A 70,932-nucleotide genomic window follows, 5' to 3' on the forward strand; every position below is an offset into this window, starting at 1 on the left:
GCAAGCTTGCCATCTTCCCTACCTCTCTTTGATTACAAGCTGCAGGCATTATATTTAAATCTGCCTTGCCCAACGCTGTTTGTCTCACCTGGAAAGACCCCCGACTAACTCTGCTAGTCCCACTAGGAAAGCTGTTCGTAGGTTTCTCCCCCTGGTAAAGTACTGCAGGGTATTCCCCCCCCCGCCCCAGTGTTGAGTTCTTCCGGTTTCGCTTTCGTTTCTTGTATAGCGGTACTCCCTTCTCCAGAAACAGAAAGTGATGAGCAGGCGTAGTTCTTACTTCAGTGTCATTATTGTTTATTTGGAAACACCTAAAGGGATGCAGGACTTTCCTGAAAGAATCACCGCTGACTTAGCTGCTATGCATAGCAGGTTCTTTATCTAATAAGAAAAGCCCTTAGAGTCAGATGGAAGAGAAGATAGATGATCTGTATCTCTTAATGACTGTACAGAAGTAGGATTATTGGAAAGTGTACTTCCTAAAATTCCTTGTGCGAGCCTCATAAAGGCAGAGGCAGTTGGTCATCCAGCTGGTGTAGTAACAGCTATTCTATAGTTTCTTCAGAAGACTAGAGGGGTTGCATTAAATTGACAGTCTAGATAGGGCTGTATGACTGATGAAATGGGGTAGGAGATATATAGAGTTCCAGAGGGCTATGGGCTGATTATTCTAGGATTGCTGCATCCCTCAAGTAAATGCTTGCTGGCAAAATGTTCATTGGGGGAGAGGTTCTAGCCTACTACTGGCTGTATTATTTTTCCATTTATGGGAAATGGTTTATGCTGAGATTTTGAAAACTTCTCCCTTGTGGGATCTGTCCCTCTGCCACCTCATTGTGCTGTGTATGTATGCACATAGGTGGAGAAAAGCTCTTGGTGTGCTCGTGAGGCATACCACCAATGTTAAGTTTTTCCCATGGGCCTGAATTTGGAACACCCTGGACCTCGTCAGATGTGAAATAATACCTCTTTCAATTCAAGCCTTGCTCTGCTCTCATTGGTGTTTCCCATATGGTGTCTCAACACCCATGAGAGTAACCGGGGATTCATTCTAGTTTAGCTGCTACTTATGGCATCACCTTTTCCTTCAAAACCAGTTTTGTTGGGAAATTCATATTCCGGTAGGGATTATGAAGTGCTGTTGAAACAGGCAGGAAAACAGCAGGAAGACTTGGTGGCTGAACCAGTTTCTTACTGACATTGCTGGTATTTCTTTCTGACAATTTTTAAGCAGTCTTATAATATTTCTTTATTTTCATGTGGAGAAAATAGTTCTACCAACAACAAATGCAGTGTTTCTGGTCTGGTATTTTTTTGTACTTGAGCCATAGAAGTTGCCTACACCTATTCCAGCCTGTGCTCAAGAACTGTAATACACTTAGTATTCTTGGATGTATAGAAACCCAGAGTTCTTCAGTAAATACATGAGCAAGAGATTCCAGGAAATGTGAATGATGGAAAAAATTCAAACGTTCTTTACTGACATTGCATATAATCCTTAGTGCTTGGCTCTGGTCTCCCCTGTACACCTTACACCTTTTTTTTAACCTTACACCTTTTACACCATATTTTAAAAATGATAGATCTTTGTGGTGGAACCTTATAGCAAAATCAACTAGGCAAAATGGCTCAGCAGCGCTTATTTATGCAGAACAAATCTGAACTTGTGGGAGTTTGGTTATTATTCATGAGGTGCATTAGGCTTTCTGTACAGTGTTTTGGATAGTGTTCTCTTAATTTTTTCCAGTTCTAAAAGAGTAAAAAATGAACTTGCATTTGAACCTGATGAAGAACATCCTCACAATGTTAGCGAGTGTATAAGTAGTTCACTGTCTTTTATTTGTCTTGTTGTATAGTAATCCTCTTTTTTAGACCAGAGGAATTTAAACCATATATCATCTCTGCTTGTTGTAAATACTCTCAGCAGAATTAACATCGAGGTGTTAATTTGTGTATAAGGGGCAGCAGTGATACAACATTTTTTCATATGTCAGTCATTTCCATTTCAGCTGTAGTGTTTCATCAGCTGTATTTAAGAGGGGAAATACTTTAAAGAGCCATGTAACTGCAGACAGGTTAACTTTCTAAAGTTTAAAAATTACTCATTACAAGCTGCATTTAAGGTGGCGCAGGTAAAAATGTTTAACTCGGCACTGGTGTAATGGGAGGCAGGGAAGTGTTTGCATTCTGGCTGCGTTCTCTGTATTGGGAATGTTCTCATGGTGTCTTTCTTCCATGCCAGCTTTTGTATGCCGTGCATTCAGGAATGTCTTAAGCCGAAAAAGCCACTTTGTGGAGTGTGCCGCAGCACCCTGTCTCATGGTAGCAGAGCTTTGGACGTGGAAAAGCAAATTGAAATGACAGAGACCACTTGCAATGGCTGCAGTAAAAAAGTATGGAATATTGGAATGTATTTACTTACATACAGCATTTAGTCTTGATAGCCTTGTTTAGATCTGTTTTATCACTTGATGACTGCCAAACTTCTGTAAAAAGCTACCAATATCTGTAGCGATAAAATCTTTTCTCATAACGTTCTGTGTGTTTGGGGCTGAATTTCAAGATAGGCAACGTCCTTGTCAGTGGTGAGGAAGTGGAGAAATAGGTTTATTTTGGACTTGTCTCAACTATAATGTGGCAGGTGGAACTTGTAGACATTTCCAGCAGTGAGATCTGTCAGCTTCAGAATCAGTTAGAATGTACAGATTTTGCCACAGGTAGAGATCCCTGACTCCCATTTCTGAACATTTTGGAAGTCACAGAATATAAATCCTTGTGCAGTTTTCCCCTATGGTATGGGAAGGTACTGATACTGGCATGTCTGAAGTCTCTTCTGTGACAGTATTAAAGAAAACCTTGTTTGATTCCTCCTGTACAGATGTACCTCTCGAAGCTGCGCAGTCATGTGGCTTCTTGCTTGAAATACCAGAATTACATAATGGAAGGTGTTAGAGCTGTGACTAAAGATCCACCCCAGGACACAAGGTAACCAACATCTTTATGGAGAGTCATGATTTGCTTGCTCCTGTTTAAAACGGACTTCCAAAATTGAGGACTGATACCTTATGACCCAATTGTACTGCGCTCTGGTCACTAATGAATGTTTCAGTAGATAATGAGGAGTGTGAAAGGGTTTTAGAAATTCCTCACTTAATAGTAAAACATGGACCATTCTTTGTAAGTGTTTCTGTTTATGCCCTTCTACTGGAAACTCTTTACTTGTGGGACTTGTAGCGCTTTAGGCTCATGTCAGCATTGATTGTTAGGTGTACAATGCTTAGCTCCCTGGGTTTCACTCCAGAAACATGCCTTTGGGGTGGGGAAAACCTCCTAATTTGGTGTGAAGCTTCTGTGTGGATGAAACTGACACCAATCCAAAGGGAGACTGTGTTATGCCTTTAGATATTTATGAATAGGGAGCCATGTTAGGAGTCGTTTCCAGGGACATAAGAGGCTGGTTCAGCCTTTTATAGTTGTTGCCCCAAATGTTAAACAAGATATATGAAAGATCATGCTTTGGGCCGTGGTCAAAATAGATTGGAGTGGTTAGGAGCCATGATGTATTTTAATACTTCTGAGAGTGGAATGCCAGTGACGTAAAAGGTGTACACCAGTAGGAAGGTATCTGCAAGAATTGGTTTGGCTTAGTGTTTGCTAGCAAACCCCTTCTCCACTGCGAGGCCCTTTAGCATTCATACAAGTTTTCAGGAAAGCTGATTTTTGCAGTGGGAAGGGGTGGAGGGGGTTGTCCTTCTTTCCGGGGGCCCACTTGTTTTGGGAGAACTCGTATGGCCTTTTGTTCCTTCTATTCCTATATGATGACAATGTACTTGGTGTAAGATGTGGCAAATGACTTGGGCATCTAGTACGAAGCAGTCTTGCACATGGAGGACCTTGCTTTGCGAAAGGCATATCTATATCATGAAAAATCATGCTATTCTTTGGTAGAAAGTAAAGTCACATTTTCTTTTTCTCTAGGAGTGTTCCGAATAGGTTTACATTTCCATGCCCTTACTGCAATGAGAGAAACTTGGACCAGGAAGGGCTGGTAGAACACTGCCAAAAGTATCACAGCATGGATACAAAGCGCGTGGTAATTACTTGCTAAATCTTGACCTAACCCATGGCCTGGGGAGGTTGACTGCTCTGTATTCTAATACAACACTTTCCTTGTTTAAGGTGTATGCTCTGAACCAGTGATGGCGACCATATAACACGCATGTCAAAAGTGACATGCCACAGTGTTTTGGGTGATACAGCAGTGTTTACCAACATCCAACAACAACTGAGTTTGTTTTACTTGTTTTTCATTTTTGTAATTCTTTGACACTTCTCCACGTAATACAAAGCACCACACATGATTGGACTGCATTGTTTTTAACTTAATGAATACGTAAAGAATTGTTTCAAGTGAGGGGTGACATACCAGCATTTTTCAAATTTTTGACATGCTGACCCCAAAAGGTTTGCCATCACTGTTCTAAACTAAGAAGTAAAGCTGTTTTGATGATGAAATCTAATTTATTTGAGGTTAACTATAAATATCAATGCAAACTTTTATGAATCTAGTACGTCTTGTGAGGTAGGCTAGACTGAAGAGAAAGATGGACTGAGTCATGGTCTGAACCCAAAGCTCAGTCATATTTATTAGGGTTCATTTCATGTAATTAGTATTATCTCACTTTTTGGTAGAAGTAGATCTAAAAATCTTGCCTGCTTAAACTGTCCAAAAAGGGCAGTTCAGATGAGTTAATTTCAGAAGAATAGGTCCTTAACGGGGATGAATGAAATATTCCAGTAGACTAGAAGAGAGCAATAGAAGGTGTTTTGGTTCCCTTTTGGGGAGGAAGGTGGAGTATAAGTAAATCCGTCACTGTTCAGTTATCGTTGTAATTCTGCTCCTCTTAATCTTGGATAAATTGGGTTGGATCCAAAGACTTCCTTCTGTGAAGAAAGGCTCCTTCCTGCGGAAGAGAACCTTTGGATGAACCTACTGTAATAATTAGGAATGCTTCCAAGTTATGTGTTTTTCAACAAAGAGATGATAGGAGATTTCCTGGACCATCTTTGTTCTAGGATGTTCTGTTTGGGTTCCAGTGCCTTGGGGACAGAACTTGGTAGGCACCAGGGTCCAAACCACATTTTAGAACCAAGACAATCCAGGAAATGCCAGATGAATTCTCAAATCTCCTGTCATCTTTATGTTGAAAAAAAGTATAATATGGGCTGTGCATCAGATACTTTATCTGATATCTGAAGAATCGAGAACAGAGGGTTGATTTGTGCAATAGGGTGATAACTTGCCTCCTCTCTTCCCCCCACCCCAACTGCTTCTCCAGTACCTTGTCTCTTGAAAAACTGTTGAAAGGAACGCTCTTGTAGTGGTAGATAATGTGATGCAATCAGGATGCTGCCGTTAGACATGGAGTACTCCCCTTTTGCACGAGCAGAAGTGTCTTTTGTCTCTGGATCCAAACCATTAAAATTATTTTAGTCGGCAGTCAGTGGTTTAGAGTGCATGCCAGTTTAATTAAATACAAATCCAGGAAGAGTTGTTGAGTGTATCAATTGTCAACTTCTCCAGGTTTGTCCAATTTGTGCATCAATGCCATGGGGTGACCCAAGCTATAGAAGTGCCAACTTCATGGAGCATCTTCAACGACGGCATCGCTTTTCTTATGATACTTTTGTGGTAAGTAACAAGCACAAAATGTGCCCGACAGATTTAAGCTGCAAAGGGGTGGAACCCAAATATTTGCTTTTGGAATTCTTGGATTGTAACACCATCTGTTAATAAACAACTACCTTTGAACACGACTTTTCAGTGGGAGCCCGTACTATAGCACTGTATGTTAGCTGAGCAGCTATCATGCCATGAGCATGTTTAAAATCTGTGATTCTTTGTACAGCAGGATTCCCAATCCCAGTTCCTGCCAGTACTACTTTTGGTAGCGAAGCTTTTTAGGAAGTCATTGGGGCCATGGTAAGGCAGGACTTTACTGACCACCTTCCTTCAAATGAGAAGGGTTTTCGCTGGGAGGCTAGGAGTACTGGTCACTACCCAGGTTTCCTTTGAGGGTGGTTCCATTCCCCCTTCACGCTTTCCATCTTCCCAGGAGATGAGGAGAAGATGGTTTATATATTGTCAAAGGCTTTCATGGCCAGATTCAACTGGTTGTTGTGAGTTTTCCGGGATGTGTTGTAATGGACGGGTAGATCTTGTTCCTAACATTTCGCCTGCATCTGTGGCTGGCATCTTCAGAGGTGTATCACAGAGAAAAATCTGTGAAGATGGCCTGTTTAGCTCGACCACCAGTGGTGGCCACTTTGGGGGTTGTGTTGTCACCCTTCTCAGGATTATGTAGGGGTGTCTAGGCTTAAAGTTGACTGTCTGTCCTGCAGAAGAACCAGCTGGTAACTGAAACAAGGAATCCATCTTCATCAAGACCCTTTTTGGGACGAAACCTTCCCTGTCTTTGCTCAAGTTTTTTCTCCCCTGTTTTCTGTTTTAGGATTATGATGCTGATGAAGATGACATGATTGCCCAAGTTATGATGCGCTCCTTGAGAGATCAATGAAAAATGTAGGAAATAAACTGTCAATATAGGGCTTCCATTAGGGGAAAATAATATCTTGGACACTTCATACCCCAACACTCTCTGGCATCCATCAAGTGAAGAGTCCAACTTCATTGCGTTGCTTCTCTGCTTGTTTCCTTTCTAATGACCTTGCTCACACCTCAGCGAATATTTTGTTCATTCTTTCTTATTTGAGGATACTTTCAGTTTGTGTCGCTTTTCTCTTGTTTGTGCTTTTAAAGTTCCCCAGATTAAACTTTTTGAAGCACTGTCATTATTTTAGTGTGCGAGCAGCCTTTTGAAAAAGCTGTATAACTCTCTTTTTAATACAGAACAAGAATTAGAAGCTAGGCATTTTGTTGGGTATTTGACAGGTGTCAAACAGGTGTGCGTACTCTTTATCTGATGAGCTTGACTTCATATTGAGATGTACAAACACTGTAGCAGGCCCTTAAGTATCAGTTGTAAGCACAGTATTGAATTTCCATTATTGGGCTCGCATTTTGTTTTGACAACTTGATCATGCCTTCCACGAGCTTGGGAGGAATCTGTTAGGGCAGTCCTGTTTGTCACCATTTGTTTTTCACCACTAACATCTACTTAAAGTTCAAATGCTACATGTAATTTGGGTTTTCTTTCTTTTTGGAAGGTAGAAGGATTCAAACATGTCAGTTCTGGTTTCCTAAGATCAAAAATGCCCTTGTATATTTCTACCTCTATACTTAGAATTGAAAACAATTTGACAGTAGCAAATAAAGCTAACTTCTCATTCCTTAGACATAGCAAATACTGGGCATCTGAGCTCCAGCTCAAGCTTCATTGACTTTATGCTTCTGTATGTAATAGAAAGATGTCTTGTGTAAAAGTTCCACACAGAATTCAGTATAATACATTGAAGTTGGGTGTTTCTGCCTGCACCTCGATTTCTTCTGCTGTGGTTCCAAAGCCTAGCATTCCAGTCAGTCAGAGACCTGAGTATCGGTCAGTTCTTGATCCCTAAAGACTGTTATGGCTTAACTACTTTTTGGAAATTGTGACCATGTCTGAATGTACCACCATGTAATAGTAATGAACTTTTGCATGTCCCGAATTACCTAATGGATGTGTAAATCTTGTCTTGTGGTGGTACATTCAGAAGCCATGTTGACTGGGAAAATGCATATGTCCCGGTATCACACAGTAGGTATGAGAATGGACGAAAGATTGCTGGGCCAGTTGTATCGGAGGCATCTGAAATGGTTCATTCTCTGTTAACTGCCTTCTGATCATTTCTGTGGCAACTGAAACTGCCCCTGGAGAGTGTGCTGGCAGAGCTTGCACAAGTTGGGACACACAATTCAGCCTGACAGTCATGTTTTGAAATTGACACTGAAGATGGTGCAAGCTGATGGACGATGACAATTCTGCCTTTGGTGGTCTTTAAGCTGTCTCGTTATTGGTTCATACAGATCAGTATCTCGACACTGGATTGACCTGTATTAATAATTGATACTTTTTTTGTATTAATAATTGATACTTTTTTTTCTAAAAGTGTTCCGGTTTTAAAACTGTATCCAAAACCCTGTTGGAATTTTGACCCTATTTTCTTGCTCTGAATCATTCCTGTAGTGATAATCGTTGAGACTGGTTAACATTCAAAGTATGCCTGTAGTGTTGTGGGGCATTTCAGATCCCTCCACCCCTTCCTACCACAGTCTTCTAGTGCCCCACCAAAAGTGTCTAGTGGGTGTCAGGTAAAACATCCAAATGTCATTCAGTATGATTTGGAGGTAGAAACAGCAGCTGGATGAAAATCAGCCTGTACATATGCAGAAGAATTTCCGCATGTACGTTCTGTGGATCCTGGCAACTCCTCCCACTATCTCAGCAAATGATAGTGTTCTACATAATTTATAGAAACTGGGTATCCTAATACAAAACGTATCTGATTACTTTGTTCTCATATTCTAAAGTGCACTTCTAGTAATTTTAATAATTTTAGAACTTCAAAAACTCTCTTGTTCTGACTTTGAAATACTCAGTGCTTACATGTTCAGAAACAATCTGGTTTGCATACCATTGTAGAAAAATGCAGGTTCGGTGTCAAGACTTTTGGATTTCAGAAGCAAACTGCCATTCAAATCAGAAAAGCAGAAAAAGAGAGAGGCAGAAATACCAAGGAAGCAACCCCGAGTTACTTGGATTCGGCTTTCAGGAGCTCCTATCTTTTTTTGCGAACTCCTCCTGCACTTCGATCACTGGATATCTGTTTACACGAAAGGCCCTGCACCAGGACCCCAGTTGGTTTTTTGAAACGAAGGTTCTTCTTCCTCTGCGCCACCTTCTGAGTTGGCACTCAGCCATTCAGGAAGCTAGAAAGGAGCGTCTGCAAGGAACACTTAAAAAGCGGCTCCGAATGCCCACCAACTTCCGGGATTCTCTGCTTTCACCCACACTTCATCTGGTCCAATACATCCTAGTGCAGTAACAACTAATAAGCATACTTAAGAATCATCATGATCTTCTGGTGGTTTAACAACACAGACTCTCCCTTTCCATTTTATCTTCACAGCCCCCCTCTAAGGAAGGCTAGGCTGAGGATATGTGATTGGGCCAAGCAGAGGCATATCTAGGAAAAATGGAGCACAGGGCACAGTCTGAGCTTACTACCCCCCCCCTCCATTTTCCTTAAAGTTTGCTCCGTGATCCATTTTCCCAAGATACATGTCTGCAACGGGTTGGCACAGATAGGAACGGCAGCTACCCTGCTGGACTACAGCAGCGGGCCTGGAAGTCGCCAGAGCTGCGAGCCCCCCGGGCCCTTCCCTGTCCCCTGCCCAGGCCTGCCTGCTGCTGCTCCGCCGTGCCCCACAGCTCCCCACCTTGGCTCACCTCCCTGGCCCCCCTGCGTCCAGCCAGGCTGAGCAGGAGCTGCCCCGTCCGGCCCAGCCTCTCCACGCCTGGCTGGGCTTTCTGCTGTCCCTGGCAGGGAGGGACTGAGGGAGGCGGGTAACACCGGCTGTGGTCAGCCTTTGCCACAGGGGGGGAACTCTTCCCTCCCTGGCTGCCATGATAGAACAAACAAGGGGCAGGGGCTGCCTTTTGACATTGGGTACAGGTGCCCCCCTTCATTATTCCCTGCGCCACCCCTCCGCCCACAGATGCCTTCCCCAAGAGGAACGTGGGCGCTGGCAATTGCGCGAATCTTGGGGCAAGTGTGGAGGACCATTTTTCACCCTCCCATGTGACCAAATGGCGTCCGCCCAGGGACAAATGGCGCCATCCCAGGGTTGGCTTAGCAGGAAGTCTAGGTGTTCCTGCTTCCAAGGCACCATTCGCTGCTGGGCCCCTGGGCTGGATCCAGTCCCCGGCATCTGCTCTCTGTCTTTCCAAGCACCAGGGATCCCTGGTTCTTCGGTTCTAACCGCACCTCCATGTATGAGAAGAACAAATGGAGAGAAGCAAAGAGTCCCTTATCTCTGTACACAAATGCCTTTTGCTTTCCACTTTCAGATCTCAAATCTATGAAGGCTCACTGATGCTAATCCTCCATATCCAGTTCTTCATGATTGTTCACAGGCAATCTTTTGATGATCATGAATCCAAACACACTTATACAGGTGGATGACCCTAGCAGAGGCAATTCATTATGCCCCGCGCCTACCCTCCACCCACAGATGCCTCTCCTGAGAGGAACGTGGGCTCTAAGTAATTCATGCCAATCTTGGGGCTACAGTGTGGGAGGACCATTTTCACCACCCCCCATGTGTGACCAATGGTGCACTACCAGGGACATATGACCCCATATGTCCCCGTGAGCTCTGCGCCCGGTGATCCCCAAGTGACAAAGCAGGGGAAGAAACTGACCAAGAAGCAAAATGTCTTCCTTGGAAAAAAGGTTGATTTCCTTACTAGATTTCCTTTCACCCTGAGCATACAAAGGCACAACGTCCCTTGAAGTGCATTACAAAGTCTGAGACTCCATGGCCAAAGGTGTTCAGGGATGCCCTCCACAGAGAAGAGAGGACTTGACTCTCTCACCCTCAGTCGCCTCCATCTGGTGTCTCCAAAACGGGCAGGTCTTCTGTGGTGAGGGTAGGGAGCGCAGGTTGCCTCATTTCATTGGCGGCCCCCAGAGCACGGGAGGAGCAGCTTGCTGCGGGGCAGTTGAATGAGTCTGTATGCTGGATCTGGGCTATAGGCCATGCGGGAACCCTGGGAATAGTCTTGGAACTGTCACTGCCCAGACCGCTGGCCTCCCAGGGTTGGCTTAGCAGGAGGCCCAGGTGTTCCTGCTTCCCAGGCACCATTCGCTGCTGGGCCCCTGGGCTGGATCCAGTGCCCGGCATCTGCTCTCTGTCTTTCCACGCACCAGGGATCCCTGGTTCTTCGGTTCTGGAACCAGACCTACAGAGAAGAATGGAGAGAAGCAAAGAGTCCCTTACCTCTGTACACAAATGCGTCTTGCTTTCCAATTTTCAGATCTCAAATCTATGAAGGCTCACTGATGCTAATCCTCCATACATCCAGTTCTTCATGATTGTTCGCTGCAAGCAATCTTTTGATGATCATGAATCCAACAATAATTCCCATACAGGTGGATGACCCTGGGGCAGAGGCAACATTCATTATGCCCTGCGCCACCCCTCCACCCACAGATGCCTTCTCCTGAGAGGAACGTGGGCTCTGGCAATTGCGCGAATCTTGGGGCTAGTGTGGAGGACCATTTTTCACCCCCCATTGTGGCGTCCACATGGGGACATATGACCCCATATGTCCCCTTAGGCGGTACGCCCCAGGCCCGAGATCCCCAAGTGACAAAGCAGGGAAAGAAACTGACCAAGAAGCAAAATGTCTTCCTTGAGAAAGAGGTCGATTTCCTTACTAGATTTCCTTTTACCCTGCGCATTCAAAGGGCACAACGTCCCTTGTAGTGCATTACAAAGTCTGAGACTCCATGGCCAAAGGTGTGCCCAGGACTCTCCACTGAGAGAAGAGAGGGACTTGACGCCTTCGGCCTTGGCTCTCACCATCTGGCGCCTCCAAAACGGGCAGGTCTTCTGTGGTGAGGGTAGGGAGCGCAGGTTGCCTCGTTTCATTCATTGGCGGCCCCCAGAGCACGGGAGGAGCAGCTTGCTGCGGGGCAGTTGAATGAGTCTGTATGCTGGATCTGGGCTACAGGCAATGCGGGAACCCTGGGAATAGAAGCCCTGGAACTGGTCACTGTGTGCAGACCGCTGGCCTCTCAGGGTTGGCTTAGCAGGAGGCCCAGGTGTTCCTGCTTCCCAGGCACCATTCGCTGCTGGGCCCCTGGGCTGGCTCCAGTGCCCGGCGTCTGCTCTCTGTCTTCCCTTTGGACAGGGATCCCTGGTTCTTCGGTTCTGGAACCAGACCTACAGAGAAGGACGGAGAGAAGCAAAGGGTTTGTTATCTCTGAACACAAATGCGTCTTGCTTTCCACTTTTCAGATCTCAAATCTAGGAAGGCTCACTGATGCTAATCCTCCATATATCCAGTTCTTCACGCTTGTTTGCTGCAAGCAATCTTTTGATGATCATTAATCCACCAATAATTCCCATACAGGTGGCTGACCCTGGGGCAGAGGCAACATCAGGCCCCCTGCACTTATGGGGCAGAGGTTTCCAGATATGGGGGAGTTCTCTCTGGGTATCTCTGGGACAGCCACACCTCTGACCCAATTATGTAACTTCTGGAAAAAGTATGGCATCTTCGACATCCTTCAGTCTGAAAGCCTCTCCTGAATACCCTGTGCTCACATGTTCAGAAACAATCTGGTTTGCATACCATTGTAGAAAAATGCAGGTTCGGTGTCAAGACTTTTGGATTTCAGAAGCAAACTGCCATTCAATTCAGAAAAGCAGAAAAAAAGAGAGGCAGAAATACCAAGGAAGCACCCCCGAGTTACTTGGATTCGGCATTCAGGAGCTCCTGTCTTTTTTTGCGAACTCCTCCTGCACTTCAATCACTGGATACCTGTTAGCACGAAAGGCCCTCAGCAGAATCTCCAGTTGGTTTTTTGAAAAGGAGGTTCTCTTCTTCCTGCGGCCACCTCTGGAGTTGGCACTCAGACACTGAGGAAGCTAGAAAGGAGCGTGTGCGAACTCCTCCTGCACTTCAATCACTGGATACCTGTTAGCACGAAAGGCCCTCAGCAGAATCTCCAGTTGGTTTTTTGAGAAGGAGGTTCTCTTCTTCCTGCGGCCACCTCTGGAGTTGGCACTCAGACACTGAGGAAGCTAGAAAGGAGCGTCTGCGACCTCCTCCTGCACTTCGATCCCTGGATACCTGTTAGCACGAAAGGCCCTCACCAGAATCTCCAGTTGGTTTTTTGAAAAGGAGGTTCTCTTCTTCCTGCGGCCACCACTGGAGTTGGCACTCAGCCACTCAGGAAGCTAGAAAGGAGCGTCTGCGACCTCCTCCTGCACTTCGATCCCTGGATACCTGTTAGCACGAAAGGCCCTCAGCAGAATCTCCAGTTGGTTTTTTGAGAAGGAGGTTCTCTTCTTCCTGCGGCCACCACTGGAGTTGGCACTCAGTCACTCAGGAAGCTAGAAAGGAGCGTCTGCGGTGGGGGGGGGGGGGGGTGGGGGGGGGGGGGGGTGGGGGGGGGGGGGGGTGGGGGGGGGGGGGGGTGGGGGGGGGGGGGGGTGGGGGGGGGGGGGGGTGGGGGGGGGGGGGGGTGGGGGGGGGGGGGGGTGGGGGGGGGGGGGGGTGGGGGGGGGGGGGGGTGGGGGGGGGGGGGGGTGGGGGGGGGGGGGGGTGGGGGGGGGGGGGGGTGGGGGGGGGGGGGGGTGGGGGGGGGGGGGGGTGGGGGGGGGGGGGGGTGGGGGGGGGGGGGGGTGGGGGGGGGGGGGGGTGGGGGGGGGGGGGGGTGGGGGGGGGGGGGGGTGGGGGGGGGGGGGGGTGGGGGGGGGGGGGGGTGGGGGGGGGGGGGGGTGGGGGGGGGGGGGGGTGGGGGGGGGGGGGGGTGGGGGGGGGGGGGGGTGGGGGGGGGGGGGGGTGGGGGGGGGGGGGGGTGGGGGGGGGGGGGGGTGGGGGGGGGGGGGGGTGGGGGGGGGGGGGGGTGGGGGGGGGGGGGGGTGGGGGGGGGGGGGGGTGGGGGGGGGGGGGGGTGGGGGGGGGGGGGGGTGGGGGGGGGGGGGGGTGGGGGGGGGGGGGGGTGGGGGGGGGGGGGGGTGGGGGGGGGGGGGGGTGGGGGGGGGGGGGGGTGGGGGGGGGGGGGGGTGGGGGGGGGGGGGGGTGGGGGGGGGGGGGGGTGGGGGGGGGGGGGGGTGGGGGGGGGGGGGGGTGGGGGGGGGGGGGGGTGGGGGGGGGGGGGGGTGGGGGGGGGGGGGGGTGGGGGGGGGGGGGGGTGGGGGGGGGGGGGGGTGGGGGGGGGGGGGGGTGGGGGGGGGGGGGGGTGGGGGGGGGGGGGGGTGGGGGGGGGGGGGGGTGGGGGGGGGGGGGGGTGGGGGGGGGGGGGGGTGGGGGGGGGGGGGGGTGGGGGGGGGGGGGGGTGGGGGGGGGGGGGGGTGGGGGGGGGGGGGGGTGGGGGGGGGGGGGGGTGGGGGGGGGGGGGGGTGGGGGGGGGGGGGGGTGGGGGGGGGGGGGGGTGGGGGGGGGGGGGGGTGGGGGGGGGGGGGGGTGGGGGGGGGGGGGGGTGGGGGGGGGGGGGGGTGGGGGGGGGGGGGGGTGGGGGGGGGGGGGGGTGGGGGGGGGGGGGGGTGGGGGGGGGGGGGGGTGGGGGGGGGGGGGGGTGGGGGGGGGGGGGGGTGGGGGGGGGGGGGGGTGGGGGGGGGGGGGGGTGGGGGGGGGGGGGGGTGGGGGGGGGGGGGGGTGGGGGGGGGGGGGGGTGGGGGGGGGGGGGGGTGGGGGGGGGGGGGGGTGGGGGGGGGGGGGGGTGGGGGGGGGGGGGGGTGGGGGGGGGGGGGGGTGGGGGGGGGGGGGGGTGGGGGGGGGGGGGGGTGGGGGGGGGGGGGGGTGGGGGGGGGGGGGGGTGGGGGGGGGGGGGGGTGGGGGGGGGGGGGGGTGGGGGGGGGGGGGGGTGGGGGGGGGGGGGGGTGGGGGGGGGGGGGGGTGGGGGGGGGGGGGGGTGGGGGGGGGGGGGGGTGGGGGGGGGGGGGGGTGGGGGGGGGGGGGGGTGGGGGGGGGGGGGGGTGGGGGGGGGGGGGGGTGGGGGGGGGGGGGGGTGGGGGGGGGGGGGGGTGGGGGGGGGGGGGGGTGGGGGGGGGGGGGGGTGGGGGGGGGGGGGGGTGGGGGGGGGGGGGGGTGGGGGGGGGGGGGGGTGGGGGGGGGGGGGGGTGGGGGGGGGGGGGGGTGGGGGGGGGGGGGGGTGGGGGGGGGGGGGGGTGGGGGGGGGGGGGGGTGGGGGGGGGGGGGGGTGGGGGGGGGGGGGGGTGGGGGGGGGGGGGGGTGGGGGGGGGGGGGGGTGGGGGGGGGGGGGGGTGGGGGGGGGGGGGGGTGGGGGGGGGGGGGGGTGGGGGGGGGGGGGGGTGGGGGGGGGGGGGGGTGGGGGGGGGGGGGGGTGGGGGGGGGGGGGGGTGGGGGGGGGGGGGGGTGGGGGGGGGGGGGGGTGGGGGGGGGGGGGGGTGGGGGGGGGGGGGGGTGGGGGGGGGGGGGGGTGGGGGGGGGGGGGGGTGGGGGGGGGGGGGGGTGGGGGGGGGGGGGGGTGGGGGGGGGGGGGGGTGGGGGGGGGGGGGGGTGGGGGGGGGGGGGGGTGGGGGGGGGGGGGGGTGGGGGGGGGGGGGGGTGGGGGGGGGGGGGGGTGGGGGGGGGGGGGGGTGGGGGGGGGGGGGGGTGGGGGGGGGGGGGGGTGGGGGGGGGGGGGGGTGGGGGGGGGGGGGGGTGGGGGGGGGGGGGGGTGGGGGGGGGGGGGGGTGGGGGGGGGGGGGGGTGGGGGGGGGGGGGGGTGGGGGGGGGGGGGGGTGGGGGGGGGGGGGGGTGGGGGGGGGGGGGGGTGGGGGGGGGGGGGGGTGGGGGGGGGGGGGGGTGGGGGGGGGGGGGGGTGGGGGGGGGGGGGGGTGGGGGGGGGGGGGGGTGGGGGGGGGGGGGGGTGGGGGGGGGGGGGGGTGGGGGGGGGGGGGGGTGGGGGGGGGGGGGGGTGGGGGGGGGGGGGGGTGGGGGGGGGGGGGGGTGGGGGGGGGGGGGGGTGGGGGGGGGGGGGGGTGGGGGGGGGGGGGGGTGGGGGGGGGGGGGGGTGGGGGGGGGGGGGGGTGGGGGGGGGGGGGGGTGGGGGGGGGGGGGGGTGGGGGGGGGGGGGGGTGGGGGGGGGGGGGGGTGGGGGGGGGGGGGGGTGGGGGGGGGGGGGGGTGGGGGGGGGGGGGGGTGGGGGGGGGGGGGGGTGGGGGGGGGGGGGGGTGGGGGGGGGGGGGGGTGGGGGGGGGGGGGGGTGGGGGGGGGGGGGGGTGGGGGGGGGGGGGGGTGGGGGGGGGGGGGGGTGGGGGGGGGGGGGGGTGGGGGGGGGGGGGGGTGGGGGGGGGGGGGGGTGGGGGGGGGGGGGGGTGGGGGGGGGGGGGGGTGGGGGGGGGGGGGGGTGGGGGGGGGGGGGGGTGGGGGGGGGGGGGGGTGGGGGGGGGGGGGGGTGGGGGGGGGGGGGGGTGGGGGGGGGGGGGGGTGGGGGGGGGGGGGGGTGGGGGGGGGGGGGGGTGGGGGGGGGGGGGGGTGGGGGGGGGGGGGGGTGGGGGGGGGGGGGGGTGGGGGGGGGGGGGGGTGGGGGGGGGGGGGGGTGGGGGGGGGGGGGGGTGGGGGGGGGGGGGGGTGGGGGGGGGGGGGGGTGGGGGGGGGGGGGGGTGGGGGGGGGGGGGGGTGGGGGGGGGGGGGGGTGGGGGGGGGGGGGGGTGGGGGGGGGGGGGGGTGGGGGGGGGGGGGGGTGGGGGGGGGGGGGGGTGGGGGGGGGGGGGGGTGGGGGGGGGGGGGGGTGGGGGGGGGGGGGGGTGGGGGGGGGGGGGGGTGGGGGGGGGGGGGGGTGGGGGGGGGGGGGGGTGGGGGGGGGGGGGGGTGGGGGGGGGGGGGGGTGGGGGGGGGGGGGGGTGGGGGGGGGGGGGGGTGGGGGGGGGGGGGGGTGGGGGGGGGGGGGGGTGGGGGGGGGGGGGGGTGGGGGGGGGGGGGGGTGGGGGGGGGGGGGGGTGGGGGGGGGGGGGGGTGGGGGGGGGGGGGGGTGGGGGGGGGGGGGGGTGGGGGGGGGGGGGGGTGGGGGGGGGGGGGGGTGGGGGGGGGGGGGGGTGGGGGGGGGGGGGGGTGGGGGGGGGGGGGGGTGGGGGGGGGGGGGGGTGGGGGGGGGGGGGGGTGGGGGGGGGGGGGGGTGGGGGGGGGGGGGGGTGGGGGGGGGGGGGGGTGGGGGGGGGGGGGGGTGGGGGGGGGGGGGGGTGGGGGGGGGGGGGGGTGGGGGGGGGGGGGGGTGGGGGGGGGGGGGGGTGGGGGGGGGGGGGGGTGGGGGGGGGGGGGGGTGGGGGGGGGGGGGGGTGGGGGGGGGGGGGGGTGGGGGGGGGGGGGGGTGGGGGGGGGGGGGGGTGGGGGGGGGGGGGGGTGGGGGGGGGGGGGGGTGGGGGGGGGGGGGGGTGGGGGGGGGGGGGGGTGGGGGGGGGGGGGGGTGGGGGGGGGGGGGGGTGGGGGGGGGGGGGGGTGGGGGGGGGGGGGGGTGGGGGGGGGGGGGGGTGGGGGGGGGGGGGGGTGGGGGGGGGGGGGGGTGGGGGGGGGGGGGGGTGGGGGGGGGGGGGGGTGGGGGGGGGGGGGGGTGGGGGGGGGGGGGGGTGGGGGGGGGGGGGGGTGGGGGGGGGGGGGGGTGGGGGGGGGGGGGGGTGGGGGGGGGGGGGGGTGGGGGGGGGGGGGGGTGGGGGGGGGGGGGGGTGGGGGGGGGGGGGGGTGGGGGGGGGGGGGGGTGGGGGGGGGGGGGGGTGGGGGGGGGGGGGGGTGGGGGGGGGGGGGGGTGGGGGGGGGGGGGGGTGGGGGGGGGGGGGGGTGGGGGGGGGGGGGGGTGGGGGGGGGGGGGGGTGGGGGGGGGGGGGGGTGGGGGGGGGGGGGGGTGGGGGGGGGGGGGGGTGGGGGGGGGGGGGGGTGGGGGGGGGGGGGGGTGGGGGGGGGGGGGGGTGGGGGGGGGGGGGGGTGGGGGGGGGGGGGGGTGGGGGGGGGGGGGGGTGGGGGGGGGGGGGGGTGGGGGGGGGGGGGGGTGGGGGGGGGGGGGGGTGGGGGGGGGGGGGGGTGGGGGGGGGGGGGGGTGGGGGGGGGGGGGGGTGGGGGGGGGGGGGGGTGGGGGGGGGGGGGGGTGGGGGGGGGGGGGGGTGGGGGGGGGGGGGGGTGGGGGGGGGGGGGGGTGGGGGGGGGGGGGGGTGGGGGGGGGGGGGGGTGGGGGGGGGGGGGGGTGGGGGGGGGGGGGGGTGGGGGGGGGGGGGGGTGGGGGGGGGGGGGGGTGGGGGGGGGGGGGGGTGGGGGGGGGGGGGGGTGGGGGGGGGGGGGGGTGGGGGGGGGGGGGGGTGGGGGGGGGGGGGGGTGGGGGGGGGGGGGGGTGGGGGGGGGGGGGGGTGGGGGGGGGGGGGGGTGGGGGGGGGGGGGGGTGGGGGGGGGGGGGGGTGGGGGGGGGGGGGGGTGGGGCCACACACCATCAAGAATGAGCCCTTGCAACAAACCAGCCTATGGTCAAGGGCATCCTAAGAAGTATTATACCCTCCTAAATCCATAGAAGTCAAGAGGCTTAGTACTGGGGTTAAGACTTTTGCTGCCTGTAAACATCATCTCCATCTTCACTTGGGCATCTCTGTCAAAGGACTGAATACAGCCAGCCGTGCCACTAAAGCCTCATCGGTCTGATGCATGGCATCAATTGTCAAAATGGCCTTCTGCTGTCAACACAAAACAAGCCAGTCTGTCCCTGCACCAGTACAAATGGCCATCAAAAATGGCAAAATCCAGAAACCAGTGTAAAAAAAACAAAATCTCAGTCTCTCAGGACTCTGTGTCTCTGAACTGAGGATCTCCATTCTTCACCAAAATAACTTCAAAGGGAAACACTCCACAAAGTGTGGTTCCGTTCTTGCAGACAGCAAATGGCACAGCCCTTTCCTCTTATGCTACAGGTGTTAAACAGCTTAGCAAAGCTAGGAACATTGCTGCTATCACCAGTTCCTGCTGTTGCAAACGGGCACTGTGCTTATCTTGTATACATTTGGGCTTTACATAGAAATGTCATAGACTGGCTCTTTTGCATTTTATGGCCATTTGATCTCTCTAAAAATTTCCCTCCTTTCTGTACCCAGCTGAGAATAACAACTGCTTGTCCTGAAACCCATCGACAGAATTCTCTCTGAGGCAGAACAACATCTGGCTCTACTGTGCTTATCCAGATGTGTCACTCATTTGGGGCATGTTTCGTTGGGATGTGAAAGAATAATCAGGTGACTCAGTTGTGGGATGGTGGTGGTCGATTGCCCTCCACGTATCTGAAGAACTGAGTCGTGGCTCACAAGTGTTCATGTTGTGACTCTCTAAGGTGCCCGTGGACTTCTGTTTCACAAAATGGTGAGGGCAAGAATGGGTTGTAGGATGTTGAAGCTGGATGACCACAACCAGAACCAGATCCCAAACACCTTTCACTTATTGGGGAAGTACAGAGGATGGGTAGACTTGCCAGCCTCCAGGTGGGACCTGGAGATCTCTTGGAATTACAACTGATCTCCATACAACAAAAAACAGCTACTTAGGAGGGTGGAATTTGGCAGTTTACCCTACTGAAGTCCAAATAGGGCTGCTAGCGCTGGGTTGTGAAATTCCTGGAGGTTTGGGGGGGGGGGGCGTGCAGCCTAGGGAGGCAGGGGTTGTGAAGGGGACCAACCTCATTCATTTTATTACATATAGTCATAAACCAGCAAAAAGGCTAAAATACAAGCACAGCAACAGTGTTAATGAACAGCTACTGAGCAATTTCACACGACACCCATGATCTCCATATTCGGCTAGCAATGTAACAAAATGTAGACAGTGTATATGAAATGGTGAAATCCTTATCTTCAAGTAAAAATTTAACCAGTAAGTCACTAGGGTGACTAGAATAACTGGGGGATGGGTGGGGGGAGACAGTGGTGGGATCCAAAAATTTTAGTAACAGGTTCCCTCGCCAGCCCCCCCCAGCAAAGGGGGCAGAGGCGTACCTAGGCAAACCTGAGCCCTGGGCAAAACCTGAGTTGGATGCCCCCCCCCATGGGCAGTCACCCCACCACGACCCCCAATTTTTTTTGGCACCAGGTCATTTCTAAATCATCATCACATTATAGAAAATGCCCCAACTCACAAATCTGAACACAGCAATGGTGAAACACACAGGTTCTTTGATAGAGACTGGTGAGATAAAAGGTACGAAAGGCTGAGAATCAATGAATTGCAGTACCTGGAAGGGATTAACCCAGTTCAGGGAGTTACATTATTAGTTGCAATTGCTGTATGGAACCTTCATGTTCAAAGGCAGTATGCCTCTCGGGAAGGCGAGGGCGTGGAGATGGAAAAGCGGACCCAATTAGTAACCCCTTCTCGGCACACACAAATAATTAGTAACCCACTCTCGGGAACTGGTGAGAACCTGTTGGATCCCAACTGTGGGGTGAGACCTCAGTAATGCCGTAGAGTCCACCTTCCAAAGTGGCCATTTTCTCCAGGGGGAACTGATCTATCTTTTCTGGAGACCAGTTGTAATTCTGGGAGATCTGGCAACCCTATCTTCAAACCACAGGGTCCATGACAAATCTCTTGGAACTGGTTGTGGTGGGTTTTCCGGGCTGTGTGGCCATGGTCTGGTAGATCTTGTTCCTAACGTTTTGCCTGATGCATCAGGTGAAATGTTAGGAACAAGATCTACCAGACCACGGCCACACAGCCCGGAAAACCCACCACAACCAGTTGAATCCAGCCGTGAAAGCCTTTGACAATCTCTTGGAAGTTCCCAATCCAGAACTGGCAACCCTAGGCATAGTTTAGCATATTTTGAAACAATTTAAGCCACTTTAGATGGTGAGAATTCAAATGCTGTAGAAAATTATTCTCTTAGCGTTCAAAGCGCCAGGAGATTTGTTGCTGCTGCAAAGGGCTGTCAGGTGTCCCCTTTGGAAAACTGAATAAAACAAGGAGTCCAGCGTGGCACCTTAAAGACTAGCAGATTTTCGTCTAGCATGAGCTTTGGTGAGTCACTCTTTCCAGCCTGATTGACTGCAAGGTGGAAGTCATCTACAGCACTTCATCAGTGATTTGGCAAGAGCTAGTAGAGATAGAATGGGACAATGGCGTTATCCATTGTGTGAACTACTCCCTTTATCTCAGTAGAATGTGACAGCAATGCAATCAAAAATAACTCTTAACATGGGGTTGTGTCATACTCTGCTACTCTTCTCAGAATTCCCACAAGTGAAAGCAAGTGTATCCCTTTTTGGTAGTAGAACAAAATTCAAGTCCTGGCCAGGACCATCTTAAAGATCAACAAAGTTTTCCACTGGGTCTGATGAAGCTATTTTCACCAGATCCTCTTCAATTAGTAGACATGTTGGACTTGAATCCAGCAGCACGTTAGAATTTTAGGGTGTAAGCTTTCAAGAGTCTAAGCTCCCTATGGCCCCTTCCGCACACGCAAAATAATGCGTTTTCAAACCACTTTCACAACTGTTTGCAAGTGGATTTTGCCATTCCGCACAGCTTCAAAGAGCACTGAAAGCAGTTTGAAAGTGCATTATTCTGCATGTGCGGAATGAGCCTTAGACAATCTTCAGTTAGTGTATCACTTGAGATGGATATCTAGCTTTCTTAAAATAAGGACTTCCAAAGTTCTCTTCTGAATGTTCTGATTAACTGCTGTTTTTTTGTACACGCAAAAGGAGAAACGGGGCATCCTGAGTTTAACTTTGCACCCAGCATTCTGTACTTGAAATCTTTAGAGCTTTCTGGTCTCCATTTCCAAGAGTCTTCCGTATATGCAGCAGATCTGAAATGCCCTAAAGATCTTCCTCCCCCTCCCCCACCTTTAAAAAAAATATTGAACATCCAACTTGATTAAGAGCTCTGGGCAATTAAAAAATAACTGGGCCAATTTGGTTTTTCCTAATCAAAGAAGATTACACTGCAGGTGTGTGTGGTGTGTCTTTTGCATCCCTGTGACTGTCTACAATCATTGTCTCCTTTCCCCGTCTCCCATATATTTAAGATTTTGTCACAAGCTGCTGTTTACAATTTGGTTTTTCAAACCCGCAGCCGGCTGCTCTTCCTTTATCTAAACCCTACATTTTAATGTGGCTTTTGTGTCTGAGTTCACAGACTGGATCCAGCTCTGTAGCTCAACCAGTAAAACAGTACACAATAGCCAAACTACAGCAGGTACATTTGCAAATAAAAGAACTGTTCTTAGTTTATAACAGTACTGTCCGTGATTTTGCTTCACAGGCATGTCTCAATCTTTGCCCTGAGGAGCTTACAATCTCAAGTCCGATAGTAGAGAGTGAACAGAACAGGGAAAGAAGGGAGGAGGGCTTAAGACTGCCAAATGCAGTTACTCCACACACTTAACCAGCTATCTCCAGAAATACTCTATTTTAAATTAAAATTGGAAACAGAGTGCAATCTAAAAAAGAGAGGGAGGGAGAAATAACAGCATATCAAGTAGGCACACTGTAAAAAAAATTACCTTTTCTGTACTATTTACATAAGCATGAAAACAGAAATATCAGCACTGAGTGATCAAGATTCTTTTAGTTATTCTATTGCCAGATCCAACTTTCGATCAACTCCTGACCATAATGAGCCCAAGCTGGATCTCTCTCTCTCTGGAGGAGCCTTCTTGGATGTTTTAAAGCAGAGGCTGAATGGCTATCTGCCAGGATGCTTTGATTCCAGCATGGCAGGGGGGTTGTTAGATTCCTGCGTGGCAAGTACCTAACACAACAGCCTAACACTTTTTTTTAAAATCAGGGAAACTGTGCAGTGGGAATCAGGAGTCAGTTCTCTCCCCTTTTGCAGTATAGCAGTCTCAACCTGTACTGTACATCACCATATTTTGTGGGCTTAATTACACATCTGGATTTCCAATTACTGGAACTCCAAGGTCACATAGCTTGAAATTTCAAGGTGTCCCTGTATGGCGAGAGTGACTGTGGGGTGGGATAACGGTTAACTCTTCCACCACTGACTGATGGACTGACTGACTATATATCAATCATGCTGGGAGGGAGGGCAGGTCACAGTCAGTGGTTGAATATAGGTCTGAGGTAACCTGGGCAAGGTGGGGTATTACAAGAAAACCAGTCCTTGGAAATATCACCACGACTCATCACCAGAGGTTCTGCTCAGGTTTAATTCCATGCATCTCCCATTGAAAATGAGGGGCTGACTTAAATGATATTCCTTTAAGTGCCCACTGACCACCAAGCAGAATCTCACTAATATATTCCCCAAAAGAAATATAAACTCCTTTTGTATTTAATTACTGTCCACAAAAACTTAGCTGCTAGTAGCGTAAATCCTATTATCTGAGTCAGATAATAGAAACTGAGTTAGACCTTGCAAAGAAAGATCAAATTCATAAAATAAAAACTGCCCAAAATATAGGTATTAGGTGTAGTAAAATACCTCAGCCTGAGAACTCTGAAGTGCTGCTTATCTTGATACACCAATGGGCTGAGTCAGCACGAGGCACCTTCATGGCCTTCTTATCCCACCAAGGCCTTCTTCCAAATCAATAGGGTGAGATAAGGTGGTGACATACTCAATAACATCAAGTCTGGCCATCTAATCAAGCATCCCAAGAGCTGGAGCCAGGCAATGGGGCACGTTCTCTGTATTAGACTGCATATCGTCTATGCTATGTCATACTATCACAGAGTTTTTTAAAGTCTTCTCACACGTGGGCCCATTCATTTGTTGCTGTTGTTGTTGTTAATAATAATAGCAACTGAATTTAAAATAAATGGGCTAATCTTAGGTAAACTTCCAGATGCTGTAGGGGGGTGGTTGGGATTGCACCGTGATAAGAGAAACCAAATGCTGCACATGCTCAGAGACTTCACTTCTAGGACTTTTACCATTTTGGTCATCCTCCTCCTCTGGACCTGTTCCAGCTTGTCAATGTCCTTCACGAACTGTGCTGCCCAGAACTGGACACAGTATTCCAGGTGAGGTCTGACCAATGCAGAATAGAATGGTACCATTACTTCCCTTCATCTAGAAACTATAGTCCTATTAATGTATTGTCGAAAGGTTTCACAGCCGGAATCACTGGGGTGCTGTGTGGTTTCCGGGCTGCATGGCCATGTTCTAGCAGCATTCTCTCCTGATGTTTTGCCTGCATCTGTGGCTGGCATCTTCAGAGATCTGATAGTAGGAAAGGAAAGCAAGTGGTATATATATATATATATACCTGTGAGTAAATGTCAATAGGTGAGGGCATCTGAATAGGAGCCCAGAATTGCATTGGCTCTCTTGACTGCTGCATCCTACTGCTGACTTATGTTCAGTTTGTGGTCAACTCCCAGGTCCCTTTCACATGCACTGTTGTCAAGCCGGGTGTCACCCATGCTGTATCTGTGGATTTCATTCTTTCTGCCTAAGTGTAGTATCTTACATTTATCTGTGTTGAAATTCATTGTGTTAGACCAGTGGTGGCGAACCTTTGGCACTCCAGATGTTATGGACTACAATTTCCATCAGCCCCTGCCAGCATGGCCAATTGGCCATGCTAGCAGGGGCTGATGGGAATTGTAGTCCATAACATCTGGAGTGCCAAAGGTTCGCCACCACAGTGTTAGACTGTTAGTATTGGCCCAGCTCTCTAATCTGTCAAGGTAATTTTAAATTTTGTCTCTATCCTTTGCGATATGAACTACCCCTACTCACTTGGTGTTATCTGCAAATCTGATCAGCATGCCCTCAATTCTATCATCCAAGTCATTGATAAAAATATTGAACAGCACTAGACCCAACACAGAACCGTGTGGCATCCTACTAGTCACTTCTCTCCAGGATAAAGATGAGCACCCTTTGTGTTTGGTCAGTCAACCAATTACAAATCCATCTAACAGTAGCATTCTCTAGCCCACATTTTACTAGCTTCCTTGCAAGAATATCATGGGACACCTTGTCAAAGGCCTTGCTAAAATCAAGGTATGCTACATTCACAGCGTTCCCTTCATCTCATAATGCAGTATCCAGTAATGAAGTATCATTGGCGTACCTCACACTGTTCATGTTCCTCCCCTGGTTTCATTCTGCCTTCATCTAAATCTAATCCATCTTTCCTCTGCATACAGATTGAAGAGAAATGGCAATAAAATACATCCTTGTCTAAAACCTCTGCCAATTGGAAACCGTTCTGTTTCTCTATATTCTGCCTGGCAGTAGCCTCTTGTCCAGAGCACAGGTTGTTCATCAAAACAATCAGATGTTGTGCACATCCATTTCCTTTAAAACCAGCCACAATTTTTCATGATCTTCACAGTCAAAAGTTTTGCTGTAACCTATGAAACACAAGCTAATTTTTTTCCTGAAATCCTCTTGCATACTCCAGTAACCAACATAAATTTCTAATCATCTCTAATGCCTCTTTCTTTTCTGAATCCAGCTTGTCCATCAGATGGTTCTCTTTGATTGATTGATTGATTGATTGATTGATTGATTGATTGATTTGATTTGATTTTTAGGCAGCCCTTCCCCAGAGGGCTCAGGGCAGCTTACAATAAACGCTGTTAAAACAGTAATACAATGTAATCTAATCTATGGTGTCATATTCAACCTTGGGGGGAGGGGGGATTTTCTAATAAAATACCATTCCCACACCCAGATCTATCACTCATTCATGCAGAAAGGAAAGGAAATATAGAGCGGAAATAGGACAAACAACAGGGAAAAGAAAAGGAAAAAGGAAAAAAAGGAAAGCGGGGGAGGTCCAGTACACTATATTAAGGAGCAGCAGTGGCGTAGTGGTTAAGGACAGGTGTACCATAATCTGGAGGAACCGGGTTTGATTCCCTGCTTTGCCGCTTGAGCTGTGGAGGCTTCTCTGGGGAATTCAGATTAGCCTGTACACTCCCACACACGACAGCTGGGTGATCTTGGGCTAGTCACAGTTCTTCTGAACTCTCTCAGCCCCACCTACCTCACAGGGTGTTTGTCATGAGGGGGAAGGGAAAGGAGTTTTAAGCCCCTTTGAGTCTCCTACAGGACAGAAAGGGGGGGGGATATGAATTCAACTCTTCTTCTTCTTCTTCTTCTTCTTCTTCTTCTTCTTCTTCTTCTTCTTCTTCTCCAATAATAAGCCAATGAGTATCTAAGTTAGCGCTTGTTGTGTTCCTTTAAGTGGAGGAAGACTCTGTATATAGTATCATTATAAAGTGCTTTGATTGTGTGTTCCTGCATTGCAGGGGTTTGGGCTTGATGGCCCTTGGGGTCTCTTCCAACTCTATGATTCTATGATCAGAGAACTGAAGGTGCTGGGCCAAGGTAATGCAGTGAATTTGGTTGCTGTTTCACACCTTATGTGATGTGATTTGGACTGAATGCCCACTTCTGACAAAGCCAGGGTTCACACTAGATTCCTGATGAGTCACTCATCATAAGTGTGACTGTACAATGCTTGTGTTCACAAACATACACACATTTTGAGGTGAGGCTATGAAATAGATTAACGTATTAAAAATATAATGAGGTTTAAGCCCAAACTCATGCACTGGATAATGCTCACTTTCAAAGAGTACAGTGGGTATACCAATTCTTGAGCTAGTCAAATGGCTAATGATTTAAACCTTTCTTCCGCTGGTAAACCTGCTATTTTACATTGTTTTATGACTAAGAGAGAACCAAAACATTTTGAGAGGGTGGGAATTGTCAACAGATCAAATCCATATTTTGCACATTGTCAGTCCCTCTGAAGGTTAATTTAGAGCAAGAGCCCCAATCACTAACACCATTTTTAATTCTTCTCCAGTGAGAGCCCTCTTCTCCAGCAAAATTGTGTGATGTAGCAGAGGTTTGCCCAAGCATCCACAATATGCAGATACTGGAAATGTCTGCCAAGCCTTTCAGCTAAGTCCTGGCCAAGATGGTAACCCACTACTCACATCAGTGTTTACTATGCAGCCCACAGGAGGTTCCTTTCCAGTGAGGGTCTCAGGACCCATACAGACTCACAGGACCTTATTAACATCCTGAAAATATCCTACGTGGATGTCATTGATGACTTTGAATATATTGTAAATACGTAATTTTTTAAAAATGTACTGGAATATGGAAGTGTCAGCTATAAGAAACTAGTTAGTATTTAAGGCACTGATCCGTCCGTCCTTTATTATGTGGGAGAATAACAGACACTCCTTTGATCTTGCAAATGGATGACATCCAGCTAGTATCTGAAAAGTCTTCCAAGAGTGGGCAATAACAGAAACGGATCTTGATTTGCACCTGAGATGGGGACTGACTGAATTGTATTCAAAAGTAGGTACAAATCCAGTCCATTCCTGTGCTTTTCATGCCAAGGGCAAATGTACGCTGTTATTATTCTTTGGATCCTGACTCAGCCCTGTACCACCAGGAATCCAGGTGGTGCTCTTCCCACAGTTTTTCTAAGAAGCCGCCCTTGATTTTGGCGTCGCATTAAGTGGCACAGCTGCTATTTATGTACTTATTTTCGTTTCTTTCCAATGGGCACCCAAGGAGGCTGACATAATTGTCCTCTCCTCTACCTTACAACAGCCCTGCAAAGCAGGTTCAGCTGAGAGAGAATGACTGGCCGGGGTCACCCAGCAAGTGGGAATGCAAGCCTGGTTCTTCCAGATCCTAGTATGACTCTCTAACCACCATACCACAATAGCTCTCACTTTGGCTCTTTCTGATGTATGACTACATGGGAGATTAATGTTGGTTCAGTTAATTTATTCATATATTCTTTCCTTACCAATGGGGACCCAAAGCAGCTTACAACACCAGTCGTTTTCCATTATTTCACCTATACAACGATAACTATTTAAAGTAGGTTTGGCGAAGAGTGACCCAAGCCCATATGGTGGCAGACTGGGGATACGAACCTAGATTTCCCACATCCTAGTTTGACACTGCCCCATACTGGCATGTGTTTAGAATGGGAGATCAGGTGCTTTAAGAAGAGAACATCTCTAATTTTGCTGCTCCAACTGCCATTAGAGCATTCAGTTATTGTGCTGATGTCTCGAGTGGGGTGGGGTGGGGGGGAATTGAGATCTCCCCTCCACTCCTTACCCTGGGGACAATCAACTTTATTCCGCCTTCTTCCAGTGATGACAACAAATGAATTTCTTGCCCAATTGCACAGACGTTATCACATTTGAGCTGCAGTTCTCCATTCTCTCTGCTGCTTTGATTAAGCACTGGTGATTGGATTTCAGGTGGCTGATGCAATTAAGGGCAGGTGATTATCCCACCCGTGACTTACCTGTCTCCAAACAGGTTTTTGCACAATGAAGTCATCTCCATGCTTTCCCAGAATTCTCCTTAATCACTTGGTCAGGCTGGGCAGCTGATTAAAGCCTTTCTTTTTAGCCCTGAGGAATCTGTACACACACACACCCTGAGGACAATGGCCATGCTCTCTATTCACTGTTTAAGAGCTTGTTGCACACCACTAAGTAATGCTCAACAACAACACCCCCACACCTTTCCAATTCTACTTTTGGCTTGCCCAGTTAGCACATAACTGCCTCTCCCACTTTTAGGTCTCTGCAGTTGTTGAATGTTTCAGAGCAGACCAACAAACTTTAGCCTTTCAGTCAACAGTGATTTAATTTTATGGCCACTGGTCATTGTCCACCCAGAGTAACCCTGCTTTAACTACACCTGATTGTATTCATTTCTAAGACACTTTAGTACAATGGGGGTGGCTCTCATGACATTGTCTTATCCCCCTTGAGTCTATTTGAAAAGTATCCAAAGCATCTCTCAGTGAGTTCAAGGGAAGTTTTCCCCTTTCAAAGACAAGTGCGCTTTCTTTTCCCTTAATTTTTGAAAAAATTCCAATAATAAAAAAGAAGCAGAAAGAAAATAACAAAATAAATTTAGAGAAGAAGAAGAGGAGTTTGGATTTATACCCCACCATTCTCTCCTGTAAGGAGACTCAAGGTGGCTTAAAAGCTCCTTTTCTCTTCCTCTCCTCACAACAGACACCTTGTGAGGCAGGTGGGGCTGAGAGAGTTCTGAATGAACTGTGACTAGTAAAAAAATCAGACATTTTCTTCATTGCAGTTTTGAGCCCTGGGAGAACTAGTATAGTTATGTCAGATAATGCTCTATAAAATCATAACATGACCAACATATTGTAAGCCTACCTGATCCCTGCTATGTCAATATTTTAAGAAGGTTTTTTTACAAAAAATAAGAATACACAGAAATTTAAAAAATAGATTATGTTAAGATGAAGAAGGTTTTGAAAAGCATTAACACGTAACTGCTATAGTTGTTTTCGAAGATTTTGTACCATTTTATATTTAATATAATTGTCCATTCAATGTTTATTTTTTACCCTTTTTTGACACAAGCAAACAACAAAATATTAAAGCCTTAATAAGTTACGAATAATTTGTATACTTACCATATGCATCTCATTTTGTAAATATTTTTTTACATTTGAAAGTAATATGGCACATGTTTTCCATTTGTCTTGAAATTCTTGGTCAGCTCTGCTATTCACAACATGTGTTGTTTCAAGGTTGCTTGAAAAAGTTGTTTACTTTGGTGTGAGTTCTCTGGGACTTGTTGCTGCATGTCCGTGCTTGGAGCAATGTAATCCATCAAGGATACAGTTGAGTACTGCACATACCTTTCAAAATATTATCCGTCATACTCCTTGTTTGCAATAAAGATGTTTTGCTGCCATGTTATTCCAGCAGAATGTATTTGTTGTTGCCAAAAACAGGCACCAGGTTGGGAGTGGGGGGTAGGACTGCATTTTAAAAATCATTTCAGCATATTTATATCCCTTCTACCCTGCTTTGGCTTACATTTAGGAAGAACTTTCTGACTGTCAGGGCTGTTCGACAGTGGAATTCACTGCCTCGGAGAGTGGTGGAGTCTCCTTTTTTGGAGGTTTTTAAAGAAAGGCTGGATGGCCATCTGTCGGGAGTGCTTTGATTGTGTGTTCCTGCATGGCAGGGGGTTGGACTTGATGGCCCTTGGGGCCCTTCCAACTCTATGATTCTATGATCATTCCCTTCCCCTCCATTTTATCCCCACAACAACCTTGTGAAGTAGTTGAGGCTTAAATCACAATCCTATGAGGTTACTCCAGGCTAAACCTGCTGAAATGAATGGGTTTTAACTGGAGTAACTCTCCTTAGAACTGCATTTAAGACCAGCCCAGGGTCATTCAGCAAGCTTCCCTGGCAGAGAATCGGGGTCACTTAGGTCATAGTCCAACATTTTAACTGCTATAGTACATTATTAATTTAATCAACCAAATCCTTGGATCAAATTTTAATATGGGAGGGCAAATTTTATTAAAATAGGCTAAAAGTGAAGGACATGGACATTCGTTGACATTCAGAATGAGAATCAGGTGTGGAAGACATAGTATGAGAACAGATGTGGTCAACGTGGCCTTTTGCTCAAACACGCAGATGATTTTAAAAGTTAAGTTGTAAGCTATGCTACCCCTAAAGGCTTGGGCAATGAAAGGCCTGGAAAGATGCAGATATATTTAGATCTAATAAAATATAAACCAGTCATTTCAAGGGATTAATAAATGTAGAACTCTAAGCAGCCGCCTGTCCTAAATGCTGTGGCTCTTGAAGGTTTGACATTTTCCTTTCCAGAAAAAAACGACAAATACGAGCATGATTGATAGTCTCCCACCCTTGAGGACTCTTTTGTTAAAAGAAAAAGCAACGCTGAGGACAATAAAAATTTTTAACTTAATAAAATGCATTTTACTCTATTGATATTTGTATCAGATCCTAATATAGAAATGTTTATTAACAGGCCTTAATATAGAATCGTTCTTACAGAGACCCAGGGTGGTGTAGTGGCTAAGAGTGTTGGACCAGTTTCTGGGAGACTCAGGTTCAAATCCCCACTTGTGCCTTGGGGTGACCTTGGGCCAGTCACGCACTCTCAGCCTGACCTACCTCATAGGGTTGCTGCGAAGATAAAATGGAGCACAGGAGAATGATGCAAGCCACTTTGGGCCCCCAGTGGGGATAAAGGAGGGGGTATCAATGAATAAAATAAATAAAAACAAAAATTAAGTAGAGAGAGCCACTGGCACAGTGGTTAAGAATGGCAGGCTCTAATCTGGACAGTTGGATTTGATTCCCCTCCTCTCCACCTGAAGCCTGCTGAGTGACTTTGGACCAGTCACAGTTTTCTCAGAACTCTCTCAGTGCACACAGAGACAGGCAGTGCCAAACCATCATTCTTAGTCTTTTGCCTTGAAAACCCAAGAAGAAGAAGAAGAAGAAGAAGAAGAGTTGGATTGATCCCCCCCTTTCTCTCCTGTAGGAGATTCAAAGGGGTGTACAGTCTCCTTTCCATTCCCTCCCCTACAACAAACACCCTGTGAGGTAGGTGGGGTTGAGAGAGCTCCAAAGAACTGTGACTAGCCCAGCTGGCATGTGTGGGAGTGCACAGGCTAATCTGAATTGCCCAGATAAGCCTCCACAGCTCAGGCGGCAGAGCTAGGAATCAAACCCGGTTCCGCCAGATTAGAATGCACCTGCTCTTAACCACTACGCTACTGCTGACAAGGTCACCACAAATCAGCTGTGACTTAACAGCACACACACACACACACACACTGGAAGCAGAAGAGTTTTGATTTATACCCTGCCTTTCTCTCCTATCAGGAGACTCAAGGCAGCTTACAAATGCCTTCCCCCCCTCTCCCCACAACAGAAACCTTGTGAGATAGGTGGGGCTGAGAGAGTTCTGAGAAAACTGACTGGCCCAAGGTCACCCAGCAGGCTTCATGTATAGGAGCAGGGAAACCAATCCAGTTCATCAGATCAGAGTCCACCATTCCTGTGGAGGAGGGGGGAATCAAATCCAGTTCTCCAGATTAGAGTCCACTACTCTTAACCACTGCCCTGCGCTGGCTCTCCGTTTAGGCTGTCTGGCACTGCAAGTCAGTTACACCTTCAAAACTTATGGGAGAAATATTTTCAGACAGCTGATCTGTCATTTTAATTTTAAAGAGGGCAGATTAGCCCACTAGTGAATGGGAGACAAAACTGGGATTCTCATCATAAGAACATAAGAAAGAGCCTGCTGGATCAGACCAGAGTCCATCTTGTCCAGCTCTCTGCTACTCGCAGTGGCCCACCAGGTGCGTTTGGGAGCTCACCTGCAGGATGTGAAAGCAATGGCCTGCTGCTGCTGCTGCTCCTGAGCACCTGGTCTGTTAAGGCATTTGCAATCTCAGATCAAAGAGGATCACGATTGGTAGCCATGGATCGACTTCTCCATAAATCTGTCCAAGCCCTTTTTAAAACAATCCAGGTTAGTGGCCATCACCACCTCCTGTGGCAGCATATCTCAAACACCAATCACACGTTGCGTGAAGAAATTAGTCCTAATTCTTCCCCCCAGCATTTTCAATGAATTCCCCCCTGGTTCTAGTATTGTGAGAAAGAGAGAAAAAATGCTCTCTGTCATCACCAGAATGGAGTGCTTGGAGTTGCAGATCCCAAGAACCCTGGAGAGGGCGCTGCAGCCCAGACAAAAAAGAGTGAGCGAACGTGGCTGAACCTTCCCTACTTCAGGAGGGCTGGTGCATCGCTGAACATATCACCTATCGAGTCGCTTTGACAGACAGGCAATTCCTGAGGATGTTAATCAAAGCCACTCCGTTTTAGGTGGACCTAGCTGCCCGCGCTATTTATTCTAATCCAAGGGCGGATCTAGAATTAGCTGCCACTACCTGACTTTATATGTATGTATGTTTTCATGTATTTTATGTATATTTTGTGACGTCAATCCACAGCTGATTGAGGGCAACCCTGCAGGGTTTTCAAGGTACATAGAGGATGTCCCATGGCCCGCCTCGCCTCACCATGCTGACCCTGGTATTCCCTTGGAGCCGAGTTACACACATGGCAAGTCTTTGGACTTTGCACAGCAACGGGGGGGAGGGCATTTGGAGGGATCTTCCCTTTTTTTCTAGCGCCCTCGCCTCTTCACCCCACCCCCCACCCCCCAGTGATGCCAGTCGTCTTGCAATGCCGACATGGGCAAGCCTTTGCTAAACAGAGGAGAGAAAAAGGCCGCCCAGCGCGCGCATCTTCCGCGCGTGTCCCTTCGAACTTGCGGAGCGTCCGTGGCGCCGAGCGGAACGTTCTTGCTTTCCCTGCCCCCCCGGGCTGCTCATTGGTTGTTGTCTTTAATTCAAAGCAGAGCCACCCTCAGAGGAGGCGTTAAAATTACAGCATGCATGAGCCAAAGTGGACAGGCGCTGTATTATTCAAGTTGCAAACTTGCACGCGCTTTTGCAGGGCGAAGGGTCCCCGCTGCAAAAGGCCAAAGCGAAACCCCTTCAGTAGCTCCTATTCAGACCAGTTGAACACGAGGCACAGTCCCCATCCTAACCTCTCTTCCCCAACATCAGCCTGATAGGAGTCTTGAACTCCCGAGCACTCCTATTCTTTCCATTGGTGTTCAGACATTGGCTTGAGGCGCCTGTGGATTTGGGTGTCCTAGATCAGGGGTCTGCAACCTGTGGCTCTCCAGATGTTCGTGGATTGCAATTCCCATCAGCCCTTGCCAATTGGACTGCAATTCTCATCAGCGCCTGCCAATTGGCCATGCTGGCAGGGGCTGATAGGAGTTGTAGTCCATGAACATCTGGAGAGCCACAGGTTGCAGACCCCTGTCCTAGATCGTGATGAAATCAGCCAGGCACCTTGCCTGCGCCCACCGCCCCAGCCCTCCCCTCCCCTTTGCTGGGCGTTTGTGCTCTGGCCGCGTTGGAGAGAGAGATCTGCCCAGCCTTTGAGCGCTGCTGCGCACCCATTTCGGAGAAGGGCGAACTTGCGCGGCCGCCTCTCGTCAGGGGCTCCAGGCGGGCGCTCCGCTGGCTCCGCGCCGGGGGCTCTGCTCAGCCGAGCACCTGCCAGCCCGGGGCCGGAGCCCTCCCCTCCGCGGCCCATTGGCTGCCAAGTGACACGGGGGGCGTGCCCGCCTCGCCCCCCGCCGCTCGGCCCATATTAGCCGTCCAGCGGCCGCTGCGGCGGGTCAGAGCGCGCCCGCGAGGAGGCAGAGGCTGGCTTGCTGGTGCCCCTGATTTCTCCGCCGAGGGCCGGGAAGGAGCTCGGAGCCGCCCCCGCCTGCAACATGCCGCGCTCCTTCCTCGTCAAGAAGCACTTCTCGGCCAGCAAGAAGCCCAACTACAGCGAGCTGGAGAGCCAAAGCGGTACGCGGCGCTTGCGGTGGGGGACGCGGGGCCGGGCGGGCGGGTGCAAGGGGCGCGCCCGGGGCCAAGCCACGTGGAGGGCGCCGGGGGCTGGGGCCGTGCCGATAGGCGGCGGAGGGCACTTTCGGGCTGTCGCCTGTTTGGGAATCCCGAGACGGTGCACCCTGGGGTGGGGGCAACTCACAGGCTACTTACCCAGCCACCCCCCCATCCCCCACCCCGGTGTTGGAGCGCCCTGAAATCCGCTGACCTCGAAACTATCTAGTTAGTATCTTGTCCTTTGCCCTGGTTCCAGCTGAAAATTGGTTTCTGCAACCAGAAAAAAACAAGCCACTGCATTTATTGGGAGGTTTATATTTTGCTGGCCTCCCTGGTGGGAGCCCAGACTCAGAGAAACTTATTTATTTATATTTATTTATTATTTGGATTTGAAAGGTCGGCCACCCCCGAAGGGCTCTGGTTGGTTTGCAATTCGAATAAAACTTGGGTTTTATTTGAATTGCTTCTTTCTTTTTCAGTCCCCCAATGGGGACGGGAGAATAACAAGGGACGGGAGACCCTTAATTTTGTGAATGGGGTCTTCTGACCCTCAGGTGCAACAGGTGAGGCCCCTGGTTTGTCACACGTCCAGAATCCAGCTCCTTTCTCGACTCCCGCAGCCTGCAAGGTTTATGCGCTCATTCTGTATCCTTTGCCTTTTCACAGTGATCATCTCCCCTTTCTTGTATGAGAAGTACTCCCTGTCTGTCCCGCAACCAGATCTTCTGAATGCTGCCCCTTACTACCCTCCACTCGTCTGGGACACGGGGCTGCTCTCCAATTTCTTCGCTTCGGAGCAGGAGTACCAGAAAACCCCTGCGTCTCCCCCCAGCCCTGACTCCAAACCTCTGGACCTGACCTCCCTGTCCAGCGAAGAAGAGGACGGCAAGACCACCTCGGACCCTCCCAGCCCGGCCTCCTCCGCCACCGAAGCCGAGAAATTCCATTGCAGCCAGTGCAGCAAGTCCTATTCGACCTTCGCGGGCCTTTCTAAGCACAGACAGTTGCACTGTGACTCCCAGGCCAGGAAATCTTTCAGCTGCAAGTACTGTGAGAAGGAGTACGTGAGCCTGGGAGCGCTCAAGATGCACATCCGAAGCCATACCCTGCCCTGCGTGTGCAAGATCTGCAGCAAGGCTTTCTCCAGGCCTTGGCTCCTGCAGGGCCACATCAGAACGCACACTGGTAAAATCTCATTCCGCTGTTTATCTCTGGGTGCTTTATCTCTTCTCTCCCCGACCCCTCCGCCCCCAACCTGATGCAGGTCAACACTGCATGCAGCTTATCAGGGGAAGATAAGGGTTTCTCGAAATGCGGCTTGAAAAAACAAAAATAGCTTAACTGATATCTTTGAGCCGAGCTTGTGAGTTGCTGGCAGTCCGCCCCAGCTCAGTTCCCTTGCAGCAGGGGTGTCCAATTCATTTGTTATGAGGGCCGGATATGATGTAAATGCAACTTGGATGGTCCAGCTGGGCCCTGGGGCGGGGGGGGGGTCTGCCTCAGCTGGCCCCAGAATGGCTTGTGTGCGTGTGACCTGGACTGGTGAGCCTGAAATGGGGTGGACTTGCTAATTTGAGAGGGCACATGAGCCAGCTGAGCCCCCCCTTCTTTGCCCGGTTCCTGATCTGACCCCCCAGGCCAAATTGGGAAGGGGGGAGGAGGTTGCTTCAGCTGGCTCGCAAGCCTGATGAGCCCCACAAGGTACCAAATCCGGCCCTGGGTTGCATGTTTGACACCCCTGCCCTAGAGCTTTCATGCATGTCCCATGTGCTGATTGTAACTGGGCACAGCACCTGTGCAAAAGCACACTGGTGACGTGACTGTCCAAATCATGCCCCTTTTGTGGTCCTTCCCCTGGTGCTGTGGTTGGTTGGGGGTGGGGCAGTGAAATGTGCACCATGAGCTGGGCATGTGATCCGCATAACCGCATCTCCAGTCCCTCAAACTTCGCCCTGACCCTTGTCAGCTGAGCAGGAACTCAGCGGCATGAATCAGCCCTGAGTCACTGGGCACAGCACAGTGATTGAGAGCCTTTTGCTGTCTGGCCTGGGAAGCGCGTGCTGTGTCACCAAACTCTAGCTCTTGTCCAGCACCCCCCCTCCCTCCCTCCCACGGCCATTTAAAAGCTAGATGATTTCCCAGGAAGCTCGCTCTTTCTGCTTCCCACTCCGGGATTCTTTTCTAGCTCTCTGTTTATCAACACAGCCTAGCCTTCCGGGCTTCTCAGACATTCCCTTGAAACCTTAGTGTGCTGAGATGCATCCTTGTGTGCCCCATAGGAGCCCCCAGGAGGTGGGAAGGATCTCAGAAAGGGGTGGGCGGGGTGGGGGGAGAGGAGTGGCAAAGCTGCTGGGTCATCAGAAGCAGGTGCTTTAGTGGAGGGATGCTGTTGCTCCTCGGTGCACCTGTTACTGTAACGCCCCAGGCACCAGACTCCACAGCTGCCAGCTTGTTGGGAGGTTTTTTTTTTTTAGCTTTTAATCCCAAGGAGTATCACATTTACAATGCATCTCCAGGCTGCCTTTTGTGTGGGTCGCCCGGGGATGGTTTAATTGTTACTATGTGGGGCTGATTTCACACCCTCTTAAAAAGGGCTAAAGATGATGCCTCAAGGAAGTGGTCCTTCTCTCTCTCTCTCTCTCTTCCCCTCCCTGCCCACTTCCCCACCCAAGACTTAATTTGACTTTCCAAAAGCAGCAAGGCCTGTTTGGTGACTTCCCAAAAACATCTCCTTGTGCCTTTTCAGCAGGCAGGAGTTCATGGGGAAAGGAGGAGAAAGGGAGGGCTGTGAATCTGGAACTGAGATCTTTCCAAGGTGACCAGACCCTGATGCCAAGGAGGTGCCATCTTTTGCACACTCCTGACTGCAGCCAGCTTTTGGATAAAATGAACTCACATTTTGCAGGCTGGAGGATTTAATTGCATTTTATCTGGACTGTTGCATAATAATAGCTGAGATTCCTACTGTGGGCCCATTCATCGATCTACAGTTCAGTTTATCCAGACAAGACAGTTAATTAAACTCTTGTCATTGGTTTGATTTTATAATCTGCTATTTTCCTTGGTGGAAACCTAAAGTGGTTTACAACACTGCTGTCCCCTCCTCCAAGCAAACAACAACCTTGTGAAGTAGGGTAGGGTGAGAGGGAAGGAGTGAGTAGTCTAAGGTCACTTAGAATGAGGTTTTGAAGCTGGGTCATGTGATGGTCAAGGCTCCCCAGAACCCCCTACCCATGCTTTCTGGAACTGCTGCACTAAACTCCATGAGTGTAGTCAAGTTCCTTTAGCGGTTTTTAAGTGCCACTGAATTAAGTAGGGGGGGCATGCCTCCTCTCCCTCCCCCACTGAAATCAGTGAAGCTTAAAACTGCTGGATTTTGTTCCGTGAGGATGGCTTCTGAGTCGACTGAAATAGAAGTTACAGTGCTAAGAACTGAGCTTGAAATCCATTTTACTAAATAATGCTTGACTGTTATCCTTGTTCAGAGCATTACAGTACCTTACAGTTACAGTATCTTGGAAATGTTTTTATCTTCTCAATAGCAGATAAGGGGCTGAGTTTGTCTAAAGCAGGGGTGTCAAACTCTGGTCCTCCAGATGTTCTTGGACTAGAGACTGATGTCCAGGAACATCTGGAGGACCAGAGTTGGACACCCCTGGTATAGGCACTGGCTAAGCTGATGGCAGAGGGAGGATTTGAAGCCAGGATTTTTCAGATCACAGTTCATTTTCTTGCAGTGCAACCCAAAGTGTGACTGCTTAGGATTGCACTTTTAACCCCATGAGCTACACCAGTTTACATGAATCTCTGACCAGTTTCAGTGAATTGATTTCCAGGGAATGCTACTGGAATTGTTGCAAATCTGCTCAAATCGGATACAGATACATTGGATTCTGTCTTTCTTGGTGCAGTCCATGTACATAATTAATCAAATATGTAAAATTGCGGAGTCACCCAGGTGAAGATGTAAACAGTTAACTACCTGCTGTCAGGTATTTGGTTTCAACCAAATGCCTGGGTCAGCCTCTTTAAGTATCAGTGTCTGATCCGATCCTCTTTTTTTCCCCCCCTTTGTTTTTCCAGGTGAGAAACCTTTCTCCTGCACACACTGCAACAGAGCTTTTGCCGACCGGTCCAACCTCCGCGCCCACCTGCAGACCCATTCCGATGTGAAGAAGTACCAGTGCAAAACCTGCTCCCGGACTTTCTCCCGCATGTCGCTTCTCCACAAACACGAAGAAACGGGCTGCACTGGGACCCGCTGAGGACTTGCCAAAGGCCATGAACTCCTCCGTGCTCCTCCATGTATTGTAACTAGTTTCTGTAGAACGTAGTTTTCTGTTGAGCTGCCAGGGCAGTGTTATCAAACTGTTGTTTCCAGCTGCAAGCCTTAAAGAAACATCCACACCTCTTTGCTCCATGTCCTCAAGGTAGCTTTTTATTTTAATTTTTTTCAGTCTCTTCCCTGGCAGGGGCAGGATGCTTTTTGCCTCAGGCCGAGGCAGAGTCACACTTAAGGTGCTGCTGAAATGAGAGCATGCTGATCTTTCATACGATTTGAACTCTCGGCCACAATAAACAAATGAACCTCTTTGCTGGATCCGCAGTGAGGGTCCATTTGGTCTAGTCCAGCATTCCTCCTCCAAATGGGGCTAGGCCTCTGACCTCTAGGTGCTCATAATCGGAACCCGTATGTGGCACTCATCCCTGTTTTCCCCCCACATCTGATACTCTGGTGTACTACCCGGAAAGCGGAGGTTCTGTTTGCATTTCCAAACCTGCCTTTGAAAAGCCATTGAGGTGAACGCCTGTCTTCATGGCCCATTCTTGATTTACAATCGTAGTAATGACTTTATGTTCTCAGCACCTGGCAGGATTGAGCCTTGCACCTAGCTGTCCAGAACTGACACAGTATTTTTTTTTGTCTTTGGGTTATGGGGGGAAGGAGGGAGGGGGAAGGAAAGTAACAAACTGACCCTGAACTGACGTGCCTCTAAATGAAGGACAAAAGTATTAAAAACAAAGCACCAACCTTGATTCTTCCCTCCCTTCTCGGTCCAGCATTGTATATACACTGCCTATAGAAGGTGTAACTATGCAGTAATACAGTATTGCTTTAGCTCTGGGGCAGCTGCTTCTCTGACCGGCACAATGCCGATTAGCGATGCCTCCCGAGATTAACAGTGTCTATAGAAGGCATTGAGGGTAGCTGTTTCAAACAAGCCCTCCTGTTTACAGAGCCGCTCTGCACTCAAGCACCTGTTAATATGACTTCTTTTAACAACTGCTTTTTTTTCTCCCCCGCAAGAGAACTGTGACTAATAGCCGGCACTTGTCAAGCGATACAATAGCAGCCTCTGTCGAGAAGGTTGCCCATTGACAGGTGTGTGCCAAAAGAGCTATTTATGGCTATTGACAGGTGCCTTCTGAATGCATCTTTCTTTTTTGTACATTGTTTCCTCCTCCTCATCGACAACAACAACAACAAAAAAGGGTATGTTTACATTTCAAAGGTACACTGGTATTTATATATATTTTTGTGCCACAATTTTATACTGATTAAAAACTTTTTATATATAATTATATACAATTTATTGATATTCAATAAAGTGGTTAATTTATAATCTGGTCCCTCGTGCTGTTATTACTTGCCTTTAAAAATATTCTTAATCTGTGAGGTTAAATGTGGTTTTGCTCCATTTGAAACCAATGGAAGAAGTTGATGATTTGCTTGTTCCCTTTCCTTCCAGTGGCATGTGCAGCCCCAACCCATGCTCAGAGGGGAATCCCATAAGTTTCATTTCAACTAATTGGGCAGCATGTTTAATTTCAAAATAATACACATTTGTGGGTGTCTGCTACCTAAGTGGAGACCATTTCCCTTTTTATTCTCTCTCAAGTAGAGTTGCCGACATAGGATAATGTTCTGCCCCGTTAATAGAGGTCCAGTGTATAGAAATGGGCATTTGAAATAGGCTGGTGCATTATGGGATGGATGTAGATTGTGAAAGCTTCAGCCTGCTGGCAAAGATGTAACAAGGGGCCAATACACCAGTGTGGTGTAGTGGTTAAGAGCAGGTGCACTCTAATCTGGAGAACCAGGTTTGATTCCCCGCTCTGCCACTTGAACTGTGGAGGTTTATCTGGTGAACCAGATTAGCTTGTGCTCTCCAACACATGCCAGCTGGGTGACCTCGGGCTAGTCACAGCTCTTTGGAACTCTCTCGGCCCCACCCACCTCACAGGGTGTGTGGGGAAGGAGATTGTAAGCCCCTTTGAGTCTCCTTGCAGGAGAGAAAGGGGGGATATAAATCCAAACTCTTCTCCTTATCTGGTATCACTGCAGTCTGTCTTTTTCAAATGTGAGCAGGCACATAAGATTTCAGGTTTGGCCCACTTTGTGGGTATCCCTTTTCTCATTGGTGGACTACTGTCCTGCAGTTGGGGGCTTCAAGGGGTCAATAAAATATTGACAAGAAGAGAATCTGTTGACCCCAGTGCTGGATTTTACTATAGGCTTGGCAGGCTGAAGCCTAGGACTTCAACATCTAGGGGGCTTCCAGCCAAGGTGTGTCCTATTTTGGAGACTGTCCTAGGCCTTTCTTACACGTGCTGTCAAAACTTACTGTAGTCTCTAAACAACCCTTCAGTAATTTTCTTGCACTCCATTTCAGAATAATATGGCCTTCACACTAGCATTGATTTCTGTATTGATTTTGTCCTTCCAAGACTTCGCTGAAGTGAACCCCATTTGCTAATTGTGAGGGTGGAATTCTGGAAGGGGCCTCACGAGTGGAATAGCCTAAAGCAGTGGCTCAATCTGTGGGTCGCAACCCCTTTGGGGGTCAAACGACCCTTTCACAGGGGTCGCCTAAGACCATCGGAAAACACATATTTCCAATCGTCTTAGGAACTGACACACAAATAATTTTATGGTTGGGGGGTCACCACAACATGAGGAACTGTATTAAAAGGTTGCGGCATTAGGAAGGTTGAGAACCACTGGCCTAAAGCTTCTCTTCATCTAAATCCAGCACTGGTTGATCCATTTTACAGATGGGGAATTGAATCTGTGAGAGACTTTCCTCTGACTCAATTCTGCTTCTGCCCATTGCGTTCTCTGGTGCTCAGAATCTTAAATCTCCGGGCTATGGAAGCATGCATTCCCTAATAATTGAAATAGGCACCATTTATTTTGGTACTTCAGTGAGTTATTCAAGCTGCCTCTAGCTATCAATGCAAACTAGATTGACAGAAAATAAGGCGTGTGCAAGATTGGGGATAATCCTAGGTATTAAGACTCCAGCTCAATTCATGTTACAAAGTCCTTGTGCTCTCCTGCGTGTCCTGTCAACAGACATGTTCTGGGCTCTGAACTTAATTCTCAGATACCTGGGGGCACAACTGTATTGGGACCGTGGCATGTGAGAGAAGGGAGCTTGGCCTCCATGCTGTTTTTCCAAGCTGAAACAGTTCTGGGTTGTCACTAGTTGCCCTGTTGGAGAATCTTGTATTTAGCTCATCAGTATATAAGTTTCTGCAAATAGCACCTCGAGACCATTTCAGGTTGGAAAACAGCACCGGGGAAGTCTTGAGCCCCTTCGCTCCAAGCAAAAGAGTTGTGGCCTTGACCAAAATTGGGCCTGTATCCCATGATTTAATTCTCAGAGAACATCTCATCAAAGTACTCAAGGAAGAGAGGAGGACTCTAGTGTGAATTGACCATTGGAATCCTGGTGAACAGACCAAGAAAAATAAGGAACTGTAAGCATACCAAGATGGAGATCAACCTACAGCCATAAGCAATCCTACGCAGAGTTGGTGGTGGGAAGTGCCATCAAGTCACAGCTAATTTATGGTGGGCTGTAAAGTTCTCAAGGCAAGTGGTGATCAGGGATGGTTGGCTATTGCCTGCCTCTGAGTGGGCTGAGAGAGCTCTGAGAGAACTGTGTGGGCCAAGGTCTTAATGTGGAAGAGTGGGGAATCGAACCTGGTTCTTCAGATTAGAGTCCCACCACTCTTAACCATGCTCCCTTACACCCTTCTAAATCAATTGAAAACAATGGTCTTAGAAAGGTCTGGTTCTGCTTAGGATTGCCCAGTCTGTTCTTTGCAGAACAAAGTCTTTGTTTTCTTTTTTTATACAACTATAAAGCTCAGGAAGTATGATATAAAGCCAAGAAACATTAAATGTGATAGGTTTCTGTTTGGTTTTAAATTATATTTTGAGAGAGTGTTAGAATGTAAAAACAATGCTGATCACAAGAGCTCACATTGCGAGCCTGAAGCACAGAGCTTGGAATCTCTGTTCGACTAGGTACTAACCGGCTCCTGGCAAACGGCGCTCTATCTGCCTTGACCATCCAATGATAATATTGGGATTGCTGTACTGCTGTAATCCACGAAGTCACTGTAAAGATCAGATAACTTCCCTCAAGCTCTGTGAAAATGTAATATAAATACTAAACCATACCTTGCCGTTGCAGCTGTCAAGTATTTTCAGAGGGTGGTCTGCAATAGAAGAGCCAGATTTGAGTCCAGTAGGACCATAAAGACCAACATTCTTTGAGAGCAGGAGCATTTGAGTGTCAAAGTTCCCTTTGCCAAATCTGTCAAAAGGAGCTTTGACTCAATGGATCATACCTCCCACCCCCAAACTTTTTTTGTCTCTCTCTCTCCCTTTTTTGTTCATAACCTTTATTGAGTAACAAAATTAAAGGTGCTACCGGACTCAAATCCAGCTGTCAAGAATTGAGTGTACCTTAGCATCTCACTCAACAAATCCCTGGTCAAAGTGGCATGGTATCAGTGTTCTGTCCACTGGTCCATGATATTCTTGCAGCACACCTCTATGCTTATTTAGTAATACCCTGTAAAGAATGCCATATCATACAATCTCTAAACCTTATATCAGACGGTAGCATGCACATACAGTGGAACCTCAGTTTTGCCGGTAATCTGTCCGGCGACTATCGGCGAAAACCGAGGCTACGCTGCCTGCGCAGGCGCAACGCAAACAGCGCAGCCAATTGATGCAAAAGTTGCCTCGGATTTCATCGGCAAGCCAATGAAATCTGAGGCATCCAATGAAATTCGAGGTTAAAAACGGCTGGCGATGAATATGATCAGCGAAAACAGAAATCGGTGAAAACCGATGTTGCCGAAAACTGAGGTTCCACTGTACATTATTTACTCATTTAGTTCATTTTAACTCCACCCTCCAAAGAGTTCAGGGTGGTGTGCTTGGTTCTCCCTTCCTCTGTTTTATCTCCACAAGAGCATCAACCCCACGAGGTTGGTTGGACTGAGAGAGCATGATTGCTCCATGGTCCCTTCATGAACTTCCATGGCAGAGTGAAAAAGTCAGACCTGAGTCACCAGGACTCCAGTCCAACAACTGTTTTTTTTACCAAGTCAGACCATTGGTTCATTAAGGTCAGCATGGTGCTAGAGGGTGTCATGGTACCCTGGCGTCCATTTGTAGGTTTTCCTCTATCTCACTTCAGAGTTGCTTCAGAACAACCCAAGAGGCATCATTATTGACTCTCCAGGGAGTACCACTTTAGAAACAGCTGCCTCCCTCATAGGAAGCCCCTCGGCTCGGAAAATCCCCACATGTTGTCACTGGCATCAGCTCCAATGGCAGGCAATATGTGGTGGTGCTCAAAACTATTCTCAACATACCATAAGCAGTCCCAGAAAGACTGGAACCCCTAAATGAGCTCCTTGGCCAGCAGTAGCAGAGGAAGGGCTTTCCCAGGATAAACTACCCTTAGGGTTCTAGGGTCCCTAAATACTTTGTAGTTTGGTACAGAGCATTGGATTATGATCTGAGGGACCCAGGTCTGGATTCCCAAATACTGCCATAAAGTTCACTGGCTGACTCTGGGACAGTCCCTCTCAACCTTCCCTATTCCACAGGGAGGGAGGGAGGGAGGGAGGACATGTAGGTCAGTTTGTTGGAGGAAAGATGGGATAAAAATGCTCAGACAGATCTGCATGGAAAACACACACTGCCAGGGAGTGATGGCCAATTCACTAACAGTAATATTAAGAGTCTGTATTGGTAACAATTCTTGAAGATGCGTTTTTCACATCTTTCTCATCCCACCGAAGGATTGGTCCAGGAGATCTGTCAACCCACCCTGACCAAGTACTGCTCACAACAGTGGCCTGTCTGTCTGACTCCCTGCTACAATGTGTTTTCTCTGTTTCCTCTTCTAGAAGAAGAAGAGGAGGAGGAGGAGGAGGAGGAGTTTGGATTTATACCCTCCCTTTCAAGGTGGCTTACAAACTCTTTTCCCTTCCGCTCCCCACAACAGATACCTTGTGAGGTAAGTGGGGCTCAGAGAGTTCTGAAGAACTGTGACTAGCCCAAGGTCACCCAGCAGGAATGTAGGAGTGTGGAAACGCTCACCAGATAAGCCTCAGGTGGAGGAGTGAAGAATCAAACCTGGTTCTCCAGATTAAAATCCACCTGCTCTTCACCACAATACCATGCTGGCTCTTTAGGGCAGCATCTTGAAGTTCAGTGGAAGAGAGCACAGGGAAGAGAAGATGTGCAGGAAGACTCACAAGTTAATACTTGGTTGAATTTAAGATGACACAGCAAACAAGCAGTTTAGTGCTTGCTGTGGTTTATTTTTTTTAAAAAATCTGACAACATTGCAATTAGTAATATGAGTCAATTCAAGGATCACTCTTTCCTTCCCTAAAGCGAAGAGTTGTTGGTGCCTTTGACATGTATAGCTAAGAGCCAAAGCCATGCAAATTGTTTATAAGAAACACGGAGTACTGTTAGAACTTGCATGTTGGTGCAAAGAGGAGAAAAACTCCTGCGGAAAAGGCTGATCTGGGGGGGAAAGAAAGGTTCCTGACTTCCCGTAAGTGTCCCTGAATTCAGGTCTTCTGGGGACTTTAAAGTATCCCCAATATATCCTAGCTTTTTCTCTTTGCTTCAGGTTGCTTGCTCCTGGCTGAGGGCAAAACTTCCCGTATCTGGTCAACCTGTATCACTCCTCACACTCCCATTTTTCTCCCCTGTAAAAAATTTCTTAGGTTATGCAACCTCATTCTCTGATGAGTGCGAGATTGTGCTTCATACCGGATATTAGTGCTTTGTCTAGACACTCAGCCAATGGGACCATTGCCATTTCCCTTGGAAAAATGATTCACAGCATTTGCAGACTGCACAAGTGGAAAGCTTTCCTTTCTGACCAGCTGAAACGCTTACTCGCTTGCATTGTTCTAGTGGAAAGGATGTGATTGGTCAGTGCCACAGTGGCTTGCTGGCTGACAGCTTCAGCATTCCTGTGCATGGGGGTTTCTGCATATGTACAATCCTCATGGATTACAGTAAGCAATCTAGAGACATGTTTTGGTTCCAACAGCATCCTATCTCCCAATATAGTACAATATCATGTGTGTTTAGGTTGTGAACAGCTGACATTCTGGTTCTGGTGGGTTTTCCGGGCTGTGTGGCCGTGGTCTGGTGGATTTTGTTCCTAACGTTTCGCCTGCATCTGTGGCTGGCACAGACTTTTCTCTGTGATGCACCTCTGAAGATGCCAGCCACAGATGCAGGCGAAACGTTAGGAACAAAATCCACCAGACCACGGCCACACAGCCCGGAAAACCCACCAGAACCAGTTGAATCCGGCTGTGAAAGCCTTCGACAATACAGCTGACATCCTGTTTGGGCATCCTACAACTCTAGAGTGAAACGTGGTTTACTTCAGAACCAAAAACAGCTCTCTTTTTTTAAAGAATTAAAATTTTAAGTTAAGGTATGTTGAGGGGTTGATGTATGTGTGTTAAGTGCTGTCAAGTTGCTACTGACATGGCGACCCTATCAGTTAATGTCCTTCAAAACATCCTATGGTTAACAGTCTTGTTCAAACGGTCTTGCAAACTGAGGCGTCCTTTAGTTCCATCTCATGTTGACTTTTCCTCTTTTTCTGCTGCCTTCAACTTTTCCTGGCGTTATTGTCTTTTCTAGTGGCTCCTGTTTTCTCATTATGTAACCAAAGTACAATACACTCCGTTTAGTCATTTAAGCTTCTAGGGACAGTTCAGGCCTGATTTGATCTAGAACCCACTGTTTTGTCTTTTGGGCAGTCCATGGTATCATAACACCCTTCTCCAACACCACATTTCAAAGGAATCTACTTTCTTCCTGTCAGTTTTCTTCACTGTCCATGGGAAACATCATGGCATGAATACAAGAATAACCAGGATGTGGCTGGCAAATAGTCTTGATTCTTTCTAAGAGATGATTTACAGAAAGGGAAATGATAAGAGATGAACAGCTGTCAGTGGAAACTAAAATGCTCTGCACATTTGTTCTGCACATGGTTTTCTTTTTAAAAGATGCTGTAGAAGAAGAAGAAGAGTTTGGATTTATATCCCCCCTTTCTCTCCTATAAAGGGACTCAAAGGGGTTACAATCTCCTTTCCCTTCCCCCCCCCCTCACAACAATCACCTGTGAGGTAGGTGGGGCTGAGAGAGCTCTGAAGAACTGTGACTAGCCCAAGGTCACCCAGCTGGCATGTGTTGGAGTGCAAATGCTAGTCTGATTCACCAGATAAGCCTCCACAGCTCAAGTGGCAGAGCAGGGATCAATCCCGGTTCTCCAGATTAGAGTGCACCTGCTCCATGCTGTATTTGGTTCTGTATTTGGTTCCTCGTTTGATATAAACAACAATCCCGTGAAGTGGATTCAACTGAAAGAGGTCAGTCCTAATCCAGTGCTCTATCCACTTCAAAACACATGGCTACTGTGGCCATTTTAGTACATATCTGTTGATCATATACATTTTTTTCCCTCAATGCTCTGAGTTTGCCAAAATATCTCCAAAATGGGCAAGAAGTTTGAAGTGCCTGAAGAATGTAGATTCTATTGTTGATCTGAAGAATCCATGTAGGGCTTTTGTTTGTTTGGGGTTTTCCCCCACTCTGACCTTCCTACAGGCAAAATACGTGGCTGCTGTTTCTTTGTTCATTTTTGTTTCCCTCTGGAGAACTGCTATAAATTTAAGAAACCAAAAAGGATAACATTTCACTCGCAGCAGTTGGAGTTTGAGTGCCATCTTCTTAAGTGGTAAATGCCAGCCAGCCTGATTCTTCCACTTATTCTGGAGTTTCCTTTCAGTTCCAGAAGACACTCGCATAAAACAGGAAGTTATGTGGTTGTAAAAGGGAAGAGATCTGCGGCTCAGCAATTCTCTCTCTAATTAAACCCTTTCCCAGGATAAACAAACTTTCCCCTCTTGTTATTTCTTTTATTTTTGAGAATGAAAAAAGGAGGTTTCTAATCCTCAGAAAAACTGCTGTTTTACACCAAGGAGAGAAAAAAAATAAGGCAAAGTTCTGTGAAGGAGCAGCAGTGGTGTAGGAGGTTAAGAGCTCGTGTATCTAATCTGGAGGAACCGGGTTTGATTCCCCGCTCTGCTGCCTGAGCTGTGGAGGCTTATCTGGGGAATTCAGATTAGCCTGTGCACTCCCACACATGCCAGCTGGGTGACCTTGAGCTAGTCACAGCTTCTCGGAGCTCTCTCAGCCCCACACACCTCACAGGGTGTTTGTTGTGAGGGGGGAAGGGCAAGGAGATTGTAAGCCCCTTTGAGTCTCCTTACAGGAGAGAAAGGGGGGATATAAATCCAAACTCTCTACTCTAATCATGGATTTTTGTCCCATTAGTTTGGATTTTCAGTAATATTCCCATTTTAACAATTTCAGCAAATCTAGGACGGGCCAGCTTTTGAACCAGGGAAATCTGCTGTCACTACATGGAAGGAAAAAAATAAGTAAACATCAGAAAATTTAGCAAACATGGACCATTCCAGACCAAAGCAATGACTATCTGAAAACTCAGAGAGATCCCATCTGATTGTCAGCATGGGTTGGTTTATGTCCACAAAGCAGAATTTTAATTTGTTTATACCCTTCTCCACTTTAAACACTCATGAGGTGGTTACAACAATATCAAAATAAATCACAACCATTTTTCAGGACAACCGGAGACTAAGAAGATATCATCAGCACAGTCAGAGAGCTAATCAGACGCATCAAACCACAGCAAACATCAATACACAAACACATGGTAGTCCCTCAAGATAACAAATAGATCTTATTGAAAACTCATAAAATCAGCAGATAACATTTCTGACAGCAACCAAAATAAGACTAATGAAAAATAAGCAACGGCCAGAGATGTGTCTGGAAAGGAAACAAATATCTTAACAAAAGGCCAGGAGAAAAATCTTCAGAAACTCAAAAGAGCACGTCGCCAGGTGACTCACTTTCTATTGCAAATAAGTGCATGAATGTATATCCTACAACTCTGTGCATAGTATACAAAGTTTTTCTGCATTCCTCACTGTTCCTGCAGCCCCCTTACAACTTAGTGTTGTCTGAGAGCACTGAAGAGGCAGAGACCGAGGAAAACTGTGGAGCACAACACTGTGATTTCACTTCCAGTGGCTTCAGCAACACTCTAGAAAATCTCTCCCTGGAGATTTGGGAGTGGCACCTGGAGAAGGTAGAGTTAGGGGTGGAAATGTAGCTCAGCCATAGAGTCCATTCTTCAAAAAAGCAATTTTGTGCAGGGGAACTGAACATTGTGATTCTAGAGGATCTTCAGACCCCACCCAATAGTTGCCAACTTTAGACCAGAGTCCATCCATCTAGGAGAAGGATAACCAGAGGCGTAGAAGGGGGGAAAGCGCCCAGTGCACTGGTGCGTTGTCCGCCTCCGTCCCGCCCCGGAACACCCCTGGAACACCCCCACCATGCCCCTGGAATGCACTCACCACACCCCCACAGGGGCGCATGCCCGGTGCATCGCGTAACCCCCTGCCCCCTTGGAGCAATGCCTCTGAGGACAAGTATGGTCAAAGGATGGAGGTTATGTGCTCAGAAGAGAGGAGTCAAATGGCAGAACAGAAGGATTAGGACAAGGGAAGAACCGAAAGAAAGTACAAATTTGCTGGCAGAGGAACACTGATTTGCATAAGGGAAAAGCTCAGGATTCAGAAAAATATTGTAATAGTGCTGTATAATGCTGTATATCAATTGCCTTTTTTTAAAAAAAAGCCTCCCAATAGTATGGTGGAATAGCCACTATAGATGACCTTGGGCCTTTTGCGCACTTACTGTTTTTGGCACAGCTGTGTGCTTCACAGTGAGGTTTCCCTGCAGCTTCCCCTTTAAAAGGGAGGTCTCCTGCTGTAAGGTTGTCCCTAAACCAGTTGAGCTGATTTACCATTTTGCCTGCCTGCTGCTGCCTTGCTTGCTTTCTCGCAATCTCCTTTTGGAGCCTTTTTTGTTTGTTGGTTTCCCATTTTTGGCCTAGCATAATTTTATGGGATTAAAAATAGACCTTCACTGCTAATGCTTAAAAAATACCCTTCAGATTGCACTCAATGTAATGGTGGAGATGGTAGAAGTACTGCCTGCCCACTGCTTCCTTGTTTCCATTGCCTGTTGACTTTTTTAAAAAAGACATCTGCATGGCTTCGCTGGCATGGCCCTTTGGTGCATTGCTAGACCTTTAGACTAGTTAAAAAGAAGAATCCCTTTTGAATTATCTCAAATGGCAGATCTCGGATGAAGGCAGGCAGGAAGGAGCGATAAAACCTGAAGAGAAAGTAATGCATGCCATCTCCTTTACTTTCCCTGCAACGTCAATGGGGAAAGTTGGGATTCTCTCATCTGTAGGGAAACTGGGGATTCTCTCATCTGTGAGTGTGTTGAGGAGTGGGGGAAATGTGTGCACAATTGAGAATCTGACTTGAAGGTTACATATTGTTATTGCAGAGCATGAAGGGCCCAGGGCAAGGAAAATGCATGGAAACCTGTCACATGGAAGTCCCTTTCAGGCTGTGCAGTATCGGCAGCCACAGCAGCAACGGGGAAACCACAACAGCTCACACCTCACCATCAGGTAGAAAACACCAGTATTTTTTGTCCTACTCACACCTCAGGTTGGTAGGGATCCATTTTAAACACCTCAGGCATATGCCTCCCAAACAAGATGTGTGAAGTGGTCCTGAAACAGCCTCTTGTTAATAAAATCCTCTGAGGCCAGCACACCTCTCGGTTGGCTGGAGCTGACTCAGCAAATATTCTCTGCAGCCTTGGCAACGCAGCCATCTCTCTCACAGACAGAGACTGGAAAACACAGGCATGATGACTAAGGCAGAGTGGTCCCTGCAGGAGTAACACAAGCTTGAAAACACACATGCATAATTTCAGGAAACTGACACTCTATAAAGCTCGTTCCTGGAGACATTTGGGGGGGGGGGGGTTTGCAGGTGAAATAGATTCCTGGGATGAGAGGGTGGAGTTGTGCCATCTGATGGGCTGGACTGCGGCAGGAGGTTGTGGTAGATGTGGGGAACCCTCGATGAACAGTAGGAGCCATTTGGTGACCACCTTTGTGACCATCTGCAAAGGATTATGCCGTCTGTGCCAATAAAGTCAGGATTCAATCAGATTAACTCCAGGTATCATGACCCGCCTTCCCATACCTCTCTCTGCAAAGGCCTCAGGGGGTTGTGATTGTTGAAGATCATGAACCTTGGCGGGGGACGAGAAAGAATGGAGGTTCTTGGGGCACTGTTGACATTCTCTTCTGCTTGGAACTGGTATGCTTTATGTCAGGGGTGTTGAACTCATTTGTTACGAGGGCCGTCTAGGACATAAATGCGACTTGGTCAGGCCAGGCCTTGTTGATTGCCTGGAATGGCAAGCCCACCCCCAGGGCCCAGTTTGACCAAGTCACATTTATGTCCTATCAGGCCCTTTGTAGCAAATGAGTTTGACACCCCTGCTCTATGTAACACTGACAGAAGGCTTGGCTGGTTCTGCCCCCTAATTGCCTCCTCCTGCTAAGTCCTGAGCTTTTATTTCAGGTCACTGTAGGGTATTTCAAACAACCTCTCAGCTTTCAGTAGTACAAGTAAAACAGCTACCAAAGCATGTGCTTTTCTTGATAAGGTCTCCACTTGTTTTCCCCATTGGCCAATTCAGTAATAGAATCCAAGGGTCATCTGGAATCGGGTCTTCCTAGTGCTCTGTCTCCTGTTCACTCCAGAGAGCAGACATGAATTGCCACAGATTAATCAAGTGTTAATATCAGCATTCCCTACAAGCACGTAAAATGTAAGTCACATCCTGGTGTTTTAAATACCAATGCTTATTAATTAGAAGAAGAAGAAGCAGCAGCAGCAGCAGCAGCAGCAGGAGTAGGAGTCTGAATTTATATCCCCTTTTACTCTCTTGTAAGGAGACTCAAAGGGATTTACAATCTCCTTTCCCTCCCCCCCACCACAACAAACACCCTGTGAGATGGGTGGGGTTGAGAGAGCTCCAAAGAACTGTGACTAGCCCAAGGTCACCCAGCTGGCATGTATTGGAGTGCACAAGCTAATCTGGTTCACCAGATATGTCTCAACAGCTCAAGTGGCAGAGCGGGGAATCAAACCTGGTTCTCCAGATTAGAGTGTGCCTGCTCTTAACCACTACACCACACTGGCTCACTTGGAGAATGGTGTCTGTGTATATTTATGTGAAAGCAAGGAAGTTAAAAGGTATAAGGGATGCAGATTGTGCTTCTTGTGTTTGATTGTAAAAGCTGCATGAAGCATAGGGCTGCCCTCTGATACATAACGAGGAAAGACAGAACTGTTAGTAGCACTGAAAAACTGTATTGAGGGACATTTGTGTGTCATTCTGGCAGAAGACTTTGAATTTTCAAAGATTTTAATGTTACAATCCTTCAGATTAGAAGAAATTGCTGTTTGGGCTTCATCTCACTTTATGTGGGTGTGTGTGTAGGATGGTAGTTCATTTTTTTTAAACTTCTCATGATAACAGTGGTATGACAGACATTGAACAAGTGCACCCCCCGCTCAGTGTATTGTAATGCTGGAAGGGAGGGGGGGGACTTTACCTGGGAATGCAGATTGCTAAAATATTTAACTAGAAAAAGACTCAGCATCACCTAGACCAGTGATGGTGAACCTTTTCGAGACCGAGTGCCCAAATTGCAACCAAAACCCCACTTATTTATCGCAAAGTGCCAACACAGCAATTTAACCTGAATACTGAGGTTTTCGTTTAGAAAAAATGGTTGGCTCCAAGGCGTGCGTTACTCAGGAGTAAGCTGGGTGGTAGTCGATGGCATTGCTTTGAAGCAACTGTGCAACTCTTCCAACGGGAGAATCACGACCCTAGGAGGGTTTACTCAAAAGCAAGCCCCATTGCCAGCAACTGAGCTTACTCCCAGGTAAAGGATCGTGCTTTAGTTTAACAGCGCTTAACACTACTTCCCCAAAATTAGGTTTAATGCTAATAATCGAGCCCAGCGGCCCAGGCCAGCCTAGATGTGTGTGTGTGTGGGGGGGGGGCACTCTGTTTGTGCGTCCCCACAGAGAGGGCTCTGAGTGCCACCTCTGGCACCTGTGCCATAGGTTCGCCATCACTGACCTAGACTCTGGAGAAGATTATAGATCTACCCCATGGTCATAACATTCAGGCTTTCTTTCCCTAGTCCCCAACAGGTACAGTCAAGTCCCAGCTGACTTATGGAGACCCTGTAGGGTTTTCAAGGAAAAGACATCCAGAGGTGGTTTGCCACTGCCTGCCTCTGTACCATACCCTCCGTCTTCCTTGGAGGTCTCCCGTCCAAATACTGACCTGGGCTCACCTTGCTTAGCTCCTGAGATCTGATGACACCAGGCTAGTCTGGGCTATCCAGCTCAGGACTCGGAGGGGAACCAAACACCCCTTCTGTTTTCCATGTGGATACCTCAACTGAGCTGAGAGTTGCATCCTGGAGTTCTGTGCTTCTCAGTCACATGCAGGTTCTTTTCTGATCAGAACCACAGTGCAAGGGAAGCGGGAGGATTTAGACCTTTTCTCCTCTGCACTGTTTCTGATCCGAAATGTTTCCCAGGGAGCCACTATTTTCCCCATTCTTTCCCATACCGGCAAACAGCATCTCCCCTGGGGCCATTTCAGCTTGGAGATGCAGCATTGGAGGAGGGAAAGTCTAAGACCTCTCTCCCTGTGCACTGTGGTTCTCATCTAAATCAGGCACCCAAATGCCTGGGAAGCATAGAAGAAGAAGAGTAGAAGAAGAGTTGGGATTTATATATCCCCCCTTTCTCTCCTGTAAGGAGACTCAAAGGGGTTACAATCTCCTTTCCTTCCCCCCTCCTCCCTCCCCACAACAAACACCCTGTGAGGTAGATGGGGCTGAGAGAGCTCCGAAGAAATGTGACTAGCCCAAGGTCACCCAGCTAGCATGTGCTGGAGTGCACAAGCTAATCTGGTTCACTAGATAAGCCTCCACAGCTCAAGTGGCAGAGCGGGGAATCAAACCCAGTTCTCCAGATTAGAGTGCGCCTGCTCTTAACCACCACACCAGAACATGTCTCTAAAGCTGACTGGGGAAGACACATATCTAATAGGCCCAGAACGTCTGCTTTGCATGTCCCTGGATCAGTTTCAGGCATTCTCATTTAAAGCAGGTTTGGGGACTGTTCCTAATGAGCTACCAGTGACAGTATACTGCAGAGATGAACCAATCACATGGCTTGGTATAAGGCAGCACCAGCTTTATAGGTTCAAATACATTGGCTCTACAGCTCTTTGAAAGGGAAAGGGTGTTCCTGAAAGTGGAACACTTGAAAATGGCCGCTTTAGATGTTTGTTCCTCAGCTTTCAGTAGAAAGCAGACTCAAAGAGGAGACAGACTGCCGGACAGCCCTTTTGCAGCCCCTCATACTCAGATGCGAAGGGTGACAACCCTGTGTGAACCACACCGCATCCAAATTTCTTTTTCTGAATGGGAAGTGGGAACATTTTTTTTTAGGTGGCTGGAATTTATTTGAAGCCAAACGAGACAGGAAACATAGCCAGGGAGGCCGGTCATGCGTTGTTGAGCTTCAGGGTTCCTTGCGGAGTTCACGGTGCTGGGCCGGAGCCTGAGCTGCAGTTGGATTGCAGGCCATTAGAATTTACAGCCCATTAGGACCTTTTATGAATGTCATTTCCATTTCGGCCATGGTTTTAAAACCCAGCACATTTTTTTTTTGCTCCAAGTTCACAGACCTTAAAGGGAGGGCTTGTGAGTGTTAATCTTTAGGGCAGGAGCCGGGGAAAAAGCAAAGAAGCCCTTGAAAGGAAACTGTCTCTCCTAGAATCAAATTGGCAAAAAGAGATATGGGAGTCAGAGGCGGGGGGGGGGGAGGGATGGGGGGAGTTGAGGTTATGAATAATGCCCCCTCTCCCCAGTGCTTGACTGTTTTGGAACATAAGCCTGATAAAACTAAATTAGTTTACCTCTTTCAGGGGGGAAAAAATCCTGGCAGAACTGTGCTAACAGCAACCATATGACAGGCAGGATTTCAGCTGGTGAAGCTTTTTGAGATCCAGTCACAGGGATAGCTTCATTTGCTGGACTTTTGCCTGCCAGAGGGCTAAGATTGTAGGCACAGGAGCCCTGCCCCACTCAAAGGTGGTGATCAATCCGTGTTGATGTGTATGCAGTGAATGTACTGCAGGGGGGAGGGGGATTTCAAATTGTGGAGGCAGGCGCCATTCTTTTACATGACTAGGAGTGGGGTATCTGGGGGACCATTTTCTCTTATACGTTCCTGCCCGGGGAATTGTGAGTGCAGGGAAGCCCTCCTGTCCCACCCATCAAGGAGATTTGCCCGGTGCCTTTTTAGTGGTAGCCCCCTGATTATAGAACAACCTCCCCAGGTGGATGCGCTTGGCCCTCTCACTCTCATCCTTTAGGACAGGGGTAGGGAACCTGCGGCTCTCCAGATGTTCAGGAACTACAATTCCCATCAGCCCCTACCAGCATGGCCAATTGGCCATGCTGAGTGAGAACTGACTGAACATCTGAAACCCACATAGGTCCTAAAGGACGTTGAGGATAGTTTTTAATTCAGCATGACATTTGACTGATTTTAATTCTTTTGCCTACCAGAAGTTTTACATTATTTTAAATTAGTGGTTTTATGCATTTTAAGTTATTCATTGTCATTTATATTGTAATATGCGTTGAGTTCCGGCACTGTAGAAAGGCACTAATAAAAGTTTTAAGTTTAAATAAATCGAAAGAGCTTCTACAGCTACTGGTGGAATTATCCCGGTCTAAGAACTGTGAAATATTTTTTGCAATATTTGCACCAATTACAACCCCTTCAGTCTCAATGCAGTCCTAAGCAGAGTTATATCTGTCAAGCTCCACTGAAATCAATGAGTTTAGAAGTATGTAATTCTGTTTAGGGTGTCACTATTAGTCCTGCAGCTCAACAAGACATGGGGTAGAGGGTGGGTAACAACACGTATTACATAAACTAAGGCCAAATTTTGGCAGAAGGGATTTTTTTTCCTTTGTCATTCGTGGTATGGGACGACCTGCTCCTTCTTCCTTTGTAATCTGATAGTCTTTAGATCGCCATCAGTACAGAAATCTCATTCCCATTTTACAGATGGGAAGTTAAAGGATAGTGAGAGATTTACTAGCTCAAGGCAATCCACACAGTGCGCCTTAGAGAGAGAATGGTCTCACACGGAGCTCTCCTCTAATTACGCAGAGCTGCACAAGACTGGCTTTCTTTCACAGAGCCAAGTGAATTGATACCAAATGCCAAGGAGAGCAGGGAATTTTGGGCCTTAAATCACAGAATTACTACTAGAACAGCTTTTTTTTCACCCCCAGGGAAGGTCTTAGTGATTTTGCGGCCCTAGGCAAAAGTACAGGATAGGGAGCAGCCAGAATCACTGCCACCCTGCTGTGCCCCCACCAGGTTCAAGCAAGGAATGGCCCTCAGCTCATACAAGGTGGGCCCACTGGAAGAAACCTGATGCTCATATCACAGATGAGGCAGATGAAAGTGGCAGTAAGACCCTGCTCTTCTTAATTCCTTTCTCTTGGCCAAATCAGAGCAGGGTCCAGGGCAGGTACACCTGTTGCCTCTCAGCTAAGACCACCTCTGCTTGATCCTGCCCAAAGTTGCCAACTCCACAATTCTATTCAAAGAACAGGGACCCCTCTTTCTGGTCATCTACATTGGGCACTAGGGTTGCCAGCTCCAAAACAGCCCCAGGTTGGGAAATACCTGGAGATTTGGGGGATGAAGCCTGAAATGGATGGGGTCCTTTTCTCTGAGTGGTCCTTTTCTCTGAGTGAGCTGATCTCTGTAGACTGGAGATCACTTGTAATCCAAGGAGATCTCCAGAACCACTCACGGGTTGGCAACCCTTATGTTCCAATCAACCAGAGAACGTATATGTCAGGGGTCTGCAACCTGTGGCTCTCCAGATGTTTATGGACTACAATTCCCATCAGCCCCTGCCAGCATGGCCAATTGGGGCTGATGGGAATTGCAGTCCATGAACATCTGGAGAGCCACAGGTTGCAGACCCCTGGTCTATGGAATCCACCTTGTATTGGTTTGATACAAACTAATACAAATTGTATTTTCTCAACCTCCCATTGGCTTTTTCTCTACCCTTGTGTGTGTGGGGTGTGTGTGTGTGTGTGTGTTTTAAACAGTAAGATCCAGGCAAAGAATTTGTAATAAAATCCATTCGGGAGGGGGGGGTTGGTGGGGGCAGGGGGGAGGATTTAGAACAACACAGCATTATTTGTTTCCCAAATTATGCCTAGGAAGTGAAACTGTGAGTCAGAAAAAACGTTCCTCTTCTTGCAAAGCGGGTGGCCGTGGACTTGAAAGATTGCTGTGCATTTATTCCCAGCTCTTCTGGGTGGTGGAGCAGGTGCAACAAAACAAGCTATCTTTCCGTGGCACTTACACGTCATCCTGCGTTTATGGGCAGGACAGGAGGGCAGTGGGGCAGAAAGACAGAAGGCTCCATCCGTTAACAGTTGGCCATTAGAAGTCAAGTTAACAAACAAACTGCAGGTGTAGCTGTTGTTTGTCTGGTTTGGAGCTAGGAAAGAGGACGATAACCCAAAATTAATCTGCCAATAATGCATTTTGGCCAGATTGCTAGGGATTACGCTTTCCATCGAAACCAAGAACAGTAAATAGATGAAAAGAATGAGAGAGAATGAAAAAGGCAGATGGATGAGAGACTGAAACCTGTCATGATGGATTTATTAAGCTCGGGCATTTGCTGTTCCACGTAAAGTTCATACAGATTAATACTTTGATACGGACACTGCTGGGTGATGCCGTGGTCCATCCAGTCCAGCATCACGTTTCATATATCAGCCAACCAATTGTCTGTTGAGTGGATCAAAGGGCATACATGGCAAAGGGACCAGGTACAGGGGTCTGCAACCTGCGGCTCTCCAGATGTTCATGGACTACAAATACCATCAGCCCCTGCCAGCATGACCAATTGGCCATGCTGGCAGGGGCTGATGGGAATTGTAGTCCATGAACATCTGGAGAGCCGCAGGTTGCAGACCCCTGGACCAGGCTGTTCCCTCTCAGCACTTGTATTTGTAGTACAGCTGCTGACTCCTGCTTGAGAAATACCTGGAAATACCTGGAGGTTGAGGTTTGGGGAGGGAAGGGGCTTCAGTAAGGCATAATGCCATAGAACTCACCTTCTAAAGCAGCAATTTTCTCCCGATCTGTTGCAATCCCAGTAGACCTTCAGCCTTGGCAACCCTAATTAAGAGACTCCTGCAGTTTCCCTGCATGTTACACAACACTAGTATCTACCTTATCCTTGGTAACATGTGACTGACTGCTCCTGGGCTTTCCTCTTTTGAATAACGGGTAATCAAATGTCACCAACTCCTGATTATCGGCAACTGAATGTTATTGCAAAGGGAGTCGCCGTGTCAGTCTGATAGAGCAGAATAAAACAAAAGTTCAGTGGCCATCTTAAAGACGAATATCGAAATAAAATGCTGTTAATCTTTAAGATACCACTGGACTTTTGTTTTATTTCATTCAATGTTGAGCTAGTTGATGGTGCCGTTATTTGAACTTTCTTCTTGTACCAGAGGCGTATAGTGAGACACTGAGGAGAGTTGTTGCCACAATTGCCAGGGAGGGTAGGCAACCTCTAGGCCTGGGGATCTTCCGGCATTTCAGTGGCTCTCCAGGCTATAAAAATTCACTCACCTGGAGAAAATGGATGCCTTGAAAGGTGGACCTTGAGGCATTACACTCTGCTGAGGCCCTTTCCATCTCCGAATCCTGCTCTCCCCGGGCCCCATCCCAAAACCTCCAGTAATTTCTCAAACCAGAACTGGCAACCCCACTGCCCGAAGGATTAAAATTAAAATCCGCAGGGCCTGTAAGACTGACCTGTTGCGCCAAACATTTGGCCAGCCTGGTTAAATACATCGCTGCCATTTCATCTGGCCTCCCGTGGGCATAACGGTGGGGAGGGGGAGGGATGAAACACCATCTGACGCTATACAGTTCCTGGTTTTATTATTGCTAATTAGTTGTTCTATGTTATGTTTTCAAGCTGTTTTTATCACTGTTGTCCACCGCCCTGAGCCCCTAGGGGCAGGGCGGTTTAGAAATTCAACAAAGAAAGAAAGAAAGAAAGAAAGAAAGAAAGAAAGAAAGAAAGAAAGAAAGAAAGAAAGAAAGAAAGAAAGAAAGAAAGAAAGAAAGAAAGAAAGAAAGAAAGAAAGAAAGAAAGAAAGAAAGAAAGAAAGAAAGAAAGAAAGAAAGAAAGAAAGAAAGAAAGAAAGAAAGAAAGAAAGAAAGAAAGAAAGAAAGAACAGGACTTAATTTTTTGAAAAAATATCTCCATGTGATTTCCACATATTTTTTAATCTCTCCTTTTGATTCTAAAAATGTAAAACAAAAAAAAGTATTAGATCTGTTACTCTTTCATATCCAGTTTGGCAAGCAATTTTCTTATCAGTCCTTGCAAACAAACAGTAGAATAGTGAATAATCCTCTGGCTCTTGTCAGCCTCTTTATGCAAGGACGGGGTGACTCTTCTGTCCTCTTCACCTATCTTACAAAGCCCTAAAAGAGACACAACTTGACAAGAACCACATGTATTGGGCAATGTGTGATGAAAGAACATTCAGAGATTGCCTGCCTCTGGATGTGGAGATTCCCTTTAATCATTATGGCGACTAGCCATGGCTGGGCCTCTTCAGGAAAAACTTGGAAGGTGGCTGATGCTGCCCAGAAACAAAAAGCCTCCCCGCCCCCATTGCTGTTTGGCAGGGGAGGAATGCAAAGGTCAGTGTGGAAGAAACTTTTATATCAACAGCTAAAGTGACTAGCATGGGCTTGCCTTGCAGATACTAGAAGACTTTAGGGAAGGCTGATGAGCACTGTTGTTACGGAATTAGGTGACTAGTCTCTTAATGAATTCTGCTGCTTTGTCCTCAGCTGGTCCCAGCTCTGCCTTTTACCCCTGTCAGCTTTATCCTGCTTTTGTCCTACTGTTAGTATTTAATGCATTTATTTGTTCGACTGCACACTTTCAGAAAACAGACAGTGGATTGCAAACGTGTAAAATTTGACAGGGACGGTACAATTTGGCATTCAAGGTAGCACAAAAACAGTAGGAGAAAATCAATAAAACTGGCTTCAAACTGTGTTAATGCAGAGTGCTTTTCAGAATATTCAGAGTGTAAGGATTACCATCACAGCGAGGGAACTCTACTAGTATTTTCTGGACCACTTACAGTTGTTAGGGTGGAACTAAATGTTTTAATTTTATTTATTTGGATCATTTATAATCCACCTTTTTCAAGGCAGATTGCATGCAGTCAGTACAATCAACGAAATGAGATGTTCAACAACCAGTGCATTAGGACTTTAGAAGTCTGGAACCACCAGAACATAAAGCAGGGAAGGAATCTGGAAAGGAGGTTATTACATATTAATAAGGAATTACAGGTACATGTTCCAGCTGGGGAGGACTAAGACAACAGTTTCAAGGTTTCATAGAATAAATGGGTTTTGAAGGAGGGACTTGAGGGAAGAGACATAAGGTCACTAAACTCCAGAAGGAGTGTGGAGTTCCTTTGTAATCAGAGGCGTAGCTAGGGGAAATGGAGCCCGGTGCAAAATCGGAGTTTTGCTGCCCCCCTAACTACTATTAGCTCCCATTGGAAACAATGGGAGATGGGGCACCCACAAAGTTATGGACCCACCAAACCAAACATTGCCAAACCTGACTGGTATCATCAGGACACTATCCTGATAATACCACCTAAGTTTAGTGAAGTTTGGTTCAGGGACCCTCAAAAGGTAGCCCCATCTACTATTAGCTCCCATTGGAAACAATGGGGAGATGGTATCAGCAGGAGTGTTGCCAGACGATATCCTGAAATTGTGTTGCCACTATCCTAAAAACTGTGCCCCTTGCCGGCCGACAAAGTAAAAACACTAAAAATATCAAAAATACATTTTTGCTGCCCCCCAGGCGCCCACCCGTTGTGACGTGCAACCCCCTTCCCTGTGGTAGCTATGCCACTGCTTGTAATTACAATGGATCTGCAGAATACAGAGGTCAGGACCACTGGAAGAAAGGGCAGATTCAAAGAAGCAAGAGTTGCCAGTCTTTCCACTCTCCTGGGAGGCTGGGAATCGTCTTCCTATCCATATATAATGAACCATCCAAGATTGGGTTGCTGTGGGTTTTCTGGTCTGGTAGTTATTGCTCCAAACATTTCACAAGCATCTATGGCTGGCCTGTTCAGAGGCATATCATGGTAATATGTGTTTCTCTCTGTGGCACAGCCCTCAACAATACAGCTAAGATTTGTTTGTTATGGCAGTGACATAACTCTGAGATCCTTCCTCTGATGTACTCCTTCTACCTCTCCTCCCTTCTTACCCAACTGAGATGTTGAGGGTTCCTGAGAAACCACAGTTTGTCTGATGGTAAAACTGGATAAAATGAGGAAGGCCCCCAGGGTGAGATCAGAAGCAGCAGAGAACTTTGAAAGTCAGGACAAAGGGGAATGTTGTGTGGTTTCTGGGCTGCATGGCCGTGTTCTAGTAGCATTTTCTCCTGACGTTTCGCCTGCATCTGTGATTATTATTTACCCTGCAATTTCATCTTTAGGGCAGCTAATTCCATACTAAACTACCCTCAAGCGGAGCTGGTGTTGATCCAAGATCTGATCTCATTCCCTACTATAGACTGCTATCTCTTCTGGGCTGCATGGCCGTGTTCTGGGCTGCATGGCCGTGTTCTAGTAGCATTTTGGGCTGCATGGCCATCTGAAGATAATCCTCTGAAGATGCCAGCCACAGATGCAGGCAAAACATCAGGAGAAAATGCTACTAGAACAAGGCCATGCAGCCTGGAAACCACACAACACCCCAGCGATTCTGTCCATGAAAGCCTTCGACAATACATCAGGACAAAGAGTTTGTGCAGGATGCAGAAGAGATAGCAGTCTATAGTAGGGAATGAGATCAGATCTTGGATCAACACCAGCTCCGCTTGAGGGCAGTTTAGTATGGAATTAGCTGCCCTAAAGATGAAATTGCAGGGTAAATAATCAGAGGGCTGCGCTCTCTGGGAAACCATAGCCGTCTAACTGTGCTGCTGCTGTGTCTGGATGAAGCTAATGGTAAGCCACTGAAAAGAAAAACCATTCAAATACCCCAGTTCTTCCTCTAAGGCAAGGATTGATTATTCCCACCCATACAGTAACAGGCACAACTTTTCACCCCAGTCAAGAATATATGACTTGACAATAGTTGCGCTGTACTGGAACTTGTTGGAGATCTGCCTAGAAAATCATCAGAAAATATTTTAAACCCAGCATAACATACATATTTATGGATCACCTTCTGTTTTACTGGGCTCAGCTCGGAGCAATGTAAGGCCTGTTTTACTTTGCTCCATAAAAAAGCTCACGTTTCCCATGCGAGAAGATTGGCGTCTCGCAAGCTAATTAATGCGGGTTCTCTTCCACCTCCGGATTTTCCACGCAGGGTTATTCTGGCGACACTTAGTCTGTTGCTTCCATAAAGGCCGCGGTGTTGAGCATTTAAGTCTCACTTGTTGACAATGTGCTAGAGGCACAATGGAGCATGATGAAGAAACAGTGGTGTGAAGCCGGGGCAGAGCCCAGGGGGCCCCCTTTACAAAGAGCTTGGAGGGTCTGTGTTATGTCATTACCCAATTAGCTTGTTGGCAACAGCACTTCATTAAAGAGACAGTCTCCATCTACTTGCTTAAAACAGGGGTTGCGGGGAGAGATCTGCAGTTGGCGGTCACTTTCCACCACTTCAGAGGAAATGAGAAGGGTTTGGTTTTTCGCTTTCTAAAAAGCAATCGGTTTTAAAGGTCTTGGCCTTTTGAGGCAGGGCCGGCCCAAGACATTTAGAAGGCTGGCTGGGAAAATCCAAAGGGCTTGCTTCTGCCAGTTAATTAACATGCAGTGTAATCATCTGAAAAATACACCTGCTCAACCCCTTTTGAAACGCACACCTTTCTGTATTTATGAATCATTGCATGGATGTTTACCGAGGGGAATGCTACCTTGGATCATCTCTCTCTTTTTAATTTAATTATTTTATGTATTTATTTATTAATATTTACTCTGTTTATAGTCTGCCTTATTCATTGTGACACAAGGTGGATTGCAAAATATAAAAAGCATTTCTAGAAAAACAGCAAAGATCTCCAATGTACTTACTATGTGCTAGGTCACCGTGGTGGCGAACCTTTGGCACTCCAGATGTTATGGACTACAATTCCCATCAGCCCCCCAATTGGCCATGCTGGCAGGGGCTGATGGGAATTGTAGTCCTTAACATCTGGAGTGCCAAAGGTTCGCCACCACTGTGCTAGGATCACAGCATTGGAAAATAATGCAACGGAAAAATCTTGCCTAGGGTAATGAAAATTTTCTAAAACATGAAGTGCAGAAATTGGATCACAAAGGACAATGCAGTAAAAGGAAGGCGAGACATACAATAAACATTGCAACAGACTACATTCTATCCCTTATAAAAACAACCTCCTGAGCTGTTCCATTGTGGTGGTGATGGAAAGATGCCATCAAGTTATGGAGACCTCGTAGGGTTTAAAAGGAACGAAACATTTGTTGGTGGTTTGCCATTGCCTGCCTCTGCAGGTGCTGAGAGAGTTCTCATAGATTTGTAACTGGCCCAGAGCATCCAGCAGGCTTCATGTGGAGAAGGAGAAGGAGAAGAAGGAGAAGAAGGAGAAGGAGAAGGAGAGGGAGAAGAAGCAGGAGGAGGAGGGGGGAGGAGGAGGAGCAGGAGGAGGAGAAGGAGCAGGAGAAGGGGAAGGGGAAGGAGAAGGAGAAGGAGAAGGAGAAGGAGAAGGAGAAGGAGAAGGAGAAGGAGAAGGAGAAGGAGAAGGAGAAGGAGAAGGAGAAGAAGAAGAAGAAGAAGAAGAAGAAGAAGAAGAAGAAGAAGAAGAAGAAGAAGAAGAAGAAGAAGAAGAAGAAGAAGAAGAAGAAGAAGAAGAAGAAGAAGAAGAAGAAGAAGAAGAAGAAGAAGAAGAAGAAGAAGAAGAAGAAGAAGAAGAAGAAGAAGAAGAAGAAGAAGAAGAGCAGGAGCAGGAGTTTGGATTTATACCCCACCTTTCTCTCCTTGTAAGGAGACTCAAGACGGCTTACAAGCTTTTTTCCCTTCCTCCCCCCACAACAGACACCTTTGTGAGGTAGGTGGGGCTGAGAGAGTTCCGAAGAACTGTGACTAGCCCAAGGTCACCCAGCAGGAATGTAGAAGTGCGGAAATGCATCTGGTTCACCAGATAAGCCTCTGCCACTCAGATGGAGGAGTGGGGAATCAAACCCAGTTCTCCAGATTAGAGTGCACCTGCTCTGAACCACTACACCACGCTGGCTCTCATTACATTATGACACTCCTTTATACCATAGTCCGAATCCCTTTATAAAATGTCCTCCTGAATATTTGTTTGGCACTTTCTCTCTGTTTTGCATTATGTTGATCTACACAGCACTCAAACCTGCCATCTAAAAGCAGTAGTGAGGAGGCTCTTTGCCTTGGCTTACCACACCCACACCCACCCACACCCACACACCCTACACAACAAGGATAGCACTGCTGCTTTTCTGTTAAAACTCCCCACTCACCACACGGTAAAGATGAAAAGACAAGATCTTTTTCCCACCAGCTGGCCCAAGAATCCCTGCTGCCCCACTGCCCCCAAATTCTCTGCTGCCCCCTACTGCCCCAAAATACCTTACCACCCCCTTGATGATTCCACCTCTCCTAGGGGGGCAGTACCACCCACGTAGGGAATCCTTACATTAAACTATCACAGCTAATCATCTCCATGAATTTAAATGGCTACTGATGCTAGCGGCCAATGCCATCATGATGTCCTGAGATGATGTATTCCATAGATAGGGTGGCCAGTAGAGTGGGGAAAACCTGGAGCTTGGGGAAGGGGGTAGCTTGAGGAAGGGGGGATTGGGGAGGAAAAGGACTTCAGTGAGATATAATGCCACAGAGTCCACCTTCCAAAGTAGCCATCTTCTCCAGGGAAACAGATCTTTGTCCCTTGGAGACCAGCTGTAACAGCAGGAAAACTCCAGGCCCCACCTAAAGGCCGATCCAGCCACATGAAAAGGGAGATAGGCGACCTGCACACAGTACTCTCAATATTCATGGTCACTATTTTGTGTGAATAGGACAGCACCACAATTTTTGGCTTTCAGACATGCATTGGAATCCCAGCTTGTTTGTGGGTATGTGCCGGTGTGCACCAAAGCAGGAAAATATACAAGTTGCCTTCCTTGAATAACGTGTTGTTGGCCATGTTCACCTCAAGGATATTAAGGCAGGCTGGAGTGCCAAAATTGGAACGTCTGAAAAGGAGTTGGGCAGGAACCTTTGATTCAAATCTCCACTCAGCCATGTAGCTCACTAGGGTCGTTTCCCCACTTACCATCGACCGCCCTTTGCTGTGCGCTACTCTCAGCGCGCGTCATTTCTGGCGCGCTCCCGGGCTTCCCCACGACCCCGCGCGGGGTCATCAAAAGGCACGAGGGGGCGCGAGAGCGGCAGCATCGGGGCGGCTGCATTGTCGCCGCCCCTGTAGTGGGGAGTGCCGCGGGACCCCGCACTACTTGGCGAGAGTAGCGTGCAGCACATGGTAAGTGGGGAAATGACCTGGGCTAGGATTGCCAGGTCCATGTTCAGAGATTTGCAGGTGGAATCTGGGGAGAGCATATTTAGGCAGGGAATTCATTGGGGAATAATGCCATACAGTTCATTTTCCAATGCAGCCATTTTTTTTCCCAGGGGAACTTATCTCTGGCATCTGGATACTAGCTGAAATTCCGGGAAAGCTCCAGGCCCCAGCTGTAGGCTGGCAACCTTATCTTGGGCTAGTCAGTCTCTCAACTCAACCTACCTCACAGGTAACCTAGCAACCAGCAGGGGGCTGGGGGTGGGGACATTTGAGGTAGCGTGACATCAGTGATATCACCTATGTAACTTCTGAGTACAACCTGGAAGTGACAATGGCTAGCTCTATGCATTTCCAGCAATTCCTAGAGCTACCTTTGCAGAGGGTGTTTTTGGTTTTAGAAAAATGTTCCCCCCGCTGCGCGTGGAGTGGCAGCAGACAGCAGCAACCATCAGGAGGAGGCCTTCCTATCATACTGAGAGGCCTGAGAACCCAAATGCGCGAGGGTTTTTCAGAGAACTGTGAATACTGTTCTTGGAGGAAGGACAAGATAAAACAACATAACAGATAAATAATAGAAGTACTGTTTCTACTCTGTGTGCTGATGCTGGGAGAAATTAATCTGTCCCTGTGAAAACTGTGGGAAGAAGCATCAAATCAAGCAACATCCTCTTGGTTAGAAAAAAAGAGAGAGTGTTTCTCTCATGCACTGTGTGCTGACTTCATGATTCACTGCCGAGCCCACTCAAGACCCCAAGAATGTGTCTGAGAGAGGGCCAGGCCAGCAAATCACTCCCGCAATGAATAAAGCAGCTGGAAATGTTCACTCAAGGTCAGGTTCACACAGCCAAGAAGCAGGCCTTTGGTTCTGTCAGGCCTTGGATTTTGAAGACTGAAGCCTTCCTGACAAGCCCATCAGACAAGCCACCATCAGACTTCAGGCTTCTTTCACACTAATTAGGTGTGCGATGTGATGTTGTGGTTTAAAACATGAGCATGATTCATAGCATCTTTAGGCCCTTGTTAAGGAGCCAAGTTGACTGTGAAAGAAATGGTTGGAAAGGATATGGAAGTGCTTTATTCCTAGCCAATGGTAATCTTATCAGGTGTCCTGTTTTGGTGGGAGACCTTCCACCTTTTTTTACTGGCTGTCCTCACCACCACTCAACGGTGTGGTGAGCATGGGCAGTGAAAGAGTTGGAACACGGATGGCATGGCATCACTTCTGGTGCAAATGTGGCAACGATGTCACTGCAGTGGCATGATGCTCTAGGATTGCAGCAAAACTCTGTGGTAAAACTCTAGAGTTTGTGTTAGAAGTGATGTCATGCCAATGGTGTGATGTCCTTCTTCTCATTCCCACTCCCACATCTCCCACTGGTTGCGAGTCAGTGGCAACCCAAAGTCAGGCCATTGTTTCTCCTAGCCTTGACAATCTGCTTGGAATGGCAATGGCTCTTCATGTTCCTAATTTCTACTAACTTTTAAATTAAGGTGACCAGATTGTTGTGTGTTCTTTCAAAAATTGGGACTTTTTAAAAACGCTGCGGGACGCGGGACAAATTGTAAAAAATCGTGACTGTCCCGCCAAAAGCGGGACGTCTGGTCACACTATTTTAAATAGAGAGGTTGGGATCTGAAGGTATGACCAAGGATATTCAATCATTCACCAGTTCAGCTTGCAGTCTGTTTGCAAGTTATGATCATAAGAGTCATCGTGCATTATTTGTGTGAGAAAAGCTCTGATGTTTGATTATGAAAAAAAATCTGCTTCCACAGGTCAGTTATCAGTCACTACCATCTCCAAGAGTTAAAAGATAGCTTGTTAAAAGCAAAAAATCCACAACGTTTTGAGATGAGACTTGGGAGATTTCTACACCAGTTATTTGCCCCAGGTTCAATGCTGGTGGGAAGTAGCTTTTTTTCTACTTTCCCACAGAATTGTGGTGTGTTCATTCACCATCTGGGGTTTCCTCTGCTTGTCTCTGATCCTTCTCAAACCTGATTTGTTCATAAGTTTTGGGAAAGATTACAGTGAAGCTGGTGTGACTGCTAAAGGGGTGGGAAAGATCAGATTTTCAGCATACACGGCAAACATTTTCCTGGATCCTCTCCCCGTGGCAGCCATTTCCCCAGGCCTCCCCCACTTGGGGGAATTTTTTGAAAAATTGGCAGTTATATATATATATTATTGCTATATCATTATGGGTTTAGTGGATTCTCAGCTTTCATTCTAAAAAAGCAAATCTCTAACCCTTTCTGTTGCTGAGATATAAAGGGAAAGGCATATCTCTGTAATGGAAGAGGACACAGTAGAATTGCCAGCAAGCAGCAAGATCAAGAGGGGTCTTACATCACTTCCTGTGTACACTGGAAGTGATGTAAGAACATTCCCAACAAAGTTGGTTAAACTATAGAATTTTGCCCAAATGCCAGAGCATCTCCAATGTCCTCCAGTGATGCATTTTTGTAACTTCCAGTTACATGGGGAGTGATGTCACAGTGCCACATGACCCTGGTATTTCTTGGAGGTCTCCCATTCAAATACTACCCACGATAAGGGCTGAAAGTGTGTGACTGGCCCAAGGTCAGCTGGCAAGTTTCTATGGCACAGTGGGGATCTGAACCTGACTTTCCTAGATCCTAGTCTGACACCTTAACCACTACACCATGCTGCCTCTTGGAACAATATTGCGGTATCTAATATAAAACTGCAGCTATTGGAGAGAGCTGGGAGGCATCAGACTTGCAGATGCAAAATTAGCACCCTAGCAGGAGGTCACCGGACTAAACCAGTGTGGAGCTCTTGTGATGGGAAGCAGATGTTTTCTGACTGAGTCCACAGAGGAAGGGGAGAGAAGGCAGCTCACCCTGTCCCAGCTGAGTCACGAACAGGAAACATCGCTCAGCATTAGCCTCGGTCAGGACCCAACATGATTATTTCAGAGGCGCTAGGTGAAGACAGGCATCACAGAAAAACCGAGCCCGCAGGGTAAGCCAGACTTTGTGACTGAAATAATAGAAGTACACACCAAGTCACAGCCAACTTATGGTGACCCCATACAGTTTTCGAGGCAAGACACATTAAGAGGTAGTTTGCCATAATAGAGGTGGTTTGTCATTGCCTGCCTCTGCTTGGCAACCTTGGACCTCCTTGGTGGTCTCCCATCCATGGACCAGCCAGGGCCTTAGCTTCCAGGATCTGACAAGATCCAGCTAACCTGGATTGTCCACAACCATTTTTTTTCCAAAAAGGAGAGGTAAGGTAGTTTGGACTAGATATAGTAAGGGTGCTTCTGTCCAGCATGGCTGCTATATTCCAGAAATATTACATCTTTGGGTATACCCAGAGCAGCAATCTTGATGCCCCTGATCTGGATGGTCCAGTCTAGCCCAATCTCATCAGATCTTGGAAGCTAAGCAGGGCTACCCCTGGTTACTATTTGAATGGGAGACACAAGGAAGTCCAGGGTCACTAAGCAGAGGCAGGTAATGGCAAACTACCTCTGTTAGTCTCTTGCCTTGAGAACCCTGTGGGGTTGCCCTGTCAGCAGTGACTTAACAGCTCTTCGTACCACACAATGGATGTCTTTCAGTTCCTTATTTTACAAGGCCTCACATGTTTCCCAAGGAGGCATGGTTTACCCTCCTTCAGCTCTCCACCCCTTGCCCCAGTATGTTTCTTACGATCAGACTTAATTCTAGTATTCCAGCCCTGGCTGGAAAGAAACACCTGTGGAAAGTGCTGTAATCAGGAAAGAGGAGAAGGGTACGTACTCCTCACCTACACAACCCTTTTGCTGCTAAACTCAGATCTTGCTCACTGCTTTTCTGTGAGACTTTGGCCAAAATGGGTCTACTCAAACAAACTGGGTGTTCTCCTAATACAGCCCTATGGAGCAGGATGAATAAAAGTGTCAAACGTTCTGTGTGAAGGATCATTTTTATCGCTACTGTTCTAATAAATGCTCTTGCCCCTTTCGTAAAGTTTAATGGTTAACCTGCCCCGGATCCTTAAGTTGGATAGAGATGAGCTGTAAACGGATGAATAAGGACTGCAGTTATGGAGACATCTGCAGTTTATGATCGACTCCAGAGAGAGAAATTAGGTCAGCCCACTTTAGGATCTTCTTCAGACTTTTGAGCTTTGGGAGAAAGTAGTCATAGTGCCATGGTAAGTGTCAGAGGCGTAGCGGGGGTGCGTGAAGCACCGGGCGCGCGCCCCTGTGGGGGCATGGCGAAGGCATTCTGGGGCATGGTGTGGGGGGCGTTCCGGGGGCATTCCAGGGCAGGACAGGGGCAGAGGAGGCACCAGTGCACTGGGTGCTTTCCCCCCTTGCTACTAGGATCTGGGAGACTTGGGTATAAATCCTTGCTCTGCTGAGGGAGCTGCTAAGCAATCTCCATCTAATCACCCTCTTTCAACCTGGCCTACTTCACAGGATGGTTGTGAAGATAAAATGGAGAAAAGAATGAGGTACTGAGGCCCTTGGAGGAAGGACGGGACAACAATTGGGGAAATAATTGAATAGATAATGCGGACCTCTTCTGTAAGCCTTCGATATCTAGCTTCAGACCAGCTGTGGACAAATAGCAACTAGGTGCAGGCAACAACAGAGAATAGCTGTGAGGGAGAGGCACATTTCCATGTCCACCAAAATACACTTCCAGCCATTTCAATGAGCATCACAACATTGGTGCAAAAGGACGATGCCAGTGTGTGCATCTGCGTCTGCATCAGTGGTGTCCATGTAAGCACAACACCTCCTAACAATCTCCCTTGTTGGATTGGAGCGATTGGGATTCAAGAGACCTAAAGCTGGTGACCCCCAGAGAGGCCTCTTTTGAATTTGGCAGCGTGCACAGAATCCCCCTCCTCCCCACTGAAATAAGTTCCTTTTATTCCTTTCCTTTTTACAACATCCGAAGAGTTAAAAGATCCTGGCTGAACCCCTCGTAACTTGAGAGCAGTTCCTTGATAAGATCTCCGGAAAGTGGGTCCTTTTGCAGAGGTCTGGTCGCTTAGTTTGCTCCTCCGGGTGGGGAACCGCGTGGCGAGGAATGACAACGCCAGTCCTGTGCAGAAAGACGCTCGGCAGGGGCACCCCTCAGTTCTTCTCCCCGCTTGCTTTTCTTTCGCTGATCTCAGTTCCGCTCCCAGGTTATTCTGCTACTCAGCTTATTCTCTCCTTCTTTAATTTCTCTGCCATGGAAGTCTGGCAATTCCTGCAGGACAATCTCTGCTTCTTCTCAAGAAGTTGTTCTATCCACCCCCGTTTTGTCCCATGTGGGAATTGTCAGTTTCGGAGATAACAAGGAGGATGGATTGTTAGGACAGGATGTTGCCTGAACCCCCTTGGTGCTGCGTGCAGGCAATTTTAATAAGTAATAACAGAGAGGACTCCAAAGGAAGGAACCTGGTATAGCAGACAAGTCAGATTTATCAAGGCAGAGAGGAAATACTCCCCAGAAATGGATCTGGCATGAGTTCCCATGCACCAGTCCCACGCTCCTGTCTGCCACCGCAGGCAAACTGTTATCTGAAACAGACCAATGTTTAAAATAGCCTGGAAAATAAATAGTTGTCCAGCTTGACTGATCCTCCAGAGCCTGTGGTTCATCCCAGGAACATTTATGGTTTTCTCTGGAGTGTTTCCGACATGCATTTTCAAGGCCTCGCAAGTCTTTTCTTCTCCATCTCTGACATTAACGGACCTTGGGGGATTCTGAAAGCACAGTTTATGTGAGGGCATTTTAAACAGAGAGAGAGGGGGGGGGACCAGAACGCCCCTTGTCTCCATGAGATGAACACCCTTTCT

The 70,932-nt window shown here is 49.1% G+C and overlaps 2 protein-coding genes across 2 annotated transcripts in view; both read left to right on the forward strand.

The window, feature by feature from the left end:
• RNF114 (ring finger protein 114) overlaps positions 1–8,592 on the forward strand; it is a 9,292-nt gene extending 700 nt beyond the window's left edge. Inside the window, exons 2-6 of the mRNA XM_048497265.1 lie at positions 2,243–2,393; positions 2,879–2,985; positions 3,979–4,093; positions 5,585–5,692; positions 6,513–8,592. Of these exons, the coding sequence (XP_048353222.1) occupies positions 2,243–2,393; positions 2,879–2,985; positions 3,979–4,093; positions 5,585–5,692; positions 6,513–6,578 (547 nt within the window). The 3' untranslated portion in view covers positions 6,579–8,592. The remainder of the gene's footprint in view (positions 1–2,242; positions 2,394–2,878; positions 2,986–3,978; positions 4,094–5,584; positions 5,693–6,512) is intronic.
• A 25,153-nt stretch (positions 8,593–33,745) lies between these two features.
• SNAI1 (snail family transcriptional repressor 1) lies at positions 33,746–39,599 on the forward strand. The gene is made up of 3 exons (XM_048498592.1): positions 33,746–33,936; positions 34,642–35,160; positions 38,059–39,599. The coding sequence occupies exons 1-3, from the start codon at positions 33,858–33,860 to the stop codon at positions 38,238–38,240; spliced, it is 780 nt and encodes a 259-aa protein (XP_048354549.1). The 5' UTR covers positions 33,746–33,857; the 3' UTR covers positions 38,241–39,599.
• Positions 39,600–70,932: the final 31,333 nt, after the last annotated feature.

Source organism: Sphaerodactylus townsendi, linkage group LG05 (assembly GCF_021028975.2).
Source record: "Sphaerodactylus townsendi isolate TG3544 linkage group LG05, MPM_Stown_v2.3, whole genome shotgun sequence".
NCBI lineage: Eukaryota > Metazoa > Chordata > Lepidosauria > Squamata > Sphaerodactylidae > Sphaerodactylus > Sphaerodactylus townsendi.

What these genes read in the sequence shown, in the direction of transcription:
- SNAI1 (XM_048498592.1), top strand. Translation starts at nt 33,858, where the DNA reads ATGCCGCGCTCCTTCCTCGTCAAGAAGCACTTCTCGGCCAGCAAGAAG. An exon ending in CGAGCTGGAGAGCCAAAGCG is followed by an intron (nt 33,937 to 34,641) that starts GTACGCGGCGCT and finishes GCCTTTTCACAG; the next exon opens with TGATCATCTCCCCTTTCTTG. An exon ending in CCACATCAGAACGCACACTG is followed by an intron (nt 35,161 to 38,058) that starts GTAAAATCTCAT and finishes TTGTTTTTCCAG; the next exon opens with GTGAGAAACCTTTCTCCTGC.